Source organism: Rana temporaria, chromosome 3 (genome assembly GCF_905171775.1).
Source record: "Rana temporaria chromosome 3, aRanTem1.1, whole genome shotgun sequence".
NCBI lineage: Eukaryota > Metazoa > Chordata > Amphibia > Anura > Ranidae > Rana > Rana temporaria.
In genome coordinates this window covers 452491693-452563781 of record NC_053491.1, presented here as the reverse complement: position 1 = coordinate 452563781, position 72089 = coordinate 452491693, and the positions used below count along the sequence as shown (strand labels likewise).

At 45.2% G+C, this 72089-nt stretch overlaps 1 protein-coding gene across 1 annotated transcript; it reads left to right on the top strand.

The window, feature by feature from the left end:
• The first annotated feature begins 24278 nt into the window (after window positions 1–24278).
• LOC120933440 (phospholipid phosphatase 3-like) lies at window positions 24279–62730 on the top strand. The gene is made up of 6 exons (XM_040346657.1): window positions 24279–24647; window positions 31922–32076; window positions 38038–38309; window positions 55930–55987; window positions 58031–58207; window positions 62620–62730. The coding sequence occupies exons 1-6, from the start codon at window positions 24488–24490 to the stop codon at window positions 62713–62715; spliced, it is 918 nt and encodes a 305-aa protein (XP_040202591.1). The 5' UTR covers window positions 24279–24487; the 3' UTR covers window positions 62716–62730.
• Window positions 62731–72089: the final 9359 nt, after the last annotated feature.

Below are 72089 nucleotides of genomic sequence, written 5' to 3'. Positions count from 1 at the left end.
GCACCTTCCCATATGCCCATTAATCAGCCTTGGGATTCAACATTCTATATACAATATGGATTTAGAACTTTTGAATTCTTGGAATATTTAAGATTTCAGTGATGATCCCTTTTTTATCTAAGACGTGTGATCGTATTTATGGAATTACAGTTATCAAGAAAGTAATATTGGTCTTAAACCTAAAATGAAATATCAGGAGGATTATTGTAATACCAGTAAAAGGCATTTGCAAGGATCGGCTTACGTCTGCAATTAATGGATTAAAGTCAGGGCAGATATAAAATACTCAAAGTAATGGAGCTTTGTATTCATTAATAAATAATAAGATTCTTTTTAGGATGCAATTAAAGTTATTACCTAAATTTTACTTGATACAAGCTTCTTAAAGTCCCTATACAGCAACACTTATGCCAATGGAGAGCGGGGCAGTACTGGAAACCAGTGGCGGCTGGTGCTCAAATTTTTTTGAAGGGTGCAAACAAACTAAAAAAAAAAAAAATTGATCAATTGCAGCCACTGTGCCCATCAAGCGCAGCCACTGTGCCCATCAAGCGCAGCCACTGTGCCCATCAATTGCTGCCAGTGTGCCCCATTAATTTCTGCCAGTGTGCCCATCAATTGCTTCCAATTTGCCCCATCAATTACCGCCAATTTTCCCCCTCAATTGCCACTACTGTGCCTCATCAATTGCCACTACTGTGCCCCATCAAGCGCAGCCACTGTGCCCATCAAGCGCAGCCACTGTGCCCATCAATTTCTGCCAGTGTGCCCATCAATTGCTTCCAATTTTCCCCATCAATTACTGCCAGTGTGCCCATCAATTGCCACTACTGTGCCCCATCAATTGCCGCTACTGTGCCCCATCAAGCGCAGCCACTGTGCTCATCAAGCGCAGACACTGTGCCCATCAATTGCTGCCAGTGTGCCCCATCAATTTCTGCCAGTGTGCCCATCAATTGCTGCCAATGAGACCCATCAATTACCGCTACTGTGCCTCATCAATTGCCGCTACTGTGCCCCATCAAGCGCAGCCACTGTGCTCATCAAGCGCAGCCACTGTGCCCATCAATTGCTGCCAGTGTGCCCCATCCATTTCTGCCAGTGTGCCCATCAATTGCCACTACTGTGCCCCATCAATTGCCGCTACTGTGCCCCATCAAATGCTCCCAGTGTGCCCCATTAGTTGTCACTACTGTGCCCCATTAATTGCCACTACTGTGCCCCATAAAATGCTGCCAGTTTGCATCCCCCGTCCGACACTTACCTGTCTTGGGTCACGGCGCTGTCCTCCACGCTCAGAGTCCTCGACGTCTTCTCCCATCCTCTACTATGATTGGATGCCTGATAGGCATCCAATCACAGCACCTATTGCTTTAGCTAATCAGGTGACAGTTAACCAGACCCAAGCACCTGATTGGTTGAGAGGCAGGTCAGTGTTAGTAAAGCGATTTATTTGCTTCCCTAACACAACACTAAGTAGACAGCAAAGGCACAGCATTGCGCTCGCTGTTTACCAATTTGGAAGCCTATTAGAGCCTATGGCTCTAATCAGGACACCAATTAGAGCCCACGGCTCTAATTGGGCGCTTCCAAAAAAAAAACAAGCCGCTGTAACTCAGATGCCCGGTGCCCAACAAGGGGGCCGGACACCTGAATAGGGGGCGGTAGCGGCGCCCATTGATAGATTCATGCAATGCATTAATCTATCTATGGTGATAGAGGGGGTGACAGGAGAGAGGGGGTGGTGCCAATCAGGTATGCTGAATGCAAATATGTCGACAAGAAACATTTTGATAGGTGGATAGAGCAGAATTAGTAAGTAGATGACCTCACTAGTCTGCTGCTGCTCTTTCAATGTCCAATCAGCAGGCTGGGGGGTGAGAGCGGACACCACTGTATCTTCTTCAGTGTAAGTGGTATGATCCACCTGGCTGGTGCTGTGTGATGGGGATGTGTGAAATCTCAGAAATGGAATCCTTTGTCAGGTAGTACAGCTCCCTCATATGCATTTCATGTGTGAATTTTACTGCTGACTTGGAGTTTTGGCTTTAATTTGGGAAATACAATGCAAGGTGTGCTGGAAGCAGTCACAAGATAATATTGGTAGTTCTTCCAATAACCTCTGGGGGGTGCAGTAGGAAAGGGGAAAGAGACCAGAAGATTGCAGAGAGCAAAAAGAAAAGATAAAGGGAAGAGAAAAGATGATGTGGACAAGAAACCAGTGAATGTGGAACTACACTTCATCTGAGCAACACAAACCAAAAATGCTATTTAATTCATTTTTAATATTCAATGTAAATTCCTCCATCCATCCCTGTCCATGTCTCTATACTTTATTTTGCAGTGGAATCACTTTGAAAAATATCCCCCCTAGCATTTATAGCGCTAGTAAACTAGAGTAAGGGCAGATGAATTATTTAGCATTTACTAAGTGGAATTCACCTGCCCTTAGCTTAGTCATGCAAGCAGGAGATGGTGTGCCTAGCTGAGAAAGCCCCTTCTCCCCTACTGAAGACTCCTGGTGTCAGGGACCTGCTGGTATGGGAAGAAGGCTCTTGCGTGCGCGCATGTGCACACCCGCTGCTGTACAGAATAGGCAGCAGCATCCATCCGTGCCTGTGCGCCGACACGTGTCGAATGCTCACGCGCGTGCGCATCGGGTGCACGCACATGCACGTTAGCGCTACTGGGCGCCATTATGCCTTTAACCACATCCCTACCGCGTCATTGTAAAATTACGGCGGCAGGAACCCCTTCTCGATCCGGGTGGATGTCATATGACGTCCTGCATTCCCGGCGATCTGGGGGGCTCGCGCGGCGACGCTAGCGACCCAGCGCGGGTGCCCGGCGGCCGCGATTGCCGCTGGGTGCCCGCGATTGTCGGTAATCACGGCAGGAGTGTGGATCTGTGTGTGTAAACACACAGATCCACCTCCTGTCAGCGGTGAGGAGACCAATGTGTGTTCCCAGTACAGAGGAACACACATCGGTCTCCTCCCCTTGAGAGTCCCCTCCCCCCTACAGTTATAACACATCTTAGGGAACATATTAACCCCTTCAACGCCCCCTAGTGGTTAACCCCTTCCCTTCCAGTCACATTTACACAGTAATCAATGCATATTTATAGCATTAATCGCTGTATAAATGTGAATGGTCCCAAAAACGTGTCAAAAGTGTCCGATGTGTTCGCCGCAATGTCACGGTGACAGTAAAAAAATCGCAAATCGCCGCCAATACTAGTAAAAAAATTAATAAAATAAAAATGCCATAAATCTATCACCTATTTTGTAGACGCTATAACTTTTGCGCAAACCAATCAATATATGATTATTGCGATTTTTTTTTACCAAAAATATGTAGAAGAATACGTATCGGCCTAAACTGAGGGAAAAAATTTTTTTTTAAAAAAAATTGTGATATTTATTAAATAAAAAAGTAAAAAATATTGTGTTTTTTTTTAAATTGTCGCTCTTCTTTTGTGTATAGCGCAAAAAATAAAAACCGCAGAGATGATCAAATACCATCAAAAGAAAGCTCGATTTGTGGGAAAAAAATGATAAAAAAATTGTTTGGGTACAGTGTAGCATGACCGCGCAATTGTCATTCAAAGTGCGACAGTGCTGAAAGCTGAAAATTGGCTTGGGCAGGAAGGTGCGTAAGTGCCCGGTATGGAAGTGGTTAAAAAGCCAGCAACTGCAATGATGCATTGCTGTTTGATCTTCAGCTCTGTACCAGTAATCTGCATACCTGTTTATCTGTTACCTGTACTGACCCTGCTCTGCTTGACCATCCGATATCTCCAATCTCGACCTTGAATTGCTTTGACCCTGCTCAGTCTTCTATTTGCCTACCTGCTGCCAGACATTGCCTGTACCTCTGACCACGCTTAGTCTCCTGTATTGAACCGTCTGATTACCTGTTCCGACCCAGCCTGTCTGACCCTGCTACTGTCTGCTGCTCTATGTCACACCCAACCTGGCTTGTCCCACCCTGCTCCAGCTTCCTGCTGTTCCTGTACCCGCCAGCTCCTGGGTCGCTGACCTACAACCATCTCTACTGCTGCCTGGAGGATCATCATCCTGCCACTGTGCCAGGCTACTACAACAACCCCAGGCACTCCTACCTCGCTGCGCTCTCAAGCTCACTGTCCCCACTCCAGTGACTCCTGAGCCAGGGCCGTAAGAGAGGTCTCCTCCTGCAAGTCAGGCTCTACTACCAGGTACGCTCCATACCTAACACCTGGGGCCAGATCCACAGACAAAGTACGCCGGTGTATCTACTGATACGCCGGTGTACTTTCAAATTTCCCACGTCGTATCGTTGTTTTGAATCCTCAAAACAAGATACGATGGCTTCTGGGTGAGATCCGACAGGTGTACGTCTTCGTACGCCTTCGGATTTAAGATGCAATACTTTGGCGTCCGCTGGGTGGCGTTTTCCGTGTCGGGTATGCAAATTAGCGATTTACGACAATCCACGAACGTACGCGCGGCCGTCGCATTTTCTAACGTCGTCTGTAGTCGGCTTTTTCCGGCGTATAGTTAAAGCTGGTATTTTTCGGCGTATACATAGACTTGCCATGTTAAGTATGGCCGCCGTTCCCGCGTCGAAATTTTAATTTTTTTTTTTGCGGAAGTTGTCCGTGAATAGGGATGGACGTAACTCACGTCTAAGTTCAAAAAATGACGTCGTTGCGACGTCATTTCGTGCAAAGCACGGCGGGAAATTTATTGACGACGCATGCGCATTTCATTTGGCGCGGGGACGTGCTTCATTTAAATGAAACCCGCCCCCAACCCGCCCAATTTCAAATCCGCCGCCAGAAATACACTACGCCGCCGTAACTTACGGCGCGAAATCGCTGAGGATTCGAAAATGCGCCAGGTAAGGTACGGCAGCGTAGTGTATCTCTGATACGCTGCGCCGTTCTACATGTATGAGGATCTGGCCCCTGGGATGTATGACATCATTTGCCTAGGCATGGAAACCAGAAAGTAACTGAATAAATGTAAACACATTTTTTTTTAAAACAAGCAAATACAATATACTTTCCTATTTACTAATGCTAGTAGCATAAGGATTAAAAATAATCAATGTTGATTGAAAAGAGTGAAGTACCTATTTAATACTGATAATATGCTACAAACTCCTAATCATTTCAGTTTGAGTGTTCAGAGATCTTTGAGACCTTAACAACACCATGGTGTCTGCTATCAGCACTGAGCTGAGGCAAGAGGTAAGATGGCCTGTCACAACAAAACGAATTGGACACCATCTACTAAGAGAGGGAGAGAATACAGGAGAAATAGCAATCCCAGAAACAAAAGACAGAGATATATTTAGATCACGACAAATGTATATTGCTAAATGGTCCTCTGTAATTATATATTTAACATTTTTGCAGTTATTTTTGTGTATAAAGTTTGTCAAACATTTTATTACATCCGAATACTAAGGGCTACCATCTGCTAAGACAGGGAGAGAATACAGAATAGCAATCCCAGAGACTAAAGACTAAGGGGTAGATTCACAAAGGGCGTCCTAACTTTGCGGTGGCGTAGCGTATCGTGTTTACACTACGCCGCCGTAAGTTAGCGAGGCAAGTACATGATTCACAAAGTACTTGCCTGCTAAGTTACGGCGGCGTAGCCTAAAGCGGGCGGGCGTAAGGGCGCCTAATTCAAAATAGGCTGAGGGGGCGTGTTTAATGTTAATTTGTTTTGACCTGACGTGATTGACGTTTTTTTCGAACGGCGCATGCGCCGTCCGCCTACATATCCCAGTGTGCATTGCGGCAACGTACGCCACACGGGCCTATTGGTTTCGACTTGGACGTAAATGACGTAAATCCCTATTCACGGATGACTTACGCAAACGACGTAAAATTTTCGAATTTCGACGCGGGAACGGCGGCCATACTTTAACATTACTATTCCAGCTATTTGATGGAATATCTTTAGGCCTGATAATGCGTTACGTAAACGGCGTATCTGTACTGCGTCGGCCGGGCGTACATTCGTGAATAGGCATATCTAGTGATTTACATATTCTACGCCGACCGCAATGGAAGCGCCACCTAGCGGCCAGCCTAAATATTGCACCCTAAGATAGGACGGCGCAAGCCGTCGTATCTTAGATAGGTTTAAGTGTATCTCTGTTTGAGAATACACTTAAACTTAGGTCGGCGCAGATTCCGAGTTAGGTCGGCGTATCTACTGATACGCCGGCCTAACTCTTACTGAATCTAGCTATAACTTGTTATAACAACTCAGGAGTGGAGATTTCTTTGCTGAAATGTTTTAAATTTTAGCTTTATTTTTTGTGTAATGTTTGCCAAATGTTTCCTTACATCCCATCACTAAAGGGACATTATCTACCAACACAGGGAGAGAATACAGGACAAAAAGCAATCCCAGAGACAAAAGACTAAATTGTTATAACAGCTCAGGAATAGAAATTCCATTATTGAAATTTTTTACATTTTAGCATTATGTTTTGTGTAATGTTTGCCAAATGTTTCATTGCATTCACTAAAGGGACACCCTCTGCTAAGAGAGGGAGAGAATACAGGACAGATAGCAATCCCAAAGACATACAACAAAAGTGGAAGGGACCACGTTCCAGATTATCGACTAGTTTGTCCCCCATTGGCGGGGAGAACCCGGTACCCGTGGGGTGTCTAAGCTGGAGGTATTCTGGATCTACCAGCTCAAGAGTTACACGCCCCATGGCCTCAACGTCGAATGGGACGTGAACTCTTTCATCAATCAATCATAGTAATCTAATAAGCAGCTCAACACAATTTTTAAGATCTTTTTTGATAATTGTTCCAATTGAGCTGTTTTTGTAGCACATATTATATATATATTTTTTCTGTTTCCCCATGATTTTCATCCTTACACCTACTAATCTAGTTGTTGGATGTTGCACACCTGTATTCTTGCATGCACACGCCAGCCATGACCCTTCTATCCATGGGATACAATATACACAGTAATTGTTCCCATGGGATTTAATGTATTCGTCCCGCAGCTAAGGGTTAACGCTACTGCGCTACCCCCTTCTTTTTCCCAATGAATCCTGGGATGCTCACGATGGAGCGCATGGCGTCACCAGTTTTTAACGTCGGTGACACGCATGAAGCGGTCACATGGCACCGACACCTCTGTCACTGAGATGGAGCGCACGGCGTCAGTACGTTTGGACGTGGGTGACGCGCATGAAGCGGTCACATGATACAGGCGCTCCTATCATCGCCACCGCTTGGGATGACGAGTTCAGTGATGGACAGCATTGTGCTGGAACCTGTGCTGGGACTCCGATTGAACAGCGGGTGTAAGGCGTGGCTATCCATTCACACTCCCTCACATTGGACAGAGGAACACACGTGAAACAGGAAGAGGGGACTTACAATTATACACCTGTCGGATCATTGTGCTATACTTCCGCTGCGTGGAGGGGGACACACAGGCTGTGGAACGCACGCCGGATGCGAATGGCGTGGCATGCATGGATAACAGGTAGGCAATTATGGGGGTTATTTATAGGCGTGGGGAGGTGAGGAAGTCCAGTTCTATGCCCTAGTAGAAGTCTATGAGGACGAAACCGGTCGGCTACACTGGACTCCTTTCATTTCCACTACGCTATTGATCTTGATTTTTCTTGATTTTCTGTGGTGATGTGACTTGCTGTGGTGATCCAAGTGTGGAACTTTTTTATCTTTTGGGACTTCTTTTATATATACATTTGTACTGTTTGGATTCTCTCCCTGTTGTGGAACATTTTTATATCTTTTGAAGAGATTTTATTAAATTTTCTACACTATGAGGAGGTGTTCTTTTCCCCTTTTTTTCCTCTGATACTTGGAGTGTTCATTCCACACCACCTCACGGATGCTCCCGGGGCCAGTACTTTCATCTCCTTCAGGAACATCAGAAACAGGATTTCTCCCTTCATCGGTGCTGTTGGAGGGTATCTGAGCCCATACAAGCCTTGAAGACCTACCCACCGTACGGTGAGATGTGGGTCAACGGGAGTCGGTAACACTATTTTCTCACATAGGTTGGCGCTACATTTTTTATTTTTATTTTTATTCTTGCACAATTATCCATTGGTATGTTGGCTGCCTACAATCACTGATTTATTTATTTTTTGAGTAGCGCAATATTTTTTGTATATATTTTACGTTTCACATTGGATTTGTTTATATTGCTGCCACTTAAATGGATGTGTTTGACTATCGCACTAGCCGCACTTTTAACACTGATGGTGTTTTCACCGCTCTTAAAACAGACTCAGAATTGGGTGGTCTCTTTTTGAGACTTAAGAACGTGATGACCTCAGAACTCCACCTCCAATGGGACATAGCGTTCCTTGAACAATACGTAAAGGAACAAATGGTCCCCAGAGGGTTAAGATGGGACGTACACCCTCAACAGGGAGACTTAGATCTTGAGTCTTGGTACCAGTTTTTTAACCTTCAGGGAATATCCCTTTTAAACTTTTTAATTGAAAAGAAGAAAACCCGACTGTTTAATCTAGACAAAGAGATTAAGGAGATTAGAGAGAAACTTCTTCCCTCTAAACCCACTACTGAATATACCACACTATCCACCAATTTGAGGAATCACCTGGAAAAGGAAGAACGAGAGCAAAAGAATAAAAAACAGAAAAAATATGCGAGAGATTTTGCTGACTATGCGGCCTCTTCAGTCTTTAGTTGGCAAAATAAGGATAACATTGGGACAGGTGTAGGTCCTTCCAATTCTGAGATGGAGGTTTCCCAACCTTCCACCAGTGAGGCTAAAGTCCTCACTTTTTCCCATCCCATACCAGCTTCAAACATTCTCAGTAGGGAAGGTGGACATAACCATCAAGCTGGCCCTCGAACCCCTAATCAACATCAGGGAGGTCATGCCCCCAAACATAAAGGGAAGGGCAAGGGACCCAGAAGGAGTTCACATCACTCACGGGACCCATCCCGAGAGCACTACACCTACGACCATTCCCCCTATAGAAGGACTGATTCCCACTATTATCCGCCTAGGACATATGGGACACCAGGAAGAGGCGGGGGACCTTATACACCCAGGAATGATTATCCACCCAGACATTATGATCCCTACTATGGATATAATGGCAGGGAGGATGATCATTTTGACAGACCCCCTTACAATTACAACCTGACCCAATCCAAATCTGCCCAACCGGGAGATTTTCACAGAGGTCAGGGGAATTACCCGAAAGGAGGAGAACAAAACGGGGGTCAAGAGGGGGGCGGCGCGCCCAGAAGAAAAAGACAAAGAGTTTAACAAGCACTGGGGTCTTCAATCTTAGTACGATTGAATTCACCGATGCTGAAAAGTCTGTCTTGGACAAAGGCCTGAAATTTGTTCCTCCCAAAGGTCTTAATAAGTTTCAGACATTCATCGATGTCCAAAAATTCACACGAAGGTTAAGCATTCAGAGATATTTTATTTCTAACCCTATGAGACCCAGTCTCCCAGAGGTCTCTACTGTTAGGCATACGGGACTCTCTAACCCATCACTTTTTAACCCGCCTTGCCCTTTGGCATCAAGTATTAAGGTCTTCAGAGACTTGGTCTTGAAAGATTTAGATGAGCTCCCTATAAAAAGGTCCTACTCTGATCCCAACATTAGAAATGGCCTAAAATCCTTGTGCGAGAGGAAAGATCTTGTAGTCCGTCCAGCTGATAAAGGGGGGGGTATAGTGGTCCTTGACAAGTCTGCTTACAATCTTGAAATGTCCAGGATCTTGGGTGATCACCAGACATACGTAAAGTTACCTTCTAACCCTACTACCAGCTTCACTACCTCCCTAAAAAAACTTGTGGAAAAGGGTGTACAGAGAGGCATACTTGACAAAAAAGAAAGATGCTATTTAGTACCTAAGGTGCCACGTATACCCGTTATGTACTACCTGCCAAAAATTCACAAGGACAACACATGCCCTCCAGGGCGGCCGATTATTAGCGGCATTAATTCTGTGACATCAAGGCTAGGGAAGTACATTGACTTCCATCTCCAACCTATAGTTAGAAAGATTCCGTCCTATCTTAAGGACACTCGGCATACGATCGCCAGGTTGGATGAAGTGGAGTACACGGATGACATTACTCTGGTCACTGCGGATGTGGCATCCTTGTACACCAGTATAGCACATCACTTGGGGTTTCAAGCGGTGGACTGTTTCCTTAATAGATCTTCAGAGCTCCCCATTGCACAGAGGCTGTTCATTATGGACCTCCTTAGATTCGCAACGACTCATAATTACTTTTGGCATGCTGGCGATTTTTATTTGCAACAAAAGGGAGTTGCTATGGGGGCTAAATTTGCTCCCAGTTTGGCCAATATATTTATGGCCAAATGGGAGGAGGATGTCGTCTATGCCGCCGAGCGGCCGGAGATAGTTCTCTGGGCGCGTTACATAGACGACATCCTCCTCCTTTGGCGAGGAGATCGAGGATCTCTGGATGAATTCATGACCTACCTTAATGGGAACCAAGTTGGAATTAGCCTCACCTATGAGGCTAGCTCCACCAACATTAATTTCCTGGATCTAGAAATCTTCGTGCAGAATAATCAATTACAGACTAAAACTTATTTCAAAAAGACCGACCGTAATGGGTTTATCCCAGTTGACAGCTGTCATCATCCGTCATGGCTGAAATCAGTCCCACGCAGCCAGATTCTGAGAATCCGGCGTAATTGCTCCAATCTAGGGGACTTTAGAGATCAAGCAAATGTCCTTAAAAGGAGATTTGTTGATAAGGGTTACCCTGAGAGTAATATCGAGGAAGAGATAGAACGGATTTCATATATAGACAGAACAACTTTGATAAAAGAAAAAACTAGGTCGGCACAAGAAAACAGGTTTAAGAACTCCTTTTTCACAACATTCTCTATACAACACAGGCAGATCAGGTCCATTATCCAGAAACACTGGAAGGTACTAAAGAGCGACTCCACACTAGGACCAACCCTCCCAAGTGATGCTGCCGTGATTTATAGGGGTGCTATGTCTATGAGAAACCAGATTGCGCCCAATGTTCCTGACCCCCCCATTAAACCAACTTTCTTCCCTCTCTCTAAGGGGTATCACCCCTGTAGGAGGTGTAAGGTATGCGTTTATAATGCTAACAAAAAGAAATCTGTCAGTTTTAGGTCCACTGTCACAGGGATGGAATTTCCCATAAAACAATTTTCCACATGTGCTACGAGGTATGTGGTATACCTCCTCACCTGCCCTTGTGGAAAACAGTACGTCGGACGCACTATACGGAACTTTTCCACAAGGGCAGGTGAACACATTGCCAAAATCCTGAAAGGCTACCCAAAACATACGGTGCCCAGACACTATCTGGAACACCATAATAAAAAAGTGGAAGGGACCACGTTCCAGATTATCGACCAGTTTGTCCCCCATTGGCGGGGAGAACCCGGTACCCGTGGGGTGTCTAAGCTGGAGGTATTCTGGATCTACCAGCTCAAGAGTTACACGCCCCATGGCCTCAACGTCGAATGGGACGTGAACTCTTTCATCAATCAATCATAGTAATCTAATAAGCAGCTCAACACAATTTTTAAGATCTTTTTTGATAATTGTTCCAATTGAGCTGTTTTTGTAGCACATATTATATATATGTTTTTTCTGTTTCCCCATGATTTTCATCCTTACACCTACTAATCTAGTTGTTGGATGTTGCACACCTGTATTCTTGCATGCACACGCCAGCCATGACCCTTCTATCCATGGGATACGATATACACAGTAATTGTTCCCATGGGATTTAATGTATTCGTCCCGCAGCTAAGGGTTAACGCTACTGCGCTACCCCCTTCTTTTTCCCAATGAATCCTGGGATGCTCACGATGGAGCGCATGGCGTCACCAGTTTTTAACGTTGGTGACACGCATGAAGCGGTCACATGGCACCGACACCTCTGTCACTGAGATGGAGCGCACGGCGTCAGTACGTTTGGACGTGGGTGACGCGCATGAAGCGGTCACATGATACAGGCGCTCCTATCATCGCCACCGCTTGGGATGACGAGTTCAGTGATGGACAGCATTGTGCTGGACCCTGTGCTGGGACTCCGATTGAACAGCGGGTGTAAGGCGTGGCTATCCATTCACACTCCCTCACATTGGACAGAGGAACACACGTGAAACAGGAAGAGGGGACTTACAATTATACACCTGTCGGATCATTGTGCTATACTTCCGCTGCGTGGAGCGCATGAAGGGGGACACACAGGCTGTGGAACGCACGCCGGATGCGAATGGCGTGGCATGCATGGATAACAGGTAGGCAATTATGGGGGTTATTTATAGGCGTGGGGAGGTGAGGAAGTCCAGTTCTATGCCCTAGTAGAAGTCTATGAGGACGAAACCGGTCGGCTACACTGGACTCCTTTCATTTCCACTACGCTATTGATCTTGATTTTTCTTGATTTTCTGTGGTGATGTGACTTGCTGTGGTGATCCAAGTGTGGAACTTTTTTATCTTTTGGGACTTCTTTTATATATACATTTGTACTGTTTGGATTCTCTCCCTGTTGTGGAACATTTTTATATCTTTTGAAGAGATTTTATTAAATTTTCTACACTATGAGGAGGTGTTCTTTTCCCCTTTTTTTCCTCTGATACTTGGAGTGTTCATTCCACACCACCTCACGGATGCTCCCGGGGCCAGTACTTTCATCTCCTTCAGGAACATCAGAAACAGGATTTCTCCCTTCATCGGTGCTGTTGGAGGGTATCTGAGCCCATACAAGCCTTGAAGACCTACCCACCGTACGGTGAGATGTGGGTCAACGGGAGTCGGTAAGAGTATTTATCTTTTAACTTACCAAGGAATGTCCATGAGAAGAGGTTTTTACCTTTCCGTATGAAGAGGTGTTGTTTTTCAACTGAGGGGAATATCTGAACGTGGTCACAAACTATGAATGTACCATAAGGAACCACCCTCACACACATATATGGGACTTTTTCACTTATGTACTGTATTTTTGGTCATGTACCTTCACATGATTAATTAATTATTTTACCCTGTTTGTTCACTTATTTATATTTAACCGTGAACGTTATTTATTTATTCTAGGTTCATGTTATATATGATCTTTTTTCCCATCGTGTACCCAGTGTAGTTTTTGGACTTATTTCCCTATAGGGTGTTTGTCCATTTGGGGCCACTTTGTGGACACTATTTTCTCACATAGGTTGGCGCTACATTTTTTATTTTTATTTTTATTCTTGCACAATTATCCATTGGTATGTTGGCTGCCTACAATCACTGATTTATTTATTTTTTGAGTAGCGCAATATTTTTTGTATATATTTTATATTTAGATCACAAACTGAGTGGTCCTTTGTAATTATATATTTTAAAGTCTAGCATTCATTTTTGTGTATAATATTTGCCTAAGTGTAAATATGCGCCGTCGTATCTATGCGCCGTGCCCACAAACTGGGATACGCCAAAAAATAGGCTTCATCCGACCAACGTAACTTGCCTACGCCGCCGTATCGTGGGCGCATAGTTACGCTGGCCGCAAGGGACGCTCCCATTGATTTCCTATTCAAATATGGAAATGAGGGAGATACGTCGATTCATGAATGTACTTGCGCCCGGCGCATAATATACGCGGTTTGCGTAAGTCGTACGTCCGGCGTAAAGTTATTCCCCATATATGAGGCAGAACTCATGCTAAGGTATGGACCAGGGAACACAGCCGTCGTATTTTACGTCGTTTACGTAGTACGTGAATAGGGCTGGGCGTAGGTTACGTTCACGTCGTAGGCAGTGATTCGTCGTATCTTAGGGAGTAGTTCCGACGTGATTCTGAGCATGCGCACTGAGATACGTCCACGGGATGGCGCATGCGCCGTTCGTTTTAAGTACTTGTATGGCACTCGGCCCATCATTTGCATGGGGTCACACCTCATTAGCATGGCTCACGCCCACTTCCACCTACGCCGGCTTACGCCGAGGGAACCCAGCGCAGTTTGGGAGGCAGGTGCTTTGTGAATTCGGTGCTTGCCTCTCTGCGCTACGTCGGTGTAGCGTATATTAGATACGCTACGCCGGCATAAATATGCGCCAATGTATGTGAATCCGGGCCCAGATTGTTATAGCAATTCAGGATTGCAGATTTGGATTACTACAATTGTCTATTGCTGACTGTTTCTCTTTATTGAAATGTTTTACAATTTAGAATTCATTTTTGTGATTAACGTTTGCCAAATGTTTAATTACATCCTACCGCTATGGGTTCACCATTTGCCAAGAGAAGGAGAGAATACAGGAAAAATAGCAATCCCAGAGACAAAATACTAGTAGCCAGATTCAGAAAGACTGGCTTAACTTTGTGCGGGCGTAGTGTATCTCAGATACACTACACCGCCGTAACTTAGAGAGGCAGGTACCAAATTCACAAAGAACTTGTGTCCTAAGTTACAACGGCGTAGTGTAAATGGGCCGGCGTAAGCACGCGTAATTCAAAGTAGGCTGTAGTGGGCGTGTTGTATGGTAATGTCTCGTGACCCCACGTAAATGACGCGCCTAACGAACGTCCGTGGACGTATCCCAGTGCGCATGCTGAAAATCACATCGCAAATAGTAAATGCTTTCGACGTGAATGTAACCTACGCCCAGCCCCATTCTGAATCGGCTTACGCAAACGACGTAAACAACGTGAAATTCGACGGCTGTTCAGACGTCCATACTTAACATTGGCTGCGCCATCTTTTTGGTGGTTTATCTTTACGCCTGCAAAACGCCTTATGTAAACGGCATAGCTTACTGCGACGGGCGTACGTACGTTCGTGAATAGGCGTATCTTGCTCATTTACATATTCTCGGCGTAAATCGACGTAAACGCCCCTAGTGGCCAGCATAAATATGCAGCTAAGATACGACGGCGTAGGAGACTTACGCCGGTTGTATCTTAGCAACAGAGAAGCGTATCTCAATTTGAGCATACGCTTAAAGATATGACGGCGCGGATTCGGACTTACGACGGCGTATCTACTGAGGCTAGATTGTTATACCAACTCAAGAGTGGAGATTTGTTTATTGAAATGTTTTATATTTTAGCATTCATTTTGTGTAATGTTTGCCAAATGTTTCATCACATCCCAAAACTAAAGGGGCACCATCTGCTAAGAGAGGGAGAGAATACAGAACAAACAGCAATCCCAGAGACATAAGACTAGATTGTTATAAAAACTCAGGAATGGAGATCTGGATTACTACACATGTCTACTGCTGACTGATTCTCTTTATTGAACTGTTCTACATTCTTGAATTCATTCCTGTGCATAAAGTTTCCTAAACTTTTAGATGCATCCCGATGGATTCAAACTAATTTTATGTACAAGGTTTTCTTGGGTTTTGTTATTGTTTTGGATTCGTCTAGGTCTATTTTTGTTGCATGCCGGTACGCAGTGGCTGTGGGAAACAGGCGGAGGTCCCAGTGTTTTCCCGTACTGTATATCCTCTTCCCCAGTGGATAGGAAACAGCAGGAAGGATGCCCCCTGTGACACTCCACAGTATCTCCGCCTCTCCTGTTGTTCCGTCCATCCGGATATGCATCCTTCTGCCTCACCTCACGTCAAGTTCAATCGTCTCCTTTATCACAAGAAAAAAAAAAATGATAATAATAAATACATCAGCAAAACTTTTTTGACTTTTTGACAAAAAATAAAAATTAACTCTTCTCTAAATTCCTAGATATTATCTCAGGACTCTGGAATAAAATATGGGAGTTCCATTGTGTTATTCAGGAGTTTATCTGTTAAAGAGAACCAGCAAGGGAAGGGTGCCGGTTAAGTGAATCTATTGCTTTGCATGGGCAAAAGTAGAAGTTTGCTTTAAAATTGACCCATTGTTCTACCAATGTTTTCCAGTGGTGGGTACGCCAAAGGTTGCTTATACAAATGTTTGCAAGTGAACTGTAGTAATTGAGCTCCGAATCCCTTCACTTGTTATCCAGCTTATCCAGACCAGCACTTTGCTTTGTAGGTTGACTAGGGTAGCCACCTCATCCCTTTAAACCTGAACACCTTTGAATTACACAGGTTCTGGGGCTAATTAAATCCAGATAAGGCACTAATTGACCACCTTACCCCCCCTGGCGGTATTCCCAAGTCTGACTTCGGGGTTAGATTTCTGTGCTGCGATCGGTAACCCCGAGTCAGACTCGGGCTTGCCTCGCTGGATCCACAGACAGTGTTTACTTACCTTGTCCCTGGATCCGGCGATGCCACCGCGCTGTGTGAGCGAGCGGGACCTCGCTCGATTCACACAGCGTCCTCCTGTGCCGCCGATCTCCGTTCCCTGCGACGTTACGACGCATGGGAGTGGAGAACGGCGCCAAATTTAAAAACGTAAACAAACACCTTACATACAGTATACTGTAATCTTATAGATTACAGTACTGTATTTAAAAAATACACACCCCCTTGTCCCTAGTGGTCTGCCCAGTGCCCTGCATGTACTTTTATATAATAAAAACGTTTCTTTCTGCCTGCAAACTGTAGATTGTCCATAGCAACCAAAAGTGTCTTTTTATGTCAAAAATGGTTTTAGAGCAGCTAGAAAACAGCGATAATAAATTATAATCACTTGCAGAATTGTGCGATAGCGATTTGTGGGGAAATCCGTCATAAAAAAAATAAAAGTAATGACAGCGACAATTCTGCAACTGAGCAAATTTCAGTGATTTTGAGTTGATTACATTATTGAATAATTTTTATTATAATTATATTATTATTTGTTATAATTATTTATAATTAGTTATTATATTATAATTTATAATTTTGTTTTTAAAAAAATTCATACCCGGGATGCCTATTAGACTCTTGTTTGGTCAGATTTAAGTGAGTTATTCCTAAGAATTGCAGGCCTACAGTATAAAACGCCAAATTTCCATGCAAATAATGGTACCGCTTTCAGCACCTTTTTTCTGAAATAATCATACCACCAGGGAGGTTAATCAGCCCCAGAACCTGTGTAATTAATATGTGTTCGGGTTTAAAGGGATGATGTGGCAACCATACCTACAAAGCAGAAAGCTGGTTTGGATGACCTAATTCTGGGTTCAATTGCTCTGCATCGCTTGCAAATATTGGGATCCGTATGAGCAACCTTAGTCTAACCAGCTACTAGAAAACATTGGAACAGTGTATTGGCCCATAGGCTAACGTACCTCTTATTGATGGTGTGTTGTGTGACCTTGTGGGCATACCATGCTATCATGATATAGATCCCCTTCTTTGGACTTTAGTTAGTCACAAAAGTTGGGCTGCGTTCCTAGACTCATTGAGAAAGCCATGTGGCCCTTTTGGAAGATCTTTTTACTGCCAGTCAACCTAGGCTGAATTCCGGCAGTTGATTGTGGCAATGAAAGATCCTCCCAAATAGGCTCTCTTGGTCTCAATGGTCCTGGGTGGGTACTAAACCCATGTTCAGTGAAGGGGATCAATGTCATGATGAAAACCAGGGCTTTTTTTCAGGGGGAACTTCGGGGAACTCAGTTCCACCACCTTTGGCTCAGACCCTTTGGTGCCTGCTCACCACAATCACTTGTAAACACAGAAGTCTGGTTTCTGTGTTTACAAGTGACAGCTCTGCACTCTGTGTGTAACCCCCCCTGAACTCTGCACTCTGTATGTAATGCAATCCTGGTATTTAATGCCCCTTTAAGACCCATCTACTGTTTGAAATCTGAACGGGGTCGTGGTTGAGTTCCTGCCCCTATTTTCTGAGAAAAAAAGCTCTGATGAAAACTAAAACCAAGTGTCATATAGCTCATGGTATGCCAGTAGCCAATTCACTCTTCTGATATTTTCTAGTAGATGTAGAGACATAGGGCCAAATCCACAAAAGGGATACGACGGCGTAACTGCTGTTACTCCGTCGTATCCCTGTTCCTAACTATGGAACTGATCCACAGAATCAGTTTTCCATAGTTAGGGAGAAGATCCGGCATCTGTAATTGAATTACACTGCCGGATCTTAGGATGCAGTACCGCATCCGCCGCTGGGGGCATTTTGTGTCGAAATGCCGCCTCGGGTATGCAAATTAGCACTTACGGAGATCCACAAAGCTTTTCAGCTTCGTTTTTTCTCCGTAAGTTTTAGTTTGCATACGCAAAATTAGGGCTGCTTTTACATGGTGTAAAGTTAGTACACCATGTAAAAGCAGACCTTTCTGTCCAGCGACGCGATTTTTTTTTTATTTATATATTTTTTTTTTCGCCGTATTTTTTTTTTTACATGCCACACTTGGCATGTAATTTTTTTTTTGGGGGGAGGAGTGGGGGCTTCGTTAGGAGTGGGACTTCCTGTCCCACTTCCGCCTTCTGCCTACGGGCCGCCTAGGTGACTCCTCCTCTAGGCGATCTCCTGGGACACATGACAGGTCCCAGAAGATCCCCTGTCCACTCCAAGAGCTCAGCGCGACTAGAGCAGTGCATGCCTGACCGTGAAGGCCGAAAGCTGTCATGGCCAGGTGCCCAGAGTGGCAATGGAGGCACCGGCGGAAAGGAGCGACGCTTCGGGCGGCCGCATCTCTGGACCATGGAACAGGTAAGTGTCTGTTTATTAAAAGTCAGCAGCTACAAAAAGTGTAATTAATTTTAATAAACATAAAAAGCCTGGAACTCCGCTTTAATCCTATACCCCCCCCCCAAACCCCCATTACATCCCTTTCCCCAAATCTTGTTCTTCAGGGTATGTTTACACAACATTTGGAGGGACTGCATTGTGTGACTATTCCAGCATTGTCCTGCTGTATGGCAAACTGCTTTATCTCCCTATCTTCCCAGTTCACACCACTGCATTGAGGTGGTGTGCGGTGAAAAAAAGTACTGCATGCAGGAAAAAAATATATACAGTATACATCAACCTCAAAACATCTTCCAACTGGAAAGAGAATTCTTGCTCTTCTTGTCTGTCTTTGACATTAGGTGGTGCTTACTGCTAATGACATGATGTGACCAGCTTTCTTTAGAGCAGAGGTCTCCAAACTGCGGCCCGAGGGCCAGATGTGGCCCTTTGCTAGCCTTTATCCGGCCCTTGGGGCACAATTCCTCCCACTGACATGAGGCACTATTCCTCCCATTGACACCAACAATGGGGCACTATATTATCCACTGATACCAATGATGGGATACTACTCCTCCTACTAATAGGGGGAATACTCCTCTTCCTATTGACCACCAACCCATTCTCCCTGATGCCGGGCCCTTGACTTTTTCTTCCCTCGCTGGCCCCAATCCAGCCCTCCTAAAGTCTGAAGGGCAATAAAGTGGCCCTTTGTTTGTAAAGTTTGGAGACCCCTGCTTTAGAGCAATAAGCTAAGATCAAGCCAGTATGATGACTTACCTGCAGGGGTTGTGTCCATGATAGCCTGGGCACACCGGAAGTGACACTGGGCATCATTCCACCCAGAATAGGACTGACACTGGACCATGGAGCAGTGAATCAATGGGGGGCAGCCCTAGGAAGAAGGTGAGTATTGCAGCCATATTTGGATTTTTTTTTTCTTTAAACCTTCTTGGCAATTTATTTCTTAGTTTTTAAAAAAAACCTGGAGATGAGGTCTTGATAAAAAAAAAAAAAAAAAAAATGTATTTTAATTACATCTAGTCTACCTACCCTGATATATCTTTTTATTATCGTTTTGTACTCTTCTGCACAGTGGAACTGAAAGTGTGAAAGTGTGAAACACCCCAAGCCATCCAGCTCTACTGCTTTGCATAATACTGTCCATCTAACTGTAAAGCCCCGTACACACGGCCGAGGAACTCGACGTGCCAAACACATTGAGTTCCTCGGCGTGTTCAGTCCTGGAGCCGCCGAGGAGCTCGACGGGCCGAGTTCTCCCATAGAACAACGAGGAAATAGAGAACATGTTCTCTATTTCCTCGTCGAGGTCCTCGTCGGCTTCCTCGGCCGAAAGTGTACACATGGCCGGGTTTCTCGGCAGAATTCAGCTCTGAACCGAGTTTCTGGCTGAATTCTGCCGAGAAACTCGGTCGTGTGTACGGGGCCTGAGAGCTTGCTGTTCTTTGATACTCCTTTATTGCCCAATCATGAGCCTGAGGGGCTGGTCAGTGACCAAGCTACTTCTCTCAACTGTGGCAGACCTAAGTAGGGTCATTGACCTGCCTGTACTGCATGGCAGGTGTGTCTGGACCACAAGATTAGACTGAACTGAATTACAGTTCACATTTTTGAACTGCAGCTGTATATTAAGAAAGAAATAGCCTGCTGTTACTGAGCTCTCCTTCTGAGAATGTTAGCTGCCTGGCTGATGAGTTACTAACCTTAAAGCGGAGGTTCACCCGTATATATGACATTTTCCCCTTAGATTAATACTCGTTTTGTCTAGGGGAATCGGCTAGATGTTTTAAAATATGATCCGTACTTACCGTTTACGAGATGCATCCTCTCCGTCGCTTCCGGGTATGGGCTGCGGGACTGGGCGTTCCTATGTTGATTGACAGTCTTCCGAGAGGCTTCCGACGGTCGCATCCATCGCGTCACGATTTTCCGAAAGAAGCCGAACGTCGGAGCGCAGGCGCAGTATAGAGCCGCACCGACGTTCGGCTTCTTTCGGCTACGAGTGACGCGATGGATGCGACCGTCGGAAGCCTCTCGGAAGACTGTCAATCAAGAAGGAACGCCCGCTCCCGAAGACCCATACCCGGAAGCAACGGAGAAGATGCATCTCGAAAACGGTAAGTACAGCTCATATTTTAAAACAAATAGCCGATTCCCCTAGACCGAACGAGCAGGAATCTAAGGGGAAAAGATCAACAAATAAATAAATGGGTGAACTCCCGCTTTAAAGAGTAACTCCACTTTTGTTGGGAAAAAAACACTCCCCCATAGGTGATCTATGTACATTGCAAGTATTTTAACAAACATTGTTAATACTTCTGTTCCTACCTTTTCCAAACGCATAAAAAAAAGGACACTTGAATTAAATGACAATGAATTAAAAAAACACAACTTTTTTTGAATAATGTGAAAGATGATATTACGCCAAGTAAATAGATACCTAAGGGTCCTTTCACACGTGCGGACCGTTTTTTAGATCAGTTTTTTATCATCAGTTAATCCGTTTTTTCATCCATTTTACATCCGTTTTTCATCCGTTGTCATACGTTTTTCATCCGTTGTCATCCGTTTTTCATCCGTTGTCATCCGTTTTTCATCAGTTGTCATCCGTTTTTCATCCGTTTTTCATCTGTTTTTTCATCCATTTTTTCATCCGTTTTTTTTTTTTTGTTAGAACTTTATTTTTATTACATATTTTGATGAAAAACGGATGTTAGCGGATCGGATGTTAAACGGATCGTCCGCTAACATCCGTTTTTCGTCTGTTCTGTTTTTTTGACGGAAGAAAAATAGGGTTTTCTTCCATTCAAAAAAACGGAGCTTAACGGAGACGGATGTTAACGGACGTTAGCGGATGCTCATCCGCTAACGTACGCTATCCCATTGGAAAGCATTGCAGTCCGTAAACTGACAGATGAAAAACGGACGAACGGTCCGCACGTGTGAAAGGACCCTTACACGTCATGCTTTAAAATTGCGCACGCTCGTGGAATGGTGGCAAACTTTGGTATTTAAAAATCTCCATAGTTCACGCTTTAAAAATATTTACAGATTACCAGTTTAGAGTTCCAGAAGAGGTCTTGCACTAGAATTATTGTTCTTGCTATAACGTTCCCGGCGATACCTCACATGTGTGATTTGAACGCCGTTTACATATGCGGGCGTGACCTACGTATGCGTTTGCTTCTGCATGTGGGGACGGGAGTGGTTTAATTTTTTTTATTGTATATTTTATTTTAGTTTTTCTACACTTTCCCTTAAATTATTATTTTTTGATCACTTTTATTACTATTACAAGAAATTTAAACATATCTTGTAATAGGAATAGGGAATGACAGGTCCTCTTTATAGAGAGATATGGGGTCTATAAGTCCCCATATCTCTCCCCTATGCTGGAAAGCCTGAGATTTAAAAAAAAAAAAAAAAAAAAACGACTTTAGACTTTCCAGCTACTTGCCGATCTGGGAAGTGACATCATGACGTCGCTTGTGGTCTCCGAGGGTCATAGAGATGGCCGGGGACCGACTGGTTCACGGTCAGCTCTATGGTAAATGGTTGTCGCTGGTCGATTCGTTCTCCGGCTCCCCGATCATATGGGCGAGCCAGGAGAAGCAACGGAGGGCGACGGGAGGGGGGGGAGGCATCCTGAACAGCCGATATGATTGCTTTTACATGTGAGGGAATTTTGCACCGTGCAAACTCCGTGCCCGCGGGACCAGCGGACTCAATGTCCTCCAGTGTCCTGTGATCGTGTCACAGAGCTGCAGAATGGGGAGAGGCCAGTGTAAACAAGGCATCTCCCTGTTCTGCCTAGTGACACAACACTGATCGTCTGCTCCCTCTCATCGGGAGCAGCGATCAGTGACGTGTCACAGTAAGCCACGCCCCCTAACAGTTAGTTAGTTTTTTATAGCACTGATCGCTGGATAAATGTGAATGGTCCCAAAATAGCGTCAAAATTGTCCAATATGTCCGTCATAATGTCGCAGTCACGATAAAAATCGCTAATAAAAAAAAGTTTATTAATAAAAATGCTATAAAACTATCCCCTATTTTGTAGACGCTATAACTTTTGCGCAAACCAATCAATATACACTCATTGTGATTTTTTTTTCCAAAAATATGTAGAATACGTATCGGCCTAAACTAAGAAAAATATAATTGTTTTATATATTTTTTGGGGATATTTATTATAGCAAAAAGTAAAAAATATAGCTTTTTTTTCAAAATTGGCCCTCTATTTTTGTTTATAGCGCAAAAAATAAAAAACGCAGAGGGGATCAAATACCACCAAAAGAAAGCTCTATTTGTGGGGAAAAAGGACGTCAATTTGGTTTGGGAGCTACGTCGCACGACCGCGCAGTTAAAGTGACGCTGTGCCGTATCGCAAAATGTGCTCTGGTCAGGAAGGTGGTAAATTCTTCTGGGTCAGAAGTGGTTAAAAGCCTTTACAGGTTACCAGTTTAGAGTCATGCTGGAGGTCTGGGAGCTAACGTCGCGCGACCACGCAATTGTCAGTTAAAGCGACGCAGTGCCGTATCGCAAAAAGTGGAAGGTGGTAAATTCTCCGGGGCAGAAGTGGTTAAAAGCCTTTACAGGTTACCAGTTTAGAGTCATACAGGAGGTCTGGGAGCTAACGTCGCGCGACCGCGCAATTGTCAGTTAAAGCGACGCAGTGCCGTATCGCAAAAAGTGCTCTGGTCAGGACGGTGGTAAATTCTTCCGGGGCAGAAGTGGTTAAAAGCCTTTACAGATTACCAGTTTAGAGTCATGCAGGAGGTCTGGGAGTAACGTCGCACGATTGCGCAATTGTCAGTTAAAGCGACGCTGTGGCGTATCGCAAAAAGTGCTCTGGTCAGGAAGGTGGTAAATTCTTCCGGGGCTGAAGTGGTTAAAAGCCTTTACAGGTTATCAGTTTAGAGTCATGCAGGAGGTCTGGGAGCTAGCGACCGCGCAATTGTCAGTTAAAGCGACGATGTGGCGATTCGCAAAAAGTGGCCCGGTCATTTGGCAGCCCAATGGTCCGGGCTGAAGTGTTTGAGGGGCCGCGGCAAGTGGGTGGGATGGGGTTAAAAACCACCAAAATTCACCGTCATTTTGCCTTCACCGATCACCTCAATGCATTTCACCAACGGGGCAAAATTTCACAGAAAATCTCACGTTTTGGGTAAATGAAACCGCTGAGATGCGCTCCACCCTGTTCACGACAGGTGCTCTTTAAAATTCTGGCAGCCATGCAAGTCTCCTAAAACCTTAAATGGCCCTTGCGATTGCAGCACGCGGTGCGCACATGACTGCAGCTTAGAAGCGACACCTGTCAGTGGGTAGGATGTCTGAAAGCTTTGGTTGGTCACGAGGTGGCACAGCTGGGTGAGATCCTGAGTTGACTTTCCAGCAGAAGAACATATGGCGGGGGTTAGACATGGGACAGCGGTAGATTGCAGGGTCCCAGGGCGATGAATTATAGGGTGTGGACCACTCACAGCTCAGATTACAGTTGCATTATTCTTTTTTCCTATCTCCCTTTCCTTTCCTTCCTTCCACAGTCTGTCTCACCCTTTCCCCCCCTCCCCTCCCTCATCATACACCGCTGTCAGCTCCACCTCCTCTTCCTCTCCCTTTAACTTTCTCTGCTCTTGCAAAGTTTCAAGTCACTCCAGAGAAGGCTGCAGGCGAGAGAAGGCTGCAGGCTGGAGCTGTAGGTGACTGAGACTCAAGGACGCAGCGAGTGCCAAGAGCAGGGTGGACGTTCCTCTCTCCTAGAACCAGATATAGACAAGGTCAACGTTCCAAGTCGCGGTTCCCTTTCGCCTGCTGCTGCTGCCTCTGAAAAGATGCATCTCACCCCCGGCGGAGCTCCAGATTGGTGCCCTGACCCCAGGGTCCTCAAGGTGACGGTGGGGGGCCACTGCGTTCGGAGTGAGTCCAAGAGCAAAGCCTCCAGGGGGTCCAAGAAGTGGCTGATATTGCTGGACCTGCTGTGCCTCTTCGCGGGTAAGTTGGCGTCTATGCCAAGACAAGCATTTTGTAAAGGTGTCACTGGAGGAGTAAAAGGTTCACATATAACTAGATTCAGAGAGAGTTACGGCGGCGTATCTGTAGATACGCCGTCGTAACTCTGAATCTACGCCGTCGTAAATTTAAACGTATTCTGGAAACCAGATACGCTTAAATTAGGCTAAGATACGAGCGGCGTAAGTCTCCTACGCCGTCGTATCTTAGGGTGCATATTTACGCTGGCTGCTAGGTGGCGCTTCCGCTGTTTTCCGCGTCGAATATGCAAATGAGCAAGATACGCCGATTCGCGACTGTACGTGCGCCCGTCGCAATTAGTTACGCAGTTTACGTAAGAGATACGCCGGCGTAAAGATAAAGCTGCTCCCTAGGTGCAAGGTATGGACGTCGGAACAGGCGTATCGTTTTACGTCATTTACGTAAGTCGTAAGCGAATAGGGCTGTGCGTAAGTTACGCTCACGTCGTAGGCAGTGTTCGACGTATCTTAGGCATTCTATCCGACGCATGCACACTAGGATACGTCCACGGACGGCGCATGCACCGTTCGTTGATAACGTCATTTACGTGGGGTCATGCTTAATTTCCCTAAAACACGCCCACCTCTTCCTTATTTGAATTAGGCGCGCTTACGCCGGCACATTTGCGCTACGCCGCCGTAACTTAGGACGCAAGTGCTTTGTGAATACAGCACTTGCCTCTCTAACTTGCTGCGGCGTATCGTAAATACCATACGCTACGCCCGCACAAAGTTACGCTGCCCTACCTGAATCTGGCCAATAGTCTGGTCAAGCTTTGTCCTATCACATGCAAGGGGAATTCCATTTTTTTTTAATTCTCTTACATGTGGTTGAGCATTAAAAGGAAACTCAGGTTTGTTGACGTAAAGACATTTGTACGGTAGGGTGACCAGACATCCCTGGTTTCCAGGGACAGTCCCCAGATTGAGGACACTGTCCCCGGACCCAAGACTGTCCACGGTTTTCTCCCCGGATTGGATTTGAACAGGGGCTGGGGCAATTTCAAAGACAGTCAGTGCAGACAAAAAAAAATAAGAAATCTGAATTAACCCCCCCCCCCCCCCGCACTGCCGCTCCTACTAACTTAGGGGGGTGTATTTTTTTCATTATCTGTGCCCCTTTCTGATGATCATGTACTGGTCGGAGCGGAGGGAATATTTTTTCAGTTCCGGGCGCGCTCAAGTCCTGGCCAACCGCCTGCTTGTTTACCTCTTTGCCTTCCCTCCGCTTCCCACCCAGTAGTAGCCGGGGCCCGGAGAGTAATAGGTGGATTCAGAAAGAGTTAGGTCGGGTGTATCAGTAGATACGCCGACCTAACTCGGAATCTGCACCGTCCTAAGTTTAAGTGTATTCTCAAACTGAGATACACTTAAACCTAGGTAAGATACGACAGCCTGCGCCGTCCTATCTTAGGGTGCAATATTTAGGCTGGCCGCTAGGTGGCGCTTCCATTGAGTTTGGCGTAGAATATGTAAATGAATAGAAACGCCTATTCATGAACGTACGTGCGCCCGTCGCAGTAAAGATACGCCGTTTCCGTAAGAGATACGCCGCCTAAAGATAAAGATGCCCCCTAGATGGCGTAGCCAATGTTAAGTATGGCCGTCGTTCCCGCGTTGAAATTTGAAAATTTTACGTTGTTTGCGTAAGTTGTCCGTGAATAAACTGGACGTAATTTCCGTTCACGTCGAAACCAATACGTCCTTGCGGCGTACTTTGCCACAATGCACACTGGGATATGTACACGGACGGCGCATGCGCCGTTCGTAAAAAATGTCAATCACGTCGGGTCACAGTTAATATGCATAAAACACGCCCCCCATGTCCTCATTTGAATTAGGCGTGCTTACGTCGGCCTATTCACGCTACGCCGTCGTAACTTAGGAGGCAAGTACTTTGTGAATACAGTACTTGCCTCTCTGACTTACGGCGGCGTAGTGTAAATACGCTACGCTACGACTTGACAGGCTGCTCACTGGGCGGCGGCGGCGGCGATGGGCAGACAGTCACTGATTGCCGCCATTGCTAGTAGAAAAAAAAAGTATGTCCCCGGATTTCATTTAAAAAAATCTGGTCACCTTATTGTACGGGCATGAACCATGTGACTATCTACCAATATCTTCTTGGCTAAAAAGGGGCGCGGTAGTCACCCAAGCAGCAATGGAGGATTAAGGGGATCCACCAATATGGGGAGCCACCCGCAGACAGTCTCACCCCTGAGGAGAATAATAACGATTGGACGAGGTGTACTAACCTGCCTGATGGGGTCTGTTGTGTGCTGTCCCATAGACACTGTGGGGTTCATTTAGTAAAACTGGAGCAGAATCTGATGCAGCTCTGCATGGCAGCCAATCAGCTTCTAACTTCAGCTTGTCCAGTTAAGCTTTGACAATAAATCCTGGAAGCTGATTGGTTTCTATGCAGAGCTGCACCAGATTTTGTTCTCTCTTGTTTTAGTAAATCAGACCCATAGGTGTGCGCAGGGGGTGTGCCAGATGTGCCTGGGCACACCTTAATCACTCGGTGTGGCGCAGATTCCCCCTGCTGATAATTCACCAAAGCCCCATAACAGGGCTCCTAATTATTATTTTTTTAATTAAATAATAAAAATAAAAACCTAATGACACCATCCACGGGCCTACTAAAACCAACCTCTGCCCTACTGAAACCAACCTCTGCCCTACTGAAACCGACCTCTGCCCTACTGAAACCAACCTCTGCCCTACTGAAACCGACCTCTGCCCTGCTGAAATAAATCTCTGCCCTACTAAAACCAACCTCTGCTCTACTAAAACCAACCTCTGCCCTACTGAAACCAACCTCTGCCCTACTAAAACCAACCTCCGCCCTACTAAAACCAACCTCTGTCCTACTAAAACCAACCTCTGCCCTACTGAAACCAACCTCCGCCCTACTAAAACCAACCTCTGCCCTACTGAAACCAACCTCTGCCCTACTGAAACCAACCTCTGCCCTACTGAAACCAACCTCTGCCCTACTGAAACCAACCTCTGACCTACTGAAACCAACCTTTGACCTACTGAAACCAATCTCTGCCCTACTAAACCCAACCTCCGCCCTACTAAAACCAATCTCTGCCCTACTAAAACCAACCTCTGCCCTACTGAAACCAACCTCCGCCCTACTAAAACCAACCTCTGCCCTACTGAAACCAACAGCGCTAAAGCTGGCAATACACATTACAATCTTCCTCCCTCTCATACATCCCATTAGGGAATGAGGGAAACCTATTAGCAAATGTATGTAGGCATAAGACACACCCCCTGTCACGCCCCCTTAAAGGAAAATTATATGTAAAAAAAAAGATTAGTTAACCCACAAGCTTTTTTTTACTACTATTATTGCTTTATACTGGTTTTGAAATTTACAAATGTAGCAATTAAGAAATTGGATGAAAGGTTTGGCATAAGGGAAACACTTTTTGAAAGATAAAAAGTGCATTTTATATACAACTATATGGATCAGACCAAAATGAGGGACAAATGAGGAGGAAAGAGGGACAGAGGGACATTGTTGCAAATCAGGGAGAGTCCCTCGATATCAGGGAGAGTCCCTCAATATCAGGGAGAGTCTCTCAATATCAGGGAGAGTCCCTCGATATCAGGGAGAGTCCCTCGATATCAGGGAGAGTCCCTCGATATCAGGGAGAGTCCCTCGATATCAGGGAGAGTCCCTCAATATCAGGGAGAGTCTCTCAATATCAGGGAGAGTCCCTCGATATCAGGAACAGTCAGTCCCTCAATATCAGGGAGAGTCCTTCGATATTAGAAACAGTCCCTCGATTTTAGGAACAGTCCCTCGATTTTAGGAACAGTCCCTCAATATCAGGGAGAGTCCCTCGATATCAGGGAGAGCCCCTCGATATCAGGAACAGTCCCTCGATATCAAGAACAGTCCCTCGATATCAAGAACAGTCCCTCGATATCAGGGAGAGTCCCTCGATATCAGGGAGAGTCCCTCGATATCAGGGAGAGTCCCTCGATATCAGGGAGAGTCCCTCGATATCAGGGAGAGTCCCTCAATATCAGGGAGAGTCTCTCAATATCAGGGAGAGTCCCTCGATATCAGGAACAGTCAGTCCCTCAATATCAGGGAGAGTCCTTCGATATTAAAAACAGTCCCTCGATTTTAGGAACAGTCCCTCGATTTTAGGAACAGTCCCTCAATATCAGGGAGAGTCCCTCGATATCAGGGAGAGCCCCTCGATATCAGGAACAGTCCCTCGATATCAAGAACAGTCCCTCGATATCAAGAACAGTCCCTCGATATCAGGGAGAGTCCCTCGATATCAGGGAGAGTCCCTCGATATCAGGGAGAGTCCCTCGATATCAGGGAGAGTTGGGAGCTATGCTCTTCTGCCTCTCCTGGGAATGATCGCGGGGTACCGGCAGCCATTGCGGCTACCGAACCCACTGATTGGCTCCTGCTGTGTCCAATCACAGTGGGAGCTAACTGCCGCCGACTCGCGCGTGCCCCAACCCACTGCACAAAATCGAGTACCTGTACGTGATTTCGCACAGGAGAGCTGCCCTGCCACAGTATATCGGCGTGGGGCGTTCCATAAGTGGTTAAACAGCCATTGACCAATGCCTGATGTCAATGCATCAAACCGCATGCTGTAAGCATTTTTGGTGCGCTGCCATTGACTTTGATGGACTCCCAGCAAAATAAAATGCAGAGTGAAACAGACATGTTGTGTTTTTTTAAATGCAGTGCTTAAATAAGAACACGCTATGAGGTTGACTTACTAAAGGCAAATAGACTGTGTACTTTGCAAGAGCAGTTGCTCCAGAGCAGTGCTGGGACAAGGTCATCCTGTGCCCAGGGCAAAAATGCCAAACTTCCCAGCTTTATAACAGAAGGAAGGCACCCCTATTCCTACGGTAAACCATTGCGCCCAGGGCAACCGTTCCTTCCGCCCACCCCTTGTCCCGGCCCTGCTCCAGTGCTTAGTAAATGAGTAAATTATACTATGCTGACTTCCATCGTCCAATCTTGTGCAGGCAAAAATTATGTTATTTTTTTTTAATTCTCCTTGCATGTGATTGCTGAAGTTTTACGTCATTTACTAAGCTTTGGAGCAACTCCACTTTGTAAACTCTTTGCCTTTAACTGGTTGCCGACCAGCCGCCGCAGTTCTGCGGCGGCAGGTCGGCTCTCCTGCGCGAGAGCCCATAGCTCTACGTCGGCATGCAAAGCGGCCACTAGGGGAGCGTGCGCGTGCCCCCCGCTCGCTTCTGACTCCCGCGCGCCCGGCCACCGCCGGCCACCTGCGATCACTCGTTACAGAGCGGGGACCGGGAGCTGTGTGTGTAAACACACACCTCCCGGTCCTGTCAGCGGGAGAAATGCTGATCTTCTGTTCATACAATGTATGAACAGAAGATCAGTTATTTCCCCTAGTGAGGCCACCCCCCCTACAGTTAGAACACACCCAGGGAACATACTTAACCCATTCCCCGCCCCCTAGTGTTAACCCCTTCACTACCAGTGTCATTTTTACAGTAATCAATGCATTGTTATAGCACTGATCGCTAAAAAATGCCAATGGTCCCAAAAATGTGTCAAAAGTGTCCGCCATAATGTCGCAGTACCGAACAAAAAACACTGATCGCCGCCATTACTAGTAAAAAAAAATTATTAATAAAAATGCCATAAAACTACCCCCTATTTTGTAAACGCTATAACTTTTGCGCAAACCAATCAATAAACGCTTATTGCGATGTTTTTTTACGAAAAATATGTAGAAGAATACGTATCGGCCTAAACTGAGGAGAACATTTTTTTTTTATATATATTTTTGGGGATATTTATTACAGCAAAAAGTAAAAAATATAATTTTTTTTCAAAATTGTCACTCTATTTTTGTTTATAGCGCAAAAACTAAAAACCGCAGAGGTGATCAAATACCACCAAAAGAAAGCTCTATTTGTGGGAAAAAAAGGACGCCAATTTTGTTCGGGAGTCACGTCGCACGACCGCGCAATTGTCAGTTAAAGCGACGCAGTGCCGAATCGCAAAAAGTGCTCTGGTCTTTGACCAGCAATATGGTCCGGGGGTTAAGTGGTTAGTAAATCAACCCCTATATCTTTATTATGGGGATGTTGGACACATGCATGCTTTAACCGATTCCTGACCGACGCACGCCGATATACGTCGGCAGAACCATAAGGGGATCCAAATTCGGCCAGTTCAGTAAGGACCGGCCGAATTTTAACTCATGTATGAAGATAGATATTTTATCGAATGGAAATGTTGGTAATCTTTTCTCCATCAGCAATTTCAACCAATCGGTGTATTCTGACAGCAGAGGAGTCCCCGCTATCAGACTACAAAGTCTCAGCAGGGAGGATTCCTTCATCCACCTCTCTTGTGTAGATGGAGGAATCCGTACTTTTTTTGTTTTCCGATCAGCCCGCTGCCTGACCGAAAAAATAAATAAAGTTGTCTATGGCCTTAACCTTAACCTGGAGTTAAAGAAACAGCCAATGAATGGACAGCATGGCCAAGCTTATCATTAACGAAGATCCAACATTTCGTTTGCTAAAAGCAGATTGTTTAAATATTTTTCACCCTGCTGCTGGCACTGGCAGGCAAAGTTCAAGTCGTTATTTTTGCCAAGTTTGGCATTTAGCGATATTTACTCTACAAATTAGTCAGCATGCCACGTCTGAGCCATCAGACAAAGATATGTAAACTCCACTAATGAATGGGGAAAGAAAGAACCTTGATTGGCCAACACAGTCATTTGAGAATGCCAGCTTTAAAGGTGTGCCAGTCTTGCTTGCCAGGCACGATTTCCATTTCAGTGTGAAATTGTAAAATATTTGAATAGTAATAGGTGTTGTTCTGTTTCAAATGGCACTTTATGCATTGACAGACCGCATTAGACCCAGTCTATCCTGGCAGTATGGTCACCTGCTGACTTGGCACCATCCACAGGCAGCTTAAAGTGGTTGTAAACCCTAAAAAAAGGCACAAGATAACTCTGACCCATTCTTAGACATATAACATTGAGAGCCTCTGCCGATCCAACCACCAAAGGGTTATGTTTGCGGACTCCTTATGAACTAGTAGTGACTATGCTGACATGTCCCCCTACCTGCTCCCGACAAAGGCATACTTTATGTTAGGAGATGACACTGCCAGATGCCACAGAGGTGTTGAGGGGGCTCACCAAAAACACATTTTTATGCCCTGTTTCTCCCTTGCAGTGCTCACACCTTTCCTGGTCTTTGAGTTTGGATTGATCGCACCGGTTCATCGAGGATTCTTCTGTGATGACAACAGCATCCGATTCCCATTGATCCGAGAGGAGACAGTGAGCGACACCATGCTTGTCAGTGTGGGGTTCATCGCAGGAGTCATTGTAAGTGTTCCATGTTTGGAGCTCCATTTTTAAATGCAGGCACAGTGGGCAGTTGCCTATGGCACCACCGATGTACAGTAGGGTTAGAAGACTATGTTATGTGATAGTTACCTGGTACTGAATGTTTCTCTACTGTCTATCTATTTCCTATTTACTCTCACTCTTCTTTCTTTCTTTCACTCGCTCCCTCTTTCTTTTTTTTTCTCTCTCTCTCTCTTTCTCTCCTTCTCTCTCTTTCTCTCCCTCTCTCAATCTCTTTCTTTCTTTCTTTCTTTCTTTCTTACTTTTTCTTTCTTTCTTTCTTTCTTTCTTTCTTTCTTTCTTTCTTTCTTTCTTTCTTTCTTTCTTTCTTTCTTTCTTTCTCTCTCTCCCTCTTCCCCTTTCTCTTCCCTCTTTCCCTCTCTCCCTCCCTATATTCCCCCCTCTCCCTCTCTACCCCCTCTCTCTTTCTCTCCCCTCTCTCCTCCCTCTCTTCTCCCCTTTCTCCCCCTTCCTCTCTCCCCCTTCCTCTCTCTCCCTCCCTCTCTCTCTCCCTCTCTACCCTTCCCTCTCTCCCCCTCTCTCGCCTCCCCTCTCTCCCCTTCCCTCTCTCCCCGTCCCTCTCTCTCCCTTCCTCTCTCTCGCCGTCCCTCTCTCCCCTCCGCTCTCTCCCCGACCCTCTCTCCTCCTCCCTCTCTCCTTCTCTTCCCTCTCTCCCCCTCTCTCGCCTCCCCTCTCTCCCCGTCCCTCTCTCCCCTTCCCTCTCTCCCCTCCCCTTTCTCCCTGTCCCTCTCTCCCCCTTCCTCTCTCTCTCTCCCTCTCTACCCTTCCCTCTCTCCCCCTCTCTCGCCTCCCCTCTCTCCCCGTCCCTCTCTCCCCGTCCCTCTCTCCCCCTTCCTCTCTCCCCCTCCCTCTCTCCCCTTCCCTCTCTCCCCTCTTCTCTCTCCCCGTCCCTCTCTCCCCCTTCCTCTCTCCCCTCCCTCTCTCCCTATCCCTCTCTCCCCCTCTCTCGCCTCCCCTTTTCTCCCCGTCCCTCTCTCCCCCTTCCTCTCTCCCCCTCCCTCTCTCCCCTTCCCTCTCTCCCCCTCTCTCACCTCCCCTCTCTCCCCCGTCCCTCTCTCTCGCCGTCCCTCTCTCCCCTCCGCTCTCTCCCCCTTCCTCTCTCCCCCTCCCTCTCTCCCCTTCCCTCTCTCGCCTCCCCTCTCTCCCCGTCCCTCTCTCTCCCTTCCTCTCTCTCGCCGTCCCTCTCTCCCCTCCGCTCTCTCCCCCTTCCTCTCTCCCCCTCCCTCTCTCCCTCTCTCTCGCCTCCCCTCTCTCCCCGTCCCTCTCTCTCCCTTCCTCTCTCTCGCCGTCCCTCTCTCCCCTCCGCTCTCTCCCCGACCCTCTCTCCTCCTCCCTCTCTCCTTCTCTTCCCTCTCTCCCCCTCTCTCGCCTCCCCTCTCTCCCCGTCCCTCTCTCCCCTTCCCTCTCTCCCCTCCTCTCTCTCCCCGTCCCTCTCTCCCCCTTCCTCTCTCCTCCTCCCTCTCTCCCCTTCCCTCTCTCCCCCTCTCTCCCCCCCCCTCTAGGGTGACCACGTGTCGGATTGCCCGGGACAGTCCCACATTTTTCAGGTCTGTCCCGGGCACATTGCAGGACAATACAGTGTCCCAGGATGTGTCCCAGGATGAAACTGACACAGCCCCCCCCTCCCGGGCCAATCTGATGCCCCCAAAAAAGGCCGCCACATCACCGTTTTACTCACTGACAGTACTCGTCCTGGCCGGGAATGCCTGGAGGAGCACAATCCCGCCCCCTGCTTGTGATTGGAGAAATCATAAATCCCGCCTCTTGTGTCCAATCACTGTGCTGTGATTCGTTCCAGCACAAGCTGATTTTTGGGAAAGGAGGGTGTCCCTGAATGGTAGTTTGGAAATGTGGTCACCCTACTCCCCTCTCTCATCTCTCCTCTCTCCTCCTCCCTCTCTCCCCTCCCCCTCTCTCCCTCTCTCTCTTGCTCCGCCTCCTCTCCCATCCCCTCTTTCGCCCTCTCTCTCCCCTATCGCTTTCTCTCTCTCCCTCTCTATCTCACCCTCCCTTACAATCTCTCATGGGGACACTATTTCTGGCGACTTGGGGGTCACCAAATAATTCCCCTAATTTACAAGGATTTGCATCCTCTGAATGAATGCAACGTGTTCTCTGATTGGACAAAATGCAAAGGCGGGGCAACAACATGTTCCAAAATAACAGAAATTAATGTTCAGCTTGTGAGGTAACATGTAAGATGTTTTAGAAGGGCCTACAGGGCAACTGTCCAAGACTGGAGCCTGGACCTACATCCACACCTGTGCAGAACATATTTTTGGCACTCCTAAAGTTTTTTTTATGTGTTTTTGCATGTGTACAGTACATATTTTTTTAAGCATTTTACAAGCTTTGTGCAAGTGCTTTTGCACGTGTGTTTTCAGTTGTTTATTTCCTGGGCTTTGAAAGGGCAGGAGAGCAGTTCTTGAGGATAAAACGCACACAAGTTCCCATTGAAGACTGTAGGGGCAAAAACAGCTGCATACACTAAAGAAAATACGCATTACGATCTTTTTTGAGCGTAGGGCGTAGAGCATGGGTGCTCAACCCGTGGCCCCTCCGGCTGTTGTGGAACTACATTTCCCATGAGTCATTGCAAGGCTGGCAGTTACAATTCCTCCCAGAGGCATGATGGGACTTGTAGTTCTGCAACAGTTGGAGACCCCAGATTGCCTACCCCTGGTCTACGCCATGGGTGCTCAACCTGTGGCCCTCCAGCTGTTGTTAAAAAACTACATTTCCCATGAGGCCTCGTACACACGGCCGAGGAACTCGACGTGCCAAACACGTCGAGTTCCTCGGCCAGTTCAGCCCTGAAGCCGCCGAGGACCTCGGCGGGAGGAGAGCTCCCATAGAACAACGAGGAAATAGAGAACATGTTCTCTATTTCCTCGCCGAGGTCCTCGTCGGCTTCCTCGGCCGAAAGTGTACACACGGCCAGTTTCCTCGGCAGAATTCAGCCAGAAACTCGGTCGGAAGCTGAATTCTGCCGAGGAAACTGGTCGTGTGTACGGGGCCTGAGTCATTGCAAGGCTGGCAGTTACAATTACTCACAGAGGCATGATGGGACTTGTTGTTCTGCAACAGCTGGAGGCCCCAGGTTGCCTACCCCTGGTCTACGCCATGGGTGCTCAACCTTTGGCCCTTGAAGTATTGCAAGGCTGAAAGTTACAAGCATGACTCCCAAAGGCAGAAGCATGATGGGACTTGTAGTTCTGCAACAGCTGGAGGGCCACAGGTTGAGCACCTATGGTGTAGACCAGGTGTAGTCTTGCAGAACTACAAGTCCCATCATACCTCTGGTAGTAATTGTAACTGCCAGCCTTGCAATGACTCATGGGAAATATAGTTCCACAACAGCTGGAGGGCCCCAGGTTGGCTACCCCTGGCGTAGACCTTAGGGTGGGTGAGCCTACAAATGTGAACACAATTCCATGTGTCAAGCATAGTCAGCCATAGGGAAACAAGGTTAGAAATGCCCATATGTCAATGGGGGGGGGGGGGGGGGGGACTAGAGTTTGCCTTCTACGTTTGCTCCAAAGCATTTTGCCAGAATGATGGATTTTTGCAGAATCTCTCTATTTCACTCATCATAATTGGATATCCTTAACCACTTAAGGACCGGACCAATATGCTGCTAAATGACCCAAGGGGTTTTTACAATTCGGCACTGCGTCGCTTTAACAGACAATTGCGCGCTCGTGTGACGTGGCTCCCAAACAAAATTGGCGTCCTTTTCTTCCCACAAATAGAGCTTTCTTTTGGTGGCATTTGATCACCTCTGCGGTTTTTATTTTTTACTTTTTGCTATAATAAATATCCCCCAAAAACATATCTAAAAAAAAAATTTTCCTCAGTTTAGGCCGATACGTATTCTTCTACCTATTTTTGGTAAAAAAAAATCGCAATAAGCATTTATCGATTGGTTTGCGCAAAATTTATAGCGTTTACAAAATAGGGGATAGTTTTATTATTTTTTTTTTTTTTTACTACTAATGGCGGCGATCAGCGATTTTTTTCGTGACTGCGACATTATGGCGGACACTTCGGACAATTTTGACACATTTTTGGGACCATTGTCATTTTCAAAGCAAAAAATGCATTTAAAGCGGGGGTTCACCCTTAGAGGGCACTTTTCCCCCTTAGATTCCTGCTCGTTATTACTAGGGGAATCGGCTATTTATTTTAAAATATGTGCAGTACTTACCCGTTTACGAGACGCATCCTCTCCGTCGCTTCCGGGTATGGGCTTCGGGAATGGGCGTTCCTTCTTGATTGACAGGTTTCCGAGAGGCTTCCGACGGTCGCATCCATCGCGTCACGATTTTCCGAAAGAAGCCGAACGTCGGTGCGCAGGCGCAGTATAGAGCCGCACCGACGTTCGGCTTCTTTCGGCTACGAGTGACGCGATGGATGCGACCGTCGGAAGCCTCTCGGAAGACTGTCAATCAAGAAGGAACGCCCGCTCCCGAAGACCCATACCCGGAAGCGACGGAAGAAGATGCAGCTCGAAAACGGGTAAGTACTGCACATATTTTAATATAAATAGCCGATTCCCCTAGACCGAACGAGCAGGAAGCTAAGGGGAGATTTTTTTTTTTTTTTTTAAATGGGTGAACTCCCGCTTTAAATTGCATTGTTTATTGTGAAAATGACAGTTGCAGTTTGGGAGTTAACCACAGGGGGCGCTGTAGGAGTTAGGGTTCACCTAGTGTGTGTTTACAACTGTAGGGGGGTGTGGCTGTAGGTGTGACGTCATCGATCGTGTCTCCCTATAAAAGGGATCACTCGATCGATGCAGCGCCATAGTGAAGAACGGGGAAGCCGTGTTTACATACGGCTCTCCCCGTTCTTCAGCTCCGGGGAGCGATCGCGATGGAGCGGCTATAAACGAATAGCCGCGCCGTCGTCCCGGATCGCTCCCCGCGGGAATCTGACCGCTGCATGTAGCGCGGGGGGGGGGGGCCCGATCGGTCCCCCAACCCACGTCTAGGCAGGGACGTACAGGTACGCCAATGTGCCTGTACGTGCCATTCTGCCGACGTACATGCGGCGGTCTTGAAGTGGTTAAAGGGGTTGTAAAGGTAATTGTTTTCCCCTAAATAGCTTCCTTTACCTTAGTGCAGTCCTCCTTCACTTACCTCATCCTTCCATTTTGCTTTTAAATGTCCTTATTTCTTCTGAGAAATCCTCACTTCCTGTTCTTCTGTCTGTAACTCCACACAGTAATGCGAGGCTTTCTCCCTGGTGTGGAGAAAGTATCTTGAAGGGGGAGGGGGTGAGCAGGAGTGTCAGGACGCTCTGTACTTTGCAGACAGAGTAAGGAGCTGTCACTCCTGCTCGCCCCCTCCCCCCTCAAGAGGCTTTCTCCACACCAGGAAGAAAGCCTTGCATTACTGTGTGGAGTTACAGACAGAAGAACAGGAAGTGAGGATTTCTCAGAAGAAATAAGGACATTTAAAAGCAAAATGGAAGGATGAGGCAAGTGAAGGAGGACTGCACTGAGGTAAAGGAAGCTTTTTAGGAAAAAAATAAATTATCTTCACAACCCCTTTAAATAATTATTTATTTTTACTGAGGGCTTTCATGATGAGCTGTGACTTCTTGGGAACGGTGCCATCCATTTGGCCAGTTGTGACCTCATATTTGTGCCATGTGAAAAAACACAGATAGAAGCACAAATGGGGCCCCGGCCAGGTGGCGGCCATATTGTTCGATCATGCACCACAAATAAAGTTTCTCATCAATCCTAATTGTAAACAGATCTTTATTAATAGAATGGGACACAATGGCTAATGTTGTTTAAAGGAAAAAAATAAACTAAAATCTGCTTCCTCCTCCTATGCAACACTCAGCGGCTGTTTATTGGCCGGTGGCCATTGCAATGGCTCTGATTGTGTTTTTTTTCCGCCTTGGCAGATCATCCTGGGGGAATGTCATTGGGTCAACAAGCAGCGCAGGTCGGAGTCGGGTCCCAAGGAGGGATACTTGTCCAGCATCTACCGGCAGCTTCTTCCCTTTTTGTTCGGAATGAGCCTGGGACAGTTGTTGACGAATGTCGCTAAGCTGAGCGTAGGTCGCCTGAGGCCGTACTTCCTAGCCGTGTGCCAACCAACGGCCTACAACTGTACAGCGGGATTCGTAGAGGATTACACGTGTACAGGGGACCCCAGCGCTATCACAGAGGCCAGGTGAGGACCTTTAAAACTTATTTACAATCATCCTGCCGATAAAAGTTCAAGCGGATTGCACAATCACATTGTAAGGTGTATGAGCAGCCTAAAGCTTGACTATCTGTTTATACAATCTCATTGAGATTTACCAACAACTGTGTAGTGGAAGGGCCTGCCTGGCTGTTATTACGTTTTTTCCTAAATAGGCTCTGCCATTACATCATTTTGGTAAATTTAAAAGAGATTGTATAATTTATGGGCAACCCAAGTGGTGATGGGTTCCATTTTTTTTTTCAGTTCCATTTTAGGCATGAATGCTAATCACATCCTGTGATGTACAGGTGACCACTAATGGGGGCACTTCCAAATTGGTATAGATCAGTGATGGAGAACCTTGGCACCCCAGATGTTTTGGAACTACATTTCCCATGATGCTCATGCACTCTGCAGTGTAGTTGAGCATCATGGGAAATCATAGTTCCAAAACATCTGGGGTGCCAAGGTTCACCATCACTGGTATAGATGGTATGCAGTAATCGAACCATGGAACAACAAGGACATTGAAATGCAAAAGTCATAAATATATATATATATATACATACACACAGTGGCCCGGATTCACATACATTGGCGCATATTTATGCCGCCGTAGCGTATCTCTTTTACGCTACGCCGGCGCAACGCACAGAGGCAAGCACTGGATTCACAAAGCACTTGCTCCCACTCGCTCTTAAAGATACGCTGGGTTTCCTCGGCGTAAGCCAGTGTAGGTGGAAGTGGGCGTGAGCCATGCTAATGAGGCGTGACCCCATGCAAATGATGGGCCAAGCGCCATAGAAGTACTTAAAATGAACGGCGTATGCGCCGTCCCGTGGACGCATCCCAGTGCGCATGCTCAGAATCACGTCGAAACAACTGCCTAAGATACGTCGAATCACTGCCTACGACGTGAACGTAAACTACGCCCAGCCATATTCACGTACAATGTAAACGACATAAGATACGACGGCTTGTGTTCCCTGGTCCATACCTTTGCATGAGTTGCGCCTCCTATATGGGGAATAACTTTAAGGCGGATGTACGACTTACGCAAACCACGTACATGATGCGCCGGGCGCAACTACGTTTGTGAATCGGCGTATCTCCCTCATTTGCATATGTGCATAGAAAATCTATGGGAGCGGCAAATGCGTCCAGCGTAAATATGCGCCCACGATACGACGGCGTAGGCAAGTTACGTCGGTCTTGGAAGCCTATTTTCAGGCGTATCTAGTTTTGTGGGCACAGCGCACAGATACGACGGTGCATATTTGCACTTACGTGGCGTATCTCGAGATACGTCGGCGTAAGTGCTTTGTGAATCCGGGCCATACTGTATTTATGAATTTAATTGCATGCATATGCAAAGGCTCATTAACTAACATGCAGCTGCACTCAGAGGCATAAAATGAAACACAAACAAAAAGAATAAAAACTGCAAAAGTCGTAATAAAAAACTAAATAAACAAATAAGTAACAAATATATATAACCCACTATAAAAAAAAAAGTATATATATATATATATATATATATATATATATATATATATATATAAAAAAAAAGTATATATATATATAAATATATATATATATATATATATATATATATATATATATAAAAATATACATATTCCTCTTTAATAAATAAATATAAATAAATAAATATACATATATTTCGTTATTTCTTATAGCGGGTTATATATATTTGTTTCTTATTTGTTAATTTATGTTTTATAAATAATCCTCTTTAAAAAAATATGTGTATATATATATATATATATATATATATATATATATATATATATATATTTCTCTTTAAAAACGAAAAATAAATATAAATTGCACTGCACTATGGATTTAAATGCATGCATTTGCAAAGACACATTAGCTAATATGCAGTTGTGCCATTTTTAGGTGTTTTTACATTATAGGGAGTGTTTTTACAGAAATAAATAAATAAATAACGCCAAAAATGCGTTTGCCATTTCTAGGCATTTTTATATTATAGGGAGTGTTTTTACTGAAAAACGCCAAAAATGCAGAAAAACGCAGATAAACGCTATTCAAAAACTCTTTTTCCTGGCAGCAGCGCTGGCATTTTTTTTTAAATGCCCTGTGTAAATGAGGCCAAATAAATAAAAGTGGAAGCAACAAAGAGAAGTGGCGGCAAATCCGGAGATAAAATCAAATAAATGTATTTGAGTGTCCATAAAATCAAAGGGACGTGACATAAATAAGATCCAAAGATGCTCAGTGGACGCGTTTCACACGGATGTGCTTACTCATCACTAAAAGTGGATCATTAATAGTGTTGCTCACGAATATTCGTATTGCGAATATTCGGCTCGAATATGGCATATTCGAGTATTCGCGATATATTTCGAATTTCGCGCTGAATATTCGCTATTCCGAATATTCAAATTTTTTCAATTTTATTTTTAGAACAGATCACATCCTAGAGATCTCCATCGACGTCTAAAAGCATTGCTGGTATGATTAGAGACCTTGGGCCGAGTAGCTGAAGCGATCATTTTATATTGCCGAAAAATCGCAATGCGATTATTCGGCAATAGGAATATCGCGCGATTATTTTCTTTGCCCTTCTTCTGCATCAGAGCCAATCAGAGTGCTCCTACAGCATTTGTCGAAATTCCGCAATAAATATCGCATTCGCATTTTGCGAAATCTCGATAAAAATATCACGAATATTCTGAGCCAATCAGAGTGCTCCTACAGCATTTGTCGAAATTCCGCAATAAATATCGCATTCGCATTTTGCGAAATTTCGATAAAATATCACGAATATTCTGAGCCAATCAGAGTGCTCCTACAGCATTTGTCGAAATTCCGCAATAAATATCGCATTCGCATTTTGCGAAATTTCGATAAAATATCACGAATATTCTGAGCCAATCAGAGTGCTCCTACAGCATTTGTCGAAATTCTGCAATAAATATCGCATTCGCATTTTGCGAAATTTCGATAAAATATCACGAATATTCTGAGCCAATCAGAGTGCTCCTACAGCATTTGTCAAAATTCCGCAATAAATATCGCATTCGCATTTTGCGAAATTTCGATAAAATATCACGAATATTCTGAGCCAATCAGAGTGCTCCTACAGCATTTGTTGAAATTCCGCAATAAATATCGCATTCGCATTTTGCGAAATTTCGATAAAATATCACGAATATTCTGAGCCAATCAGAGTGCTCCTACCGAAATTTCGCAATTATGTTCGCATTCGCAATAGCGAAATTTCGCAATCATTTCATTTCGATAAAATATCACGAATATTCGAATTTAGCGAATATATCTCGAATATTCGGCTATATATTCGTGATATATCGCGAAATTGAATATGGCGTATTCTGCTCAACACTAATCATTAAGCACCCCTGTCACTGGTAAATGATTTGTCTTATCTCTGTAACTGATACATTCTGCTGGAGAGCTTGTTCTGTTGAAAAACAACAGACTTACTGGCTGGGTCACCAGAGGAAAAAAAAAAGCCTAAAAAGAAAAGACAGTCACCGCATCTAAGAATCGGCAAACTGGAATATAATAAATGTTTGCCTTTAGGGTTTAATACGGCTTTAAGAGATGGTAGCAGATGTGGAGGAGGAGAAGGTGGAATGTGGAGTAGAAGTGACCTGACTCGGTGCATTGTGCCGCCACAAATTGCCCGTAGCCGGTAATGACAGTGATGTCTTTGTCTACAAACACATGGACCAGTGTTCAGTCTGTTCCCCCGGAATACACAAAGAACAACGGGAGATTTTTAGTTGATATCTTGTGGTGAATTTTCGCTGAAACAAACATTTTGCATTGATATCACGGAATCCCCGAAGGCAGAGATTCCAGAGAAATAATAAAACTGCTTCCTCCCGTTATATCCTTCTCTACCGCATCGCTGGGCGCCATATGATCCTCAAGTCATAATGTTTTGATGGCCTCGCTGTTCCAATTAAAACCATGTTTACCATACCCTTGTACTGAAACGATGAAGATTTCCTCATCTGTCTGAGTCATGTTGTGAAGAGTGGTGGCGAGAAAAAGATTGAAAAGTGGCGGCTAATGAGCTTCCTGCCTGGTTGGCGTTGCTGTAAAATATGGTCTTTATTAGTAAAGATGCAGATGAGTAAGAATAGAGACAAAGAACGGGTATTCCCCTAACTGCTGCCGAGCATCGAAATGCTCAAATTAACCCTTTCACCGGCAGAGCCGTTTTTTTTTTTTTTACATTTTTTGTGCTTATGTTTAAAAAAATTATTTTAGGCCTGAAAATTTGTTAAAACCCCAAAGCACTGAAAGCAGAGACCCTGAAGAATAATGTGGTGATAGTTCCAAATAGTTTATTAAAGTAGTGGTTAGATCAAGTGCAAATTTTAGTTAGAAAATACATTTCAAATGAACACTCCTCCCACAAGCTTTAACCAGACACTGATAGAATTCACAAGACTGCTAGATACTGCTGATGAGAAAAGGTATTTAGCAGTTTATATTATTAGCATTTCCATGTTCTGTGTACTGTGGGAGACCAGATATGGTGAATGCAGGCTCCTGGGTAGACCGGATATAGTGAATGCAGAGTCCTGGGGAGACCAGATATAGTGAATGCAGAGTCCTGGGGAGACCAGATATAGTGAATGCAGGGTCCCGGGGAGACCAGATATAGTGAATGCAGGGTCCTGGAGAGACCAGATATAGTGAATGCAGGGTCCCGGGGAGATCAGATATAGTGAATGCAGAGTCCTGGGGAGACCAGATATAGTGAATGCAGAGTCCTGGAGAGACCAGATATAGTGAATGCAGGGTCCCGGGGAGATCAGATATAGTGAATGCAGAGTCCTGGGGAGACCAGATATAGTGAATGCAGAGTCCTGGGGAGACCAGATATAGTGAATGCAGGGTCCCGGGGAGACCAGATATAGTGAATGCAGAGTCCTGGGGAGACCAGATATAGTGAATGCAGGCTCCTGGGGAGACCAGATATAGTGAATGCAGGGTCCCGGGGAGACCAGATATAGTGAATGCAGAGTCCTGGGGAGACCAGATATAGTGAATGCAGAGTCCTGGGGAGACCAGATATAGTGAATGCAGGGTCCTGGGGAGACCAGATATAGTGAATGCAGGGTCCTGGGGAGACCAGATATAGTGAATGCAGGGTCCTGGGGAGACCAGATATAGTGAATGCAGGGTCCTGGGGAGACCAGATATAGTGAATGCAGGCTCCTGGGGAGAGCAGATATAGTGAATGCAGAGTCCTGGAGAGACCAGATATAGTGAATGCAGGGTACTGGGGAGACCAGATATAGTGAATGCAGGTCCTGGGAGACCAGATATAGTGAATGCAGGGTCCTGGGGAGACCAGATATAGTAAATGCAGGGTCCTGGGGAGACCAGATATAGTGAATGCAGGCTCCTGGGGAGACAAGATATAGTGAATGCAGGCTCCTGGGGAGACCAGATATAGTGAATGCAGGGTCCTGGGGAGACCAGATATAGTAAATGCAGGGTCCTGGGGAGACCAGATATAGTGAATGCAGGGTCCTGGGGAGACCAGATATAGTGAATGCAGGCTCCTGGGGAGACCAGATATAGTGAATGCAGGGTCCTGGGGAGACCAGATATAGTGAATGCAGGCTCCTGGGGAGACCAGATATAGTGAATGCAGGGTCCTGAGGAGACCAGATATAGTGAATGCAGGCTCCTGGGGAGACCAGATATAGTGAATGCATGATCCTGGGGAGACCAGATATAGTGAATGCAGGGTCCTGAGGAGACCAGATATAGTGAATGCAGGATCCTGGGGAGACCAGATATAGTGAATGCAGGCTCCTGGGGAGACCAGATATAGTGAATGCAGGCTCCTGGGGAGACCAGATATAGTGAATGCAGGATAGTTCCAAATAGTTTATTAAAGTAGTGGTTAGATCGAGTGCAAATTTTAGTTAGAAAATACATTTCAAATGAACACTCCTCCCACAAGCTTTAACCAGACACTGATATAATTCACAAGACTGCTAGATACTGCTGATGAGAAAAGGTAATTTAGCAGTTTATATTATTAGCATTTCCATGTTCTGTGTACTGTGGGAGACCAGATATAGTGAATGCAGGCTCCTGGGGAGACCAGATATAGTGAATGCAGGTTCTTTGGGAGACCAGATATAGTGAATGCAGGGTTCTGGGGAGACCAGATATAGTGAATGCAGGGTCCTGAGGAGACCAGATATAGTGAATGCAGGCTCCTGGGGAGACCAGATATAGTGAATGCAGGCTCCTGGGGAGACCAGATATAGTGAATGCAGGGTCCTGAGGAGACCAGATATAGTGAATGCAGGCTCCTGGGGAGACCAGATATAGTGAATGCATGATCCTGGGGAGACCAGATATAGTGAATGCAGGGTCCTGAGGAGACCAGATATAGTGAATGCAGGGTCCTGGGGAGACCAGATATAGTGAATGCAGGGTCCTGAGGAGACCAGATATAGTGAATGCAGGCTCCTGGGGAGACCAGATATAGTGAATGCATGATCCTGGGGAGACCAGATATAGTGAATGCAGGGTCCTGAGGAGACCAGATATAGTGAATGCAGGATCCTGGGGAGACCAGATATAGTGAATGCATGATCCTGGGGAGACCAGATATAGTGAATGCATGATCCTGGGGAGACCAGATATAGTGAATGCAGGGTCCTGAGGAGACCAGATATAGTGAATGCAGGATCCTGAGGAGACCAGATATAGTGAATGCAGGATCCTGGGGAGACCAGATATAGTGAATGCAGGGTTCTGAGGAGACCAGATATAGTGAATGCAGGCTCTTGGGGAGACCAGATATAGTGAATGCAGGATCCTGGGGAGACCAGATATAGTGAATGCAGGATCCTGGGGAGACCAGATATAGTGAATGCAGGATCCTGGGGAGTCCAGATATAGTGAATGCAGGGTCCTGGGGAGTCCAGATATAGTGAATGCAGGCTCCTGGGGAGACCAGATATAGTGAATGCAGGGTCCTGAGGAGACCAGATATAGTGAATGCAGGCTCCTGGGGAGACCAGATATAGTGAATGCAGGCTCCTGGGGAGACCAGATATAGTGAATGCAGGGTCCTGAGGAGACCAGATATAGTGAATGCAGGGTCCTGGGGAGACCAGATATAGTGAATGCAGGCTCCTGGGGAGACCAGATATAGTGAATGCAGGCTCCTGGGGAGACCAGATATAGTGAATGCAGGCTCCTGGGGAGACCAGATATAGTGAATGCAGGCTCCTGGGGAGACCAGATATAGTGAATGTAGGATCCTGGGGAGTCCAGATATAGTGAATGCAGGGTCCTGAGGAGACCAGATATAGTGAATGCAGGGTCCTGAGGAGACCAGATATAGTGAATGCAGGCTCCTGGGGAGACCAGATATAGTGAATGCAGGCTCCTGGGGAGACCAGATATAGTGAATGGTGGGAGGTGGAGCGCAAAGAGCTGTGGAGTAATAGTACTATCATTTTAGCTATGGCGTGTGATATTCCATAATGAGGACTGATTTTCCACTGCTGGTCACTCTGCAATGCTTTTTTTAATCTTTTGCATCTTTATAGTAAAATTGAACTTTGATATTTTAAACATGCCTATTTAAATCATTTAGAGGTCATTGCAGTCTTAAAATCATTTTGGTAGTGGCAGAAATTCCATGGAAAGGGCAGCTCTACAGCCAAACAGTAGGAAATCCGGATGGGCTGCAGGGTCATTTCAAACAGATTCCGTTTTCACTTTTTTGGAAGGAAGACAGGACCCATATTCCCTTAGGTATGAACATCAGCATGGGATGTAGAGTAATTCTGAGGACACTTTCCTTGACATAACCGGCCCTGTGCTAACCACTTCCATACCGGGCACTTATACACCTTCCCGCCCAGACCAATTGTCAGCTTTCAGCGCTGTTGCACTTTGAATGACAATTGCGCGGTCATGCTACACTGTACCCAAACTAAATTTTTATCATTTTGTACCCAGAAATAGAGCTTTCTTTTGGTGGTATTTGATCACCTCTGGGATATTTATTTTCTGTAAAAAAAATAAAAAAATGACCGAAAATTTAGAAAAAAATACGTTTTTTTTTGTTTCTGTTATAAAACATTGTAAATAAGTAAGTTTTCTCCTTCACTGATGGTACTGCACTGACGGGCACTGATAAGGCGGCACTGATGGGCACTGATGAGGTGGCACTGATGTGGTGGCATTGATGGGCACTAATATGTGGCACTGATGGGCGGCACGGATGGGCACTGATAGGCGGCATGGATAGGCGGCATGGATGGGCTTGGATAGGCGGCACGGATGGGCATGGATAGGTGGCACAGATGGGCACAGATAGGTGGCACGGCTGGGCACGGATAGGCGGCACAGCTGGGCACGGATAGGCGGCACGGATGGGCACGGATAGGCGGCACGGATGGGCACTGATAGGCGGCATGGATGGGCACTGATAGGTGGCACGGATGGGAATAGATGGGCACTATTGTATGTGTTGTACTAATGGATGCCAATCAGTGCCAAACAATGCCTGACAATCAGTGATGCCCATTGTGGGCACTGATTGGCATCCATTGCGGCACTGATTGGCATCCATTTTTTGTGTCCTCATCCCTGGTGGTCTAGGGTGGCATACCTTTTTTTTTAAATCCCTGGTGGTCTAGTGGGCATCCCTGGTGGTCCAGTGGGCATCCTTGGGGGGGGGCTGTGCTGATAATCGATCAGCACAAACCCCCCCCCCCTGTCACAGGAGCAGCCGATCGGCTCTCCTTTACTTGCGTCTGACAGACGCGAGTGAGGAAAAGCCGATTACCGGCTTTTCCTGTTTACATCGTGATCAGCTGTGATTGGACACGGCTGATCACGTGGTAAAGATTCTCCGTGAGAGACTCTTTACCTTGATCAGTGTTGCGGGGTGTCAGACTGACACCCTGCAACAACGATCGCCGCGATGCGCGCCCCCGGGGGCGCGCAGCGGCTCAGAATCCTGAAGACGTCATATGACGCCCAGTCAGCATTCTACAACCACTTTGCCAACGTCAATATGTCATTGGCGGGCGGCAAGTAGTTAATGATACATGTAGGACATCTGACGGGTGAAATGGTTGCGGATTCTAGTAGAACTCCCATGCCCTGTACACACGATCGGATATCTGATGGAATCTAATCCGATGGATTATTTCATTGGATTTCCGATGAAGCTGACTTTCATCAGTCTTGCCTACACACCATCAGTCAAAAATCCCTGTACACACGATCAGTCCATCCGATGAAAATGGACTGAAGGCTGAAGTCTGATGGTCTGATGGTCTGATGTGCCTACACACCATCAGTTCAAAATCCGATTGAGTCCAACGCGGTGACGTGAAACACTACGACGTGCTGAGAAAAATGAAGTTCAATGCTTCCGAGCATGCGTCAACTTGATTCTGAGCATGAGTGGATTCGTGACCTTTGGATTTCCCCACAGACGATAGTTTTTTTTCTGTCGGTTTTTTAACCATAAGAAAAATTTAAAACAGGTTCTATTTTTTTTCACCAATGTGAAAAAAACGATGGGGCCCACACAAGATGAAAACAGTCCATCGGTCCGTTTTCCTCAGACTAACCAATCGTGTGTACAGGGCATCAGGGGACGGCAGGAAAAAGAGACACAAGTCATATTTGCAAACTTGCTTGATTTGCCTATGAAGCAGCAAACAACAGTGCTTCTGGTGAGTGATCACCACTTTATAGGACAGAGATTCCTAATTGCTGTATGAGTCAGAAAGAAATGGACTGAAAAGTAACTTTCTAGGTTAATGTATTTCCTGCCTCCCGGCTGTGCCAGTAAATGATTATTTGTTGATTATTAGCAGAGATGACGAGTAGAATAAAGCAGAGGAGGAACAATCCTCTAAGAGGCAAATGTAATAACCCCAGCGGCACTAATGGTTTTTCCTGTATTCAGTGGAGCATTTCACAGTTAAGGTTACATTAAAGAAGTACTCTAGCCTACACCGGAGTTTCAAGAGAAGTTTCTGAAGACAGAACTATTTAGGTCTAATAGGACTGTTATTGGAAATCCAGATTTACCTGGAGTGAATGTTTTATGTATATGCCTCCAAGGGTTTGGATAAATCTAGATAAGAAACTGAGTTTCTCTTGACATCAGCTTTCTTACATCGCCTATCCACATGATACCAGAATATAGACTATATAATAATATATAGAATTAAATGTGGCCATCATCTGCTTTTTTTTTTTTAAACAATTAGGAGAAAGTTTACCTTTTCTCCTAAACCTCATGGGTGGGATCTAGTGAGATGCCAAACCACTCCCCCCCCGAAATGGCCATGTTCCTTGGAAAATGTCTTGCTTGGAATAAATAAATAATGCAACACTGCCCAGATAGGAGGCCAAACTCTACCGTAAACTTAGACTATTACCCAATCTAATTGAATATGGCTGCCATCTCTCTTTTTTTTTTATTGGATTAAAAGAAAGATGGATTTTTACTCTTCTCCTAGACCTCGTGGGTGGGATCTCTGCAGTACCACTCCCTCAAAAATTACCATGTTCCTTGGAGTATAAAATTAATGCGGAACTGCCCAGATTAGATGGTCCAACAGTCGGAGCTGGGGAATACCTCCCCTGCGGGTTTTAGGACAGTGATAAAAACTCAACAATGATTCAAAACTTGCCTAATTCCACCCACAACTTCCCCAGGCCAAACTCTACTGTAAACTTAGACTATTTCACACACCGCAAGTACCCTATTACCCAATCTAATTGAATATGGCTGCCATCTCTATTTTTTATTGTATTAAAAGAAAAATTGATTTGTACCCTTCTCCTAGACCCCGTGGGTGGGATCTCAGCAGTTAGATGCCAAACCACTCCCCCAAAAATGGCCATGTTCCTTGGATTATAAAATGAATGCAGCGCTGCCCATATAGGATGGTACAACAGTCAGAGCTGGGGAATACCTCCCCTGTGGGTTTTAGGACAGTGACAAAAATTCAACAATAATTCAAACCTTGCCTGATTCCACCCACAACTTCCGCAGACTTCCACAGACCAAACTCCACCGTAAACTTAGACTATTTCACACACCGCAAGTACCCTATTACCCAATCCAATTGGATATGGCTGCCATCTCTATTTTTTATTGTATTAAAAGAAAAATGGATTTGTACCCTTCTCCTAGACCCCGTGGGTGGGATCTCAGCAGTGAGATGCCAAACCACTCCCCCAAAAATGGCCATGTTCCTTGGAGTATAAAATTAATGTGGCACTGCCCATATAGGATGGTACAACAGTCAGAGCTGGGGATTACCTCCCCTGCGGGTTTTAGGACAGTGATAAAAACTTAACAATGATTCAAACCTTGCCTAACTTCCCCAGTTGTGGGTGGAATTAGTTGAATTAGTTGAATATCTCTCTTTTTTTTTTTTATTGGATTAAAAGAAAGATGGATTTTTACTCTTCTCCTAGACTTTGTGGGTGGGATCTCAGTAGTGAGATGCCAAACCAAACCACTCCCCCGAGGATGGCCATATTCCTTAGAATATATAATGAATATAGCACTGCCCAGATAGCATGGTCCAACAACCACAGCTGGGGAAGACTCCCCTGAGGGTTGTAGGACAGTTTAGAAACTCAGCAATGAGTCAAATCTTGCCTGACTCTGAGCAAAAAGCCACAGACTTAACACTACTGTAAATATAGATTATTTTAAACACCCCCCCCCCAGGCATCCTATAACCTAATCTAATAGAATGTGGCTATCATCTACCCTTTTTTTTTTTTATTCATAAAGAGAAAGATTGAGTTTTACACCTCTCCTAGACCTCGTGGGTGGGATCTCAGTAGTAAGATGCCAAACTATTCTTCTTGTAGGTGGGATCTTAGTAATGAGATGCCAAACCACTGCGTCACGACTTGCCATATTGCTTGGAATATAAATGGAATACAGTAAAGTCCAGCTACCATGGTCCAACAGCCAGAGCTGGGTGAAGCCTCCCCTGTGGGTTCTAGGACAGGGTTAAAAACTCAGCAATGGGTCAGGCCTTGCCTCATCTCCACCCACAACTCTCCAGACTAAACCCTACTGTAAATATAGGTTATTCTACACCCTTGAGGTATCCTAGCATGTTTCTCCGAAAATAAGAACTACCCCGAAAATATTTTCCAGGAGGGTTGCAATATAAGCCTTCCCCCCAAATATAAGCCCTAGTTTCAAATGCTTGTAAAATCCTATAATCCACTCTATTACGTTAGTACATTAGTACAATGTGTGTGTTTCTGTAATATAATTGCGGGAAAAGAGAGCTCCGGCGGGTCACAGAAGCGCAGAGCGGCGCTATAACGAAGGTATTTGGCACAATTATATTACAGAAAAACACACATTGTACATTATATACTACTATATTAGAGTGGATTATAGGATTTTACAAGCATTTTAACTCAGTTTACACTGGGGATTCCTGACAGGCAGAGAGGGGGAGAGAAGACAGCACATTACATCATAAGACCTACCCTGAAAATAAACCCTACTGTGTCTTTTGGAGCTAAAATTAATATAAGACCCAGGCTTATTTTCGGGGAAACACGGTATCACCTAACCCAATTGAATGTGGCCCTCATCTAGCATTTTTATTATTAAAGCGGAGCTCCGCCATTAAAAAATATTAAAAGCCAGCAGCTACAAATACTGCAGCTGCTGACTTTTGATATATGGACACTTACCTGTCCAGCGACGTCTGCAGCAGTCTATCTGCTGCCCCTACCGCCATCCTCGGTGAGGGAACCAGGAAGTGAAGCGTTCCGGCTTCACTGCCCGATTCCCTACGGCGAATGCACAAGCCGCGCTGCGCCGTCCTCACTGGTCCCTGTTTTGTTCTGGGAGCCGAGTGTTTCCCAGAACACAACGGGCGGGTGCGGGAAGTGACAAACTACCCACAGAATACCCGCAGAAGGACTCCCCGAGGTGGGTGCAAATACCTGTCTTAGACAGGTATCTGCACCCCTCTCCCCCTGAAAGGTGTCAAATGTGACACCCGAGGGGGGTCCCGATGAGCGGAAGTTCCACTTTAGGGTGGAGCTCCGCTTAAAGAGAAAGATAGATTTTTACACCTTTCCTAGACCTCGTGGGTGGGATCTCAGCTGTGAGATGCCAATCCACTCCCCCAAGGATATCCATATTCCTTGGAATATATAAAGAATGCAGCAATGCATAGCCAGACAGCCAAAACTAAGGGAGACCTGCCATGTGGGTTCCAGGACAGTGCTAAAAACCTTGCCTGACTCTCACCAAAATGTAATCCAATAGACAAATGTGTCTGACTTCCCTTTGAACTTCTATTGTTACAGATCAATAATTACAATTTTGACTTATTTTTGCAACAGTTACTAGTAAATCATTTTTGATAAGACTTTCACAGCTTTACTTATTATTATGTGTTTTGATTACTGTGGTTCATATGAAGATATGTAATTGTATATGGCCATCTGTACATAGGGGAATGTGGTTAGAATTGCTGAATAATGACTACTGTGAAAAGCAAGAGAATCTGTTGGCTCCGTCCAGATCCATTGATTTATTGCAATCACTGTGCAGTAGTCGACTGTGATTTCACTTTGAGGCTTTCACATCTTACTGCGATATATGATAGCCTGATGCTTGATGACAAGGGCTGGTCAACAAAGTAGTCGCACGACTATTTTCAAGTGGCCGTTGATGGCAAGTTACACGACTCTTCCATTCCTTACTTTGGCTTGGATCGTGTGTTATATTACTATACTAACAGTCTACTTGTAGCTCCAAGTAGAACTTCCCATGCAAACACTCCATGTTTATTTGCCATTTGTGCTAGATTGCTAGACGTTTGTTTTAGTACAATGCTAAACCTTGAAAACCCCAAGGTCTATCAACAGACAGATAACAATAAGTCACTCTTAAGCCCTGTACACACGATCGGTTCATCCGATGAAAACTGTCTGATGGACCGTTGTCATAGGTTAACCGATGAAGCTGACTGATGGTCAGTCGTGCCTACACACCATCAGTTAAATAAAACGATCGTGTCAGAACGCAGTGACGTAAAACACAACAACGTGCTGAAAAAAACGAAGTTCAATGCTTCCAAGCATGTGTCGACTTGATTCTGAGCATGCATGGATTTTTAACCGATGGACGTGCCTACAAACAATCGTTTTTTTTTCTATCGGTTAGGTATCCATCGGTTGAATTTAAAACAAGATTGCTTTTTTTTAACCGATGGATAAATAACCGATGGGGCCCACACACGATCGGTTTGGACCGATGAAAACGGTCCATTCTCATCGGTTTAACCGACCGTGTGTACGCGGCCATAGAGATCAAGGACAATGGGAAAACCCTATCATCTGAGCATTCAGAGCAGCCTTTCTCAACTAGGGTTCCGTTCAACATCCTATGCCCAGGGTTGATCCAGAGGGAGGCAACAAAAACAAAACCCTACAGGATTTTATAGAGTTCCCCAAGACCAAAAATGTATTTTATGGGTTCCTCTATTTTTAAAAGTTTGAGAAAGGCTGACTAAAAAATTCAAGGGGTATGAATACATTTTTAAGGCACTGTATATATATAGATATATATGTCTATATACAGTATATATAAACATATATAAATCTATATACATACCGTATTTTCTGGCGTATAAGACGACTTTCTAACCCCTTAAAATCTTCTTAAAAGTCGGGGGTCGTCTTATACGCCAGTAACCTAACCTTACCTTATCCTAAGACATGCAGAATCGCGGCCGTACATTTTTTCAAAAGCCGCACCTCCTACGTCTTCTGTTCCGCGATAGGCGGAACACTCAGCTTCCCAGGAGGCACTGTGTTCAGTGTTCGCCTATCACGGAGGCCCTCTCGTCCTGTGTTTAGTGTCCGCCTATCACGGAGGCCCTCTCGTTCTGTGTTTAGTGTCCGCCTATCACGGAGGCCCTCTCGTCCTCGGACGAGAGGGCCTCCGTGATAGGCGAACACTGAACACAGTGCCTCCTGGGAAGCTGAGTGTTCCGCCTATCACGGAACAAAAGACGTAGGAGGCGCGGCTTTTGAAAAAACGTACGGCCACGATTCTGCATGTCTTAGGATAAGGTAAGGGCTTTAGATATACTTTACCGAACAGTGGAATGCATGTACTATAAATAAAAAATATATCCAGTGCCGGTGCAGTGTTATATCTCACATTCAGTAAACCTCTTCACGTCCTTCTTTTATTTAGTTTATAACTAATATAGAAACCAGGCTTGTAGGAGGCATCACTGTACAGTAAACTGTTGGCTAATATCATCTTACATACAGCATAAATGAGCCTCTGCATGGATTGCATAGACAAGTAAAGGTCATAAAGGCTGAGTCAGACTACAGGGGAGATGCCGATCTAAGCATTGCGAAGGCACATCTCTGTCACAAGGACTGAGTTCCCATTTCTGAAAAATATGGGGGTAAAACAAAAAAAATATATATATTTAAAAAAATTAAAACCACTAAGTATAGAAAATGTTGCTTGTTCTTCACCGACTGGACTACAAAATCCCACCCTATCGCCTCCAGCCACCCAGAGGGAATTTAAAGGGACATAAAGGAGTATGTTCTGTAGCCCGGCAGGGGAGAACTAGGTGGGCAGAAAACACTTCATTGGATTTCTGTGCAGCACAGACAGTGTTGTCGGCTGACCACAGGAAATGAGGAGCTCTCTGGATTTCTGGCTTGGTATGTGTCTACACCACTGTTGTCAAACACAAGGCCCGTGGGCCAAATCCGGCCCTCCAGGCCATTTCATGTGGCCCTTGCACCTCTCCTGCAGTCCTCCTCGAGACCCATACTTTCTGCTTTCAAGCAATGCATCCAGCTTCTTCCCAGCAGCAGCATAAGGAAAGGGGGGTGCACTGTGATGTAAGGGAGAGTGGGGGACTCAACTTATGATAATGAAGTGGCTCTTGACATCTAATGTAAGGGGAGGGAATGCGCTGGACATCTAATCTTACAGATACAACCGACCAGTGTTGCCAACCGTCCGTATTTTTACGGACAGTTTCGTAAAAACGGGCACTTTTTTCCCCCGTTCGTAAATGTCCGTGGTTGCGGAAATGTGCCAGTAAAAATAGCCGAGATCGGTTCGGCTTGGAACTGCGCATGGAGATTGGAGGCAGGGGGTGATTGGAGGCAGGGGGTGATGGTGGCTGCGGTGGCACCGCAGAGGAGGATGGAGGCAGGGGATGTTAGTGGCAGGGGGAGATTGGCGGTAGGGGGTGTTAGTGGCAGGGGGTGATTGGAGGCAGGGGGTGATTGGAGGCAGGGGGAGATTGGAGGCAGGGGGAGATTGGAGGCAGGGGGTGTTAGTGGCAGGGGGAGATTGGAGGCAGGGGGTGTTAGTGGCAGGGGGAGATTGGAGGCAGGGGGTATTAGTGGCATGGGGTGATTGGAGGCAGGGGGTGATTGGAGGCAGGGGGTGATTGGAGGCAGGAGGGTGTTAATGGCAGGGGGAGATTGGTGGCAGGGGGTGTTGGTGGCACCGCAGAGAGGGATGGTGGCACCGCAGAGGGTGGGAGATGGAGACAGGGGTTGTTGGTGGCACCGCAGAGGGGGATGGAGGCAGGGGGCCTGGGGGAGATTGGAGGCAGGGGGAGATTGTGGCACCGCAGAGGGGGGTAAAGGCAGGGGGTGTTGGTGGCAGAGGGGGATGGAGGCAGGGGGTGATGTGACTAAATAATTTGCCCTTATTATATCGAAAATAACAAAAATATGTTTTATTTACCTTAATATCTACCTTAAATCACATTGCTATTTGCCTAGCGTACTTGTTTGTAGCCTAAATACTGAAATTTGTAGTAACTTTTGTGAAATGCCAGTAAAAACGTGGCTGCGCCAGTAAATTTTGGGTGTCGTGACAGTAAATTTCAATCTGGTAGGTTGGCAACACTGCAACCGACCCTTTTGAGGGCAATCATAATGCTGATGCGGAGCACGATGAAATTGAGTTTGACACCCCTGTACTACACTCTATGAAAAGTGATACACATGGGGAAATGTGCATGTGTGGCACAGATGAATATATTTTTTTTTTTAAGAATGTACACTGGAAATCTTGTTAAAATTGCTCAAACTGCTTAAAAGTAGAACTAAATGTTTTTTTTTTTTTCATTCTGGATAGAATTTTTTCCTCCATGCCCCATGGGGAGATTTCCCTTCACTTCCTGTCCTATAGCCAAAGAAGGAAGTGAACAGAAATCCCTCCAAACTAAGGTTGTTACCAGAACTAGTTTCCCATTGGGAGATTTCCCCTCAACTTCTGTTCTGGTGACAACCCAAAATGTGGGATTTTCTTTCACTTTTAGTGATAATGGTCACCAGGACAAATAGAGAGGCTGAATCTCCCGGGGACACCAAGAACAATAAAACCCAGAATGGTGCTGTCCAAAAGTAAAAATAAAAGTTTTTCCTTTAGATACACTTTTTACATGTGCAGACAATATTAGAGATGAGACCAGCTGAATGAGATTTTAAATTAAATTCACATTTTTTCTTTCAGAAAATCGTTCTATTCTGGACACGCTTCTCTCGCCATGTACGCCATGCTGTATCTCTCGGTGAGTCTACGCACACCATGACCATGCAGAATCTCTTGTGACTCAGGTTACCTAATATTCTGGAAAAGAGGAAGTGTGATTGTGAGCTCAGTGCCGTATATTGACAGTAATTCTTTGCAAGACAAATTCTGGGTTATGATGGTTTAGGGTTTTCTGCAGCTCCACAGCCACCAGCACCTTCTAATAGATGAGGACAGAAAGACCACAAAATTCTTCCCGCTTCTCATTATACGGCCCGACAACCTCAACAACCTCAAGTGAAAGGCAAAATGTTATGTATTATAATAATAATAATATATATACATTATTATTATACATAAAAGTTTGGCTTTCACAGACTCTTATTTTTCCAACATTCAATATTTGTGTGTATGTATATATATATATATATATATATATATATATATATATATATATATATACTGTCGGGGATCAGGCGGTAAATTAAATGCTTCCCAGACTGCAGAGAATTGGACAATGTTGGAGTTTATTGATGTAATGGGAGACTCTGCTGGGCACATATGTTTTTAAGGGGGTTCTGCTGGGCACACATGGATATAAAGGGGGGACTCTACTGGGCACACTTGAATGTAAGGGGGGGGAGTCTGCTGGGCACATATGGCTGAAAGGGGGACTCTGCTGGGCACATATGGATGTGAGGGGGGACTCTGCTGGGCACACATGGATGTAAGTGGGACTCTGCTGGGCACATATAGATGTTAGGGGGGACTCTGCTGGGCACATATGTATGTAAGGGGGGGACTCTGCTGGGCACATATGGATGTGAGGGGGGACTCTGCTGGGCACATATGGATGTAAGGGAGCTCTAAAAAGCTTGGAGACTCCTGCTCTGGATCACCTGTGGGTATAGGATTTTTTAAATCCTTTTCTACGGAGTATCGATCTATGTTTATTCCAAGCATGCTTAGATTCACTTACTGTTTCCTTAGGGTTGACTCACTACCTTTGTCGGAAGTATATTCCAAGCATCGTTTTGAGGCCACACAGGACCTCTTCGTCAGGCAAGTAACTTGCCTGACGAAGAGGTCCTGCGTGGCCTCAAAACATTGCACTTTTTTGTAATGCCTTATTTGTATTACATTTTTGGACGCTGTCTGCGATCCGTGGTGTGCTGGCGAATATTTTATAACTGTTTGATGGTTCCAGTGCCCAGCTGGGGATCGTTTCAGCACCCACTCTCTTTCTACGAGCCATTAATCCAGGTCTGTGTGTGATTGGAATATTGACTAGATTGTTCCAAGCATCAACTACTCTTTCGGTAAAAGAACACTTTGGTGGGGATTTACTAAAACTGTAGAGTACAAAATCGGGTGCAGCTCTGCATAGAAACCAATCATGTTCCATTTTTTTTTCTCAAAGCTTAATTGAACAAGCTTAAGATAGAAGCTGATTGGCTACCATTCCCAGCTGCACCATATTTCGCACTCTCCAATTTTAGTAAATCAGCCCCTTTGTGTGGTTAATTTTGAACTTTTATCCTGTAGTTTGAGGTCATGTCCCCAATGTTGACACTCTGCACTGACTAAGCCAAAGTGACTCACAAACCTGGTGTCTGTAATTCTGTGACTCCGATATCTTGTTCAGGATATTTTGCAACATGTTTAAGACACCAGGAGCTTTCGGTTTACCTGAGAAATCTGCATTGCATTGTATCGTATGGTGCAATGTCAGTACAGGCTGATTTATCTCCTTGCCACTGTCCCTTTAAGTGGACCGTTCCCACTGAGGTCCGGTAGGAGGGGCTCCTAAATAAAAGTCATTGTAATTGGCTGCACAGTGATGACTTCATCAGCAGCTGCCCTACCAGCTCCCGATCATTGTTAGTTGACCACAGTGCAGTTGGTGACGCCACAGGAAGGTGGTCAATAGGAGTACAAAGTGCAGTAATCCATAGGAACCAATCAGCGTTCACCTTTCTCTGGCTAGACTGCATTAGATAGAAATGTAATTGGTTTACCAAAAGTAATTCCTTTTTGTCGTCCATACTGAATGATAGTTACTCATACCATGTGTCTTCTCCAGTTTTATCTGCAGGTGCGGATGGCGTGGAGCGGGGCCCGTCTCTTGCGCCCCCTTGTTCAGTTCGTATTGATCCTTGTAGCTTTATATATCGGATTCACCCGCATATCGGACCACAGGCACCACCCAACTGACGTGGCTGTTGGCTACCTGCAGGGAGCACTGGTGGCTTACTGGGTGGTAAGTTGGAAATAAGTTGACCAGATAACGAACCTTCACCTGTCTCTCTATGTCAGAGTCTATTGAGTGGATATCGGCTAAATTTACAAACAAATAAAATAAAAAAAAAAGGATTTACAATCTAAATACAAGTTTTGTGGCCCATACACACCTTTGGGCTGAGGTAATTAGCAGAAAAGGGCAAGTTTTATGGCACCTTTACAGAAGAGCCATGACGTGGTGCCATTCATGTTGACTGGAACACCTATGCATTACAGTAATGGGCAACATGGCTTGCGTTGTAGTGCACTGCATTCAAATAATAGGGTCAGGTGCATTTTTTTAGTGCATTAAAATGAATTAAAAAATGTAATTAAAGTGGAGTTCCACCCATAAATATAACATTACATCAGTAGTTTTAAAAAAAATTCATTAGTCCTTTAAGAAAAAAAAATGTTTTTAGTTGCCTTCAAAGTGTTGTTGCTAGGCAGAATAGTTAAACTTCCCTCTTCCTGCACCTAGGTGCTTAATGCTTCCTAACCTACACCGCACAGACTCCTGGGAATGTAGTGGGTGTAACTTTCCAGGAGTCTGTGCACTCCCCAGTCTCGAAGAATCATGTGACTTGGACAGTACAGGTGCTGAAACCTGATCTGAAACCTACTACACTGCTTGTGTAGCACTGAGCATGTGCGAGATCTGCAAGACTGAAATCCAGGAAGTCATACAGTCTGGCTTCATGATGCCCACACTTAAGATGGCCCCAGTCAATTTCTATTTTTTAAAGTGTCTAAATGCTGTAACAACCTAACAAAACGGACCTTAGTTTACAGACTAACTTTACTAGAATACATTAAGCTTGTGTATTACAGGGGTATTTATATTTAAAAAGTGAAATTGTGGCCGGAACTCCGCTTTAAAAATGTAATTATAAATTAAATTAAACATTATTAATAAAATGAATTAACATTCATTAGGTGCAAAATTAATGGGCTATCTTTATGTGCCATAATGAACTGCATTGACATGCATGAACATGCATTAACAGCGATACGGAAATCAACCTCTGCTCACGACGGCCAGTTTTGGGTTTTGAAAGTTTTTTTTAGAAGAGGAGTTATTAGTATTAGTAATACTATGTAATGTACTAATGTACTCTTATGTACTAATACTATTAGTACACATACATATCACATTACAGTAGTTACACATTTTCCTGAAACCACAATCACAGTTATCCTACTTCAATTTTTTTTGGCTCACTGCTCCCGAAAACGATTGTTGATTTGCCCTTACTAACTGTTTGGAAATCGAATGAACATCCTAAAAATGAAGGTTTTCAAACAAAATTTTACTGGTATATGGCTAGCTTTACTGCCTTCCTATAGACAAGACCTTCCAAGGACATTGTTGTAATACGTCGTTCTAAGAACAAAAGCTATTCTTGCAAGAAAATCTGGTATTACTGGGGTAGATTCAGGTACCGCTGCGCACTCCTTTCGGAGGCGCAGCGTCCCGTTTTTGCCCTGCGCCCCCCGCAAATTATTTGCGCTACGCTTCATTCACAAAGCAGTAGCCACGTAATTTGCGTGGGCACTCCTCAAAAATGCCCGGCGTAAGGGCGCGTAATTTAAATGATCCCGTAGGGGGCGTGGATCATTTAAATTAGGCGCGTTCCCACGCCGAACGTAGTGCGCATGCTCTGCCGGGAAACTTTCCCGACGTGCATTGCGGCAAATGACGTCGCAAGGACGTCATTTGCTTCAAAGTGAACGTGAATGGCGTCCAGCGCCATTCACGATTCACTTACGCAAACGACGTAAAATTTAAAGTTCGCGACGCGGGAACGACGGGTATACGTAGCATTGGCTGCCCCTGCTATTAGCAGGAGCAGCCTTACGCGAAACCCGACGTCTGCAAACGACGTAAACTGCGTACGCAGGGCTCGCGTAGGGTTGTGAATCGGCGTTAGTATGCAATTTGCTGACCACAACGGGAACGCCCCCTAGCGGCCAATGTAAGAATGCAGCCTACGATATGACTGGCATAAGAGCCTTATGCTAGTCATATCTTAGGCTGCCGTCGGCGTAACGAGGTTCCTGAATCAGGAGCATTCGAAACGCCGGCGCAAGTAAGCAATTGCTTCTTGAATCCACCCCACTGTACATAAAGAACCTATCATTAGTATATTACACCTATACCGCCTAACATTAGCATATAAGCACCTAATATTGTCATTGAATCCTAACATTATTATATAAGCGCCTAATATTGTGATTTGAATCAAACGTTAGCATATAAGCAATTTATTTTCTGATTTAACCCCAACAGTAGCATATAAGCACCTAATATGATTTACTCCTAACATTCGCATACAATAATAAGAAGAAAATTATACAAAAATAAAAAAAAGTAAACGACAAGCTACAAAATAAAAAAAAAGTGATAAAAAATTAAAAAAGAAAGAAACAAAAAATATTTGAACTAACCAGTTGCCATTCTCCGTTGATTTGGGGGGGGGGGGGGGGTGGTTCGGTTGGCAGGGAGGGGGTGCATTGTGGAAACTGGCCTTGGGGCGGCAGGGAGAGCAACAAATCCGGCCCTGTAAGCACCTACATGATGTAGTCCTAACGTTAGTTAATAAGCACCTAATATTGTTAATTAATCATTAGTAAAGCTGATAATATTGACATTTATTTTTTAAAGAAAATATGACCTTAAAGAATATAGAAGAGTTTATAGTTTTTTATGCCAAAATAATCGAACGTTTCTGGACAAAAACCAGGAGTGACAATACGTGCAACAGACAGATAAGTCGTTCCAGACAATTTTAGACCCGGTGAAATCTAAACATAGACGGGACCGTCCCCTCCCTGTCCCTTTGTCCAGGTTATTTCTGGAGAGTGGGAAATAGGAAATCTTATATAAATGAAGAATGGGTGGCTTCTCCTTCTTCTCCCTGCCGGGGGCCTGTGAACCGCGGGGGGAGGGGCTATCAGGAAACGTCTGTGTATCCTGTTTAATTCTGCACAGAGGATGTTCCCTGAGCCATGATGAGCCACACGGGGTTAGCTTGGAAAAGAGGTATCCTGGCTTTAAGGGGTTAAAGAAGAACTCTGTATATAATAGTTGTGTAAGCATACCAGGAGAAGATATACTGCTGCACAGGTTCTTCATGTAGAAAAGCGTATTGATCTGGCAATGTCGGCAGGTAAAAGGGTACTACATATGCGATGCACAGTATAGCAGCAGATACAAATGCATAAGAAACACCGATATTAGTACATCAAAATACAACATGCAAAAAAAAAAAAAAAAACAACAAGTAGCATGCCGTATTGAAACCGCGGTATAGAGGGGAGGTGGCAACATTTTATTTGATTCAGATTTTTTACCATAGAAAACAAAATTCATTCTTTTTTCAGGTCGTGTTTAGACTATGCATTCTGTTGATAAAAAAAAATAATTAGTATACACTTTACCAATTATTAAATGTCACAATTAGGTGCCTATATGCTAATGTTAGATTTTGGGATAATAAGGGACGGAAGGTGGAGATTACCTCACAACAACAATAAAAATAATACAGTTGAACCTCGGATTACGAGCATAATCCGTTCCAGGAGAATGCTCGTAATCCAAAGTACTCGCATATCAAAGCGAGTTTCCCCATAGAAGTCAATGGAAACGAAAATAATTTGTTCCGCTTTGACTTCAATGGGATGCAATACCGAATGCAGCCAGAGTTTGGGGGGCGCTAGAGAGCGCCAAAAAGGCCCGAGGACACTTTGGCTTGTTCCTGCGCCCCCGTACCTCAGGCCAAATGAGGTACTGCAGGCCAATGTTCGGCTTTTCTCGGCTCTTGCGCCCCGTACCTCAGGCCAAATGAGGTACTGCAGGCCTATTTTCGGCTCTGCTCGACTTCTGTGCCCCCATACCTCAGGACAAATGAGGTACTGCAGGCCTATTTAGCTTTAATTCCAGCCATCTTGCGAGTCAATACTCGCAAACAGAGTCAGAATTAAAAAAAAAAAGTTGCTTGCAAATCAAAATGCTCTCAAACCAAGTTACTCTTAAACCGAGGTTCCACTGTAATAATAACTATTGTGGTTATATTTTATATAGCTATATTATCATTATTTATTATTGTATTTATATTATTATTAGTATTATTATTATTACTATTATTATTATTATTATGACACATAGTTATAATTATCATTATTTATTATTGTATTTATATTACTGTATTATTATTAGTATTAGTATTATGACACATAGTTATAATTATCATTATTTATTATTGTGTTCATCAACATATTATTATTATTATTATTATTATTATTATTATTATTATTCTTATTATCATTAATAATATTTCTGCTGTTATTTTTAATTAAGATATAAAATGAATGTCCTCTTCTTGTCTTTAGGCTTTCCACATTTCCAGTTTGTTTCGGCGGTCTCGCTCTCAGACGGTCAGCGTCCCTCCGCGTCCCGACAGCCCAGAGACGTTCACAAACTGTTAAGTGCCAATTAAAATCGTCAAGAACCGTGGAAATCCTCGATGGGAGGATGGAGAAGACGGGACGGCTCTGCAGAACTGGACTGTGAGAGATCGCTGGGGGTACAATGGGGTTCAAACTGAAAATTTGAGCCCCCCCCCCCCCCCCATTAAGCTCAGTGGACAGAGAGACACATCTCAGTGTGACCCCCGAGACTCATATTCAAACATTTCAGAGCCAAGAGACATTTCTAGAAGCAGCTCCTTTTTCTGCATATGCATACAGGGATGGAGAGACTCTTTTTCTGCAGCTCCTTGGAGGTGCCCAGCGTTTTCCAGCATGTGATGAGCTACATTCACAAACTACAAGCAGAGACAATCATTGCTAACTATAGGAACAATGCAACAACCAATCAGAATGTTTCTTTTACTGATCAGACAGTGCGCTGAGATATGTTTGCTGTTACGTGTTACTGCACTTTACCCGCCATTACTCCTCTCTATACTGCCTTATTGAATAAGCCTGTAAGGGCCCTTTACCCATAACTGATATTTGCCCATTATACCATCATGCCACTATGGCACATTGCACCGCAAGGCCACGTTGCACCTTCGCACCACAATTGCACCACCACACCATAGTTGCACCATCGCACCACCACCCCATAGTTGCCACATCGCACCACCATACCATAGTTGCACCATCTCACCATAGTTGCACCACCACACCGTAGTTGCGCCACCGTTGCACCCTGGCACCACAGTTGCACCACCATACCATAGTTGCACCATCTCACCATAGTTGCACCACCACACCGTAGTTGCGCCACCGTTGCACCCTGGCACCACAGTTGCACCACAATGCCATAGTTGCACCACCACGCCATAGTTGCGCCACCATTGCACCATCGCACCACAGTTGCACCACCACACTATAGTTGCGCCACCGTTGCATCATGGCATCACCGTTGCACCACTATGCCATAGTTGCACCACCATGCCATAGTTGCGCCATTATTGCACCATCGCACCATAGTTGCACCACCACACCATAGTTGTACCACCTTTGCACCATGGCACCACAGTAGCACCACCATGTCATAGTTGCACCACCACGCCATAGTTGCACCACCATTGCACCATTGCACCACAGTAGCACCACCGCACTATTGTTGGGCAACCTTTGCACCATCGCACCACCACACCATAGTTGCACCATCGCAACCACGGTTGCACCACCACACCATAGTTGTTCCACCAGGCCATAGTTGTGCCACCGTTGCACCATCCCACGACAGTTGCACCACCATGCCATAGTTGCACCACCATGCCATAGTTGCACCACCACATCATAGTTGCGCCACCATTGCACCATCGCACCACAGTTGCACCACCTCACCATTGTTGCGCCACCATGCCACGGTTGCACTGTTGCCCCAATCACTTGAATGGGTTTTGTTTGGCATTGCTAATGCCTGCAGTTCAATTTCTGCCACAGCTGCAAAGCACTGACGCCGTGGTATGGGTATAACCTTAAGCAGCTGCATGCTCGTATTTAGGTGGGGGGTCGATGAGGAATGTGAAACTACGGCTTAACTGACAACTTTTAGTGCCCCACAACTGCCCCTGTGAACGAGCCCTTGAAGTGAACTTGTACAGCAGGTCCACGTTAATGGCAGCCCCACTCTTCAATTTGGCCCCTAGAAGTGAAGAGAAGGTGCTCCATGACTTGGAGCTTACACAGGGCTGAGTACCCTGGCCCCACCCCCATATAACAATATGTGTAGGAGTGACCAATCACAAAGCCCCAGTGCTGTCAGGTGGGGGAAGCAGAGTGAGTCACATGCTCCACTATACCTTGAAGTACCAGGTATTTTACTTCACCCCCTCCCCACTTTTTTGTGACTAAGATGGAAGTTTTAAGCAAGTCCCAGCTCAGCTACTTGAAACATTCCTGACCTCTTCCTGAATTCTGAGCTGCCTAAACACCCCACATGAATTATGTCACTTTCTCAGCTGCTATCAGGAAAAAAAATGTTAGATTTAACTTTGTCAGTAGTTCATTCCCTTATTAATTGTATCAACATCTGGCAGTCAATGCACTTATTCCGAGCCTCAACCTGATTGGAGGTTTCAGCTGGTGTGTAAAGGGGGGGGGGGGGGGGGAAGGATTTTCGCAGAGAGCACTGAACATGTTGGAGAACTCTGATCATTGTAAGAACTTCAAGAAGCAGAACACACAGGACTTTGAGTACTTTTTCAAAGCGGCTACTGCAAGCAACATCGCTGGGAGCCACATGTGCACCCCGAGCCACTGCAGGACTGAATGTACAGCTATTTTACAGACTTGTCTGGACTTTTTATTTTCAGAAATTCCTGACCGCTGGACGGTGCAGGAAATGAATCCTAATGTGACGTCAAACATGTTTATACATTGACTGGAACTTTTCTGAGATCTGTACAGAAGGATGAATATATATTGATAACATTTATCATATTACAGTGAGTCAGTCCGGTGTCAGTGTCTGGATGTGATGTGTGTGCGGGGATCTGTATGGGGGGGTTCGGGATTACATACCTTTCCCCAGATCTATATCATACACAGGTGACAACACGCAGAGGTGACACAGGAATGTGATAGAACGCGCCTTTCATCGCCCATCAGCCGATCATCTGGTTAATATTTAACAAAGAGGTTCTATGGAAACCTCTATATACAAGGAATATACATTGTATAGACTTTTTTTTGGTTGAACTAGATGGACTTGTGTCTTTTTTTCAACCTAACTTTGTAACTATAGTTGAAGTTTATCTGTGCTACTCTATGCATTACAGTTAGATCATGGCTGGTGGGAGGGGCCAGCAGGGTGATGTATATAACTTCCTGAAAACATCATAGCACCCGCCCTAGTACTCCTCTCAGGAGTCCTCTGTCCTGATCAGTGGCGTCACTAGGGTTGGTGTCACCCGGTGCGGTAAAACATGGTGTCACCCCCCCCCCCCCTCTGTCTAAGCTGCCCAGCACCAAGCAGGCAGCGCACGGGCACGGGGCGCACCCCAAACCAGCCCCTGTAAATGATAGTATAGGGCAGTATAGTGGCAGGTTAGGGTAGTATAGAGTGGTATAGTGGCAGGCTGGTGTAGTGGGGTGGTACAGGACAAGTTAAGGTGGTATAGGGCATGTTGGGGTGATATAGGGTAATTTGGGGTGGTATAGGGCAAGTTAGGGTGGCATTGGGCAGGTTGGGGTGGTATAGGGCAAGTTATGGTGGCATAGGGCAGATTGGGGTGGTACAGGGCAAGTTAGGGTGGCACAGGGCAAGTTGGGGTGGCATGGGAAAGTTTGGGGTGGTACAGGGCAGGCTGGGGTGGTACAGGGCAGGCTGTGGTGGCACAGGGCAGGCTGGGTGGTACAGGGCAGGCTGGGGTGGTACAGGGCAGGCTGGGGTGGTACAGGGCTGTTTGGGGGTACAGGGCAGGCTGGGGTGGTATAGGGCTGTTTGGGGTGGTACAGGGCAGGCTGGGGTGGTACAGGGCAGGCTGGGTGATACAGGGCAGGCTGGGGTGGTACAGGGCAGGCTGGGGTGGCACAGAGCAGGCTGGGGTGGTACAGGGCAGGCTGGGATTGCACAGGGCAGGCTTGGCATGTCAGCTAAAAAAAAAAAAAACGGGATCGTGTCACCCCTCTAGAGGGTGTCACCCGGTGCGGACCGCACCCCCTGCACCCCCCTAGCAACGCCTCTGGTCCTGATACAAGCAGCGGGATGGGTCTTGGAAGGAATTACGCAAATACCAAAATGCCTTGGTGGAAGGGGGTCAGTCTGAAGGAGTGGCATACCTCCCAACTTTTTGAGATGGGAATGAGGGACACCTATGAGCAAAAGTATGCAGGCATAGGACACACCCCCGTGCCACACCCCCTTAAAGGAGAATTGTACAAAAAAAGATTGGTTAAACCCACAAGTGCTTTTTTACCACTACTATTCCTTTATATTGGCTTTTGGAATTTACAAATGCAGCAATTTAGAAATCAGATGAAAGGTTTAACACTGGGAAACACTTTTTGAAAGATAAAAAGTGCATTTTATATACAACTATATGGATCAGACCAAAATGAGGGACAACTGAGGAGGGAAGAGGGACAGGGGGACATTGCTCCAAATCAGGGACAGTTGGGAGCTATGGAGTGGGCGTTCCTAGGCAGATAGTATTTGTATACAGACCACCGTAGGTAACACCCATATGTGACGCTGAACCTCTGTTATTGAAAGAACTGAAATCCAATGAATGAAAGGGACGGGCCAGGCTATGGGGGCTAGATGAAGCTGGGCTTTGTCTGGCTGACTGAAGCTTCTAATGCACAGTGTGCAGTGAAATCAGAGTAAGCCATATGAATTCTGTATTTCATTAAAGCGGAGGTTCACCCTAAAAAACAACTATGTACCATCCCATCCAGCATACTAGCGTCAGCTACAGTATGCCTTTTTTTTTTTGCGCTGTACTTACAGTTTAATCCTTCAGTTTCGTTTCAGACTCCCGCGGGGAGTAGGTGTTCCTATGAAGAGGGGAACATGATTGACGTCCGGCTATGGCGCGTCACGCATTCCGAAAATAGCCGGAGTAGGACTCGGCTCTTCATGGTGCTATATGGCGCCTGCGCACAGACTAGGAGCTGACTGCGCAGGCGCCGTATATATCCGAGTCCTATTTCGGCTATTTTCAGAACGCGTGACGCGCCATAGCCGGACGTCAATCATGTTCCCCTCTTCATAGGAACGCCTATTTCCCCGCTGGCGTCTGAAACGAAACTGGACGATTAAACGGTAAGTACAGCGCAAAAAAAAAAAGGCATACTGTAGCTGACGCTAGTATGCTGGATGGAATGGTAGATAAAGAAAATAGTTAGAAAGAAGGAAAGAGAGAGAGAGAGAGAGAGAGAGAAAGAAAGAAAGGAAGAAAGAAAGAAAGAAAGAAAGAAAGAAAGAAAGAAAGAAAGAAAGAAAGAAAGAAAGAAAGAAAGAAAGAAAGAAAGAGGGAGAATGAGGCAGGGAGGGGAAAAAGAGAGATAAAGAAAGAGTGAGAGAGAGAGGGGGGAGAAAGGAAGAGAGAGGGGGAGAGAAAGAAAGAAAAGAGATAAAGGGAGAAAGAGAAAAAAAGAACAAAAGAGAGAGAAATAGAAGCGAGCGAGAGAAAGGAGAGAGAGATAGAGGGAGAAAGAGGGAGAAAGAAAGAGGGAGATAGAGAGAGAGAGAGAGAGAGAGAGAGAGAGAGAGAGAGAGAGAGAGAGAGAAAGAGGACTAAAGAGAGAGATGGGGTTAGAGAGAGAGAGGGAGAAAGGAAGAGAGAGAGGGAGAGAGAGAGATAGAGGGACAACGAGAGGAAGAAAGTACAAAAGAGAGAGAAAAAAAAGGGAGCAATAGAAAGAGAAATAGAGGGGGAAAGAGAAAATGAAAGAACGAGAGAGAAAGAGAGAGGGGGGGTAAAGAGAGAGAAAGAAAGAAAGAGAGGGAGAAATAGAGAGAGAGAAATAGAGAGAGAGGGGGAGGAAGAGAGAGAGGGAGAGAGATAGAGAGAGTGCTAGTGGGGAGAGAGAAAGAAAGAATTAGAGAGAGAGTGGGGAGAGAAAAAGAAAGAACGAGAGAGATAGAGTGACAGAGAGAAATATATATATAGAGAGAGAGGGGGTAAAGAGAGAGAAAGAAAGAGAGAGAGAAATAAAGAGAGAGAAATAGAGAGAGAGGGGGAGGAAGAGAGAGAAAGAGAGAGAGAGAAAGAGAGAGAAGGAAAGAGAGAGGGAGAGAGATAGAGAGAGGGGGGAGAAAGAGGGAGAGAGAGAAATGGAGAAATAAATAATGAAAGATGGAGAGAAAAGAAAAAAAGAGGGGAGAGAGCGAAAGAAAGAAAGAAAGAAAGAAAGAAAGATAGAGATAGAGGGATAAATATAGAGATAGAGGGATAAAGAGAGAGAGAGGGGGAGAAAGGAAGAGAGAGAGAGAGAAAGAAAGAAAGAAAGAAAGAAAGAAAGAAAGAAAGAAAGAAAGAAAGAAAGAAAGAAAGAAAGAAAGAAAGAAAGGAAGGAAGGAAGGAAGGAAGGAAGGAAGAAAGGAAGAAAGAAAGAAAGGAAGAAAGGAAGAAAGGAAGGAAGGAAGAAAGGAAGAAAGGAAGGGAGAGAGAAAGAAAGTGAAATAAAGAAAAGAAAGAAAGGGAGAGAGAAAGAAAGTGAAATAAAGAAAAGAAAGGATCTCACTGGATTGGATGTAGATGAAGAGATCTCTATCTTCCACTGACAAAGGATTTTTGTATGTATTAGAAATGTAACAGCCAGATACAGAGATCTCTATCCACCATGGGAATAGAATTAGTGTAACAAAACAATGAGTTTAGCAGAAGACATCCCTGATCATTGTGTATAGATCAGCCCCCATTGTTTGTAGATGTCATTCTGATGTGTCCTGGATGTGTCCGGACCTTCACGTTGTTATGTTCCTATGGGGGGGGGGGGGTAGGACTGAGAGGGTCTGATAGATGCCCCTCGGGGGCCCCTCTCCCATTGCTCCATCATATGGATCCTGTATGGAATGTCGGAATCCTTCCAGCTGTCTCTGCGGATTGGAGCAGACAGGTGTAGTCAGATCTGAGTATATTTATATACTTACTTTATGATGCCACCCAGACAGGCCACATTCCACAAGCTGTCATGGGTATGCATCCAACACCCTGCAGTCCTGAGCCTACACTGGCCATGGGAAGTACTACAAGTTCAATATAAGCTTCATGTAGCTGGATTCTAGGCAAAACAAATAGGGCCAGATCCACAAACGAATTACGCCGGCAGATCTATGGATACGCCGCGTAATTTCAAAGTTCCCCCGTCGTATCTTTGTTTTGTATCCACAAAACAAGATACGACTGAATGAGGGATCGATCCGACAGGCTTACGACTTAGTAGGCCGTCGGATCGTAGGGGCATATTTACGCTGGCCGCTAGGTGGCGTTTCCGTCGAATTCCGCGCCGAGTATGCAAATTGGCTAGATACGGCGATCCACGAACGTACGTCCGGCCGGCGCATTTTTTTCCGTTAGTTGCGTTCGGCTTTTTCCGGCATATAGTTACCCCTGCTATATGAGGCGTATCCTATGGTAAGTATGGCCGTCTTTCACCGCGTCGAATTTTGAAAATGTTACGTCGTTTGCGTAAGTCGTTCGCGAATAAGGGCTTTGCGTAGAATGACGTCACTGTCGTAAGCATTGGCTTGTTCCGGTTTAATTTCGAGCATGCGCACTGGGATACCCCAACGCCGTTAAAAAAAAATTATTTACGTCGGGTTATGACGTATTGACATAAAACACACCCCCATCACATACATTTGAATTGCGCACCCTTACGCCGCCTAAGTTACACTATGCCGCCGTAACTTACGGCGGGAATTCTTTGAGGATCCAAAAAAAAGAAGTAAGTTACGGCAGCGTAGTGTATCTGAGATACACTATGCCAGACGGAGAGAAGCGCCGCGCTTCGTGGATCTGGCCATACTGTCTAAAGAAAAAGGGATGTGCATTTCTACTCTAAAGGGTCACATTTATAAGAAAAACAACAACTGCATAGCAATTCACTCAATGAAAGTACATGTACACTTGTTTTGTGACAAAAAAACAAAAAAGAAATGAATGTTAATAAACTATTTCCCATGCTAGTCAAACATGTCCTATTAATTTAAACCTGAAAATACCGCATTGTACCACTAGATGGCATTAATACAACGTCTTTGATGCTTACCACCATCTAGTGACCAATTGCTGTAATTTCAGTTTTGAATCAATGAAAACCATTCAGCTAGCACAGGAAATTACCTTGTAGCATTCATTTTTTGTCTGATGGGCAAAGAAAAAAATGCACATGCAATTTATAAAGGTAAATTGCTTATTTTTTTATAAATACGCTCCTTCGTGTCCTTTGTGTATTCCTCCATATCTGTACAGTAATTTAGTGTAAAAATTGCTTCTGCGCAGGAACTTCCTGTAATGAAGACCAGTCACTGCTGCTCTCATCTTGTGCAGGATGACTGGTCTTGTCTCCGCCCCCTCTTGTAGTTTTCTACAGGCAGCCTGTAGTGGGTGGGGCCAGCTCAGTCTTTTCTGCACAAGCTATGTACAGCACAATGGTGACATCACCGCTATGTTTGTAAAGTAATATCTGGGTTTCCTAAGACATTTGGTGCTCACAGAGTGGCTTTATATCTGTTGTTGTATGAGGGAATTCATTCAGTGCTGAACTCCAGTCTTTCCTTCAATCTCCACTCCAGTATTGTATTTTAACTCTGATTTCACTGCACACTGTGAGCTTCTCACAGTGCATTAGATGCTGCAGCCATTTAGATAAATCCTGCCTCATTTCCTGACTGGAGGACATCCAACATCATCTAGCACAGGGGTAGGCAACCCCCGGCACTGCCCCCCCTTTCTTGGACGGTCAATCAACCCCCCATTCCTGTTGCTCGGTCGATCGACCATCCATCCAACAGCCCTGCACTTACCTCACCCAGGCCGTGGGCAGCTTCGGCGGCTTCCCCCTGCATCTCCTCCTCGGCACATCCCCCCCCCTGCTCCTGGCCAATACGGTCACTTCTCCTCTTGGCCAATCGGGTCTTAAGACCTGCTTTGTGATTGGCCATGGGGAGGAAAAGCAGGAAGGCAATAGCGAACACTAGTTCGCTGTTGTCACACAAGGGTACAGTGTCCTCAATCAAAAACATATGTCTAGTGTAACCAGATAGGAAAAAAAATATCAGATACATACATATATTGGCACTATCTGATATATTGAAACAGAGGATTAGGCAGGTATTGGCCCAGTATATAGAACAATAACATCCTAGAAACGGGCCACATACACAACTAAATAGAGCTTAAATTGCTAGGCAAAGAAAATAAAAAAGAGAGAATAATCATAGAGCACATACTGTCCCAATTTGATAAGCAATGTATACAAAAGGGATATATTTTGCCTTGGGGACCATATTAATGGCCACTCAAAGATGTACTGTTGTATTGGTCGTAAAGGTAAATGGGAAAGGCGCAAAGGCAGAAACGGCAGAAGACTGGCCCAAATGTGGTTGAGGAAAAGAAAGATGGTGTTTTACTTACTATGAGCATTGGAAGACAGAAGATTACACAGCAGTGAAAAATAGACCAGCAGTAGGACAATTGTAATGAGCAAGGCTAGGCCCAAATTTACTAGAAACAAGGGGCCAGATCCACGTACATCGGCGCATATATAGGCCAGTGTAGCGCATCTCATTTACGCTACGCCGCCACAACTTAGAGAGGCAAGTGCTGTATTCACAAAGCACTTGCGTCCTAAGTTACGGCGGCGTAGCGTAAATGTGCCGGCGTAAGCGC

What these genes read in the sequence shown, in the direction of transcription:
- LOC120933440 (XM_040346657.1), top strand. Translation starts at nt 24,488, where the DNA reads ATGCATCTCACCCCCGGCGGAGCTCCAGATTGGTGCCCTGACCCCAGG. An exon ending in AGCGCTATCACAGAGGCCAG is followed by an intron (nt 38,310 to 55,929) that starts GTGAGGACCTTT and finishes TTTTTCTTTCAG; the next exon opens with AAAATCGTTCTATTCTGGAC. An exon ending in CACTGGTGGCTTACTGGGTG is followed by an intron (nt 58,208 to 62,619) that starts GTAAGTTGGAAA and finishes TCTTGTCTTTAG; the next exon opens with GCTTTCCACATTTCCAGTTT.